Source organism: Medicago truncatula, chromosome 2 (genome assembly GCF_003473485.1).
Source record: "Medicago truncatula cultivar Jemalong A17 chromosome 2, MtrunA17r5.0-ANR, whole genome shotgun sequence".
NCBI lineage: Eukaryota > Viridiplantae > Streptophyta > Magnoliopsida > Fabales > Fabaceae > Medicago > Medicago truncatula.
This window is the reverse complement of record NC_053043.1, coordinates 26,395,969-26,468,057: the sequence shown is the minus strand read 5'-3', so window position 1 is coordinate 26,468,057 and position 72,089 is coordinate 26,395,969. Positions and strand designations below refer to the sequence as shown.

At 35.7% G+C, this 72,089-nt stretch overlaps 4 protein-coding genes across 5 annotated transcripts; 3 read left to right on the top strand and 1 right to left on the bottom strand.

The window, feature by feature from the left end:
• The first annotated feature begins 36,524 nt into the window (after nt 1-36,524).
• Nucleotides 36,525-40,188, top strand: LOC25500514 (heme oxygenase 1, chloroplastic). 2 transcript variants are annotated; one of them, XM_013588950.2, is made up of 4 exons: nt 36,525-37,340; nt 38,730-38,953; nt 39,653-39,760; nt 39,929-40,188. In XM_013588950.2, the coding sequence occupies exons 1-4, from the start codon at nt 36,920-36,922 to the stop codon at nt 40,019-40,021; spliced, it is 846 nt and encodes a 281-aa protein (XP_013444404.1). In that variant the 5' UTR covers nt 36,525-36,919; the 3' UTR covers nt 40,022-40,188. The 2 variants fall into 2 exon arrangements, with proteins under 2 accessions (XP_013444404.1, XP_039686504.1); XM_039830570.1 differs by having other exon boundaries at nt 38,712-38,953.
• Nucleotides 40,189-46,042: 5,854 nt separating this feature from the next.
• On the bottom strand, nt 46,043-48,467 carry LOC112417097 (uncharacterized). The gene is made up of 9 exons (XM_039831023.1): nt 48,159-48,467; nt 47,816-48,073; nt 47,580-47,654; nt 47,121-47,491; nt 46,842-47,033; nt 46,633-46,743; nt 46,460-46,541; nt 46,274-46,369; nt 46,043-46,185 (listed from the first exon to the last, which is right to left on the bottom strand). Exons 1-9 carry the CDS (start codon nt 48,378-48,380, stop codon nt 46,087-46,089), a joined length of 1,506 nt encoding a protein of 501 aa, XP_039686957.1. The 5' UTR covers nt 48,381-48,467; the 3' UTR covers nt 46,043-46,086.
• A 6,357-nt stretch (nt 48,468-54,824) lies between these two features.
• On the top strand, nt 54,825-59,743 carry LOC112422068 (uncharacterized). Its single transcript, XM_039831022.1, has 5 exons — nt 54,825-55,045; nt 55,871-55,960; nt 56,308-58,854; nt 58,943-59,095; nt 59,137-59,743. Exons 3-5 carry the CDS (start codon nt 56,318-56,320, stop codon nt 59,741-59,743), a joined length of 3,297 nt encoding a protein of 1,098 aa, XP_039686956.1. The 5' UTR covers nt 54,825-55,045; nt 55,871-55,960; nt 56,308-56,317.
• Nucleotides 59,744-62,042: 2,299 nt separating this feature from the next.
• LOC120578344 (coiled-coil domain-containing protein 1-like) lies at nt 62,043-63,877 on the top strand. Its single transcript, XM_039831021.1, has 5 exons — nt 62,043-62,261; nt 62,368-62,460; nt 62,586-62,687; nt 62,791-63,171; nt 63,617-63,877. Exons 1-5 carry the CDS (start codon nt 62,172-62,174, stop codon nt 63,875-63,877), a joined length of 927 nt encoding a protein of 308 aa, XP_039686955.1. The 5' UTR covers nt 62,043-62,171.
• Nucleotides 63,878-72,089: the final 8,212 nt, after the last annotated feature.

The window sequence follows — 72,089 nt, the reverse complement described above, 5'->3', positions numbered from 1 at the left end:
TGCAATATGCATGGATGATATAACAGTCTTATTAAATGCATGGGCACGTAATATGCATGATTATGCATGTATGAATGCTTGTAATGCATGACTGTTGGCGATTTGTAGACGCAGTTTCGCAGAGACAGACAAGACATTGGAGTATTGGGCACGTAGTGGCTCGTGCTATATTACACATTCTTGGAAATCCTCTTTGGAGATGACGTCGTTGGGAGACGTATCGGGACCATGGCTGAGGGCAGGTAGCTATGCAACTTGCTGGGGATAGAATCTTGGGAGACTCTACTGGGAATAATGCCGGATGTATCGTGGACGTCGCATCTGTGGTCAATGCTTTTTGCATGTTATTTTTTCAATTTTCATTCATTTTTTTTTGCATCCCATTCTTGCCTGGATCGCCCTTTCGGGTTTTCGATCCACCGGGGAAATAAATTCTTTTCAATGCCCCATTTTTGCCTGAACTGCCCTTTCGAGTTGTCAATCCAGCGGGGTGCTCATTTTTGCCTAAGCCGCCCTTCCGGGTTTTCAACTTAGCGAGCCTATTCATTTCCATGCATTTTCATTCTGTTTTTTCATTCTTGCCATTGACCACAGACTATCCTGGAGGAGAACCTGCTTGTAACACATATTGAAATAGACACCAACACACACTCGCTCATGCATGTTCGTTTGAATGTACCCTGTTGCACAGGTTTGCTTTTCAAAAAAAACTTTTTCAATTTTCAAGATGTTTGTTTCGAGCATTTGTCATTATTAAAAATAGAAGGAAAATGTTTTTGTACATAACTTTGAAAGTAGAAGAAAAATAGAGTTTCAAACAAAAGCACAGGCTCAAATTGATGTATAAGAGTGGTGGTCAGCCGAAGGCGTGACTCCACGGATTTACAAAGCTTGGAAAATGGTAATTTTTATTAGTTGGTGGTACATTGAACACAGCAATCATTACATTTCCTGAAAACTTTGAATTCGCAAGCATAGGAGCTTTTGATGAAGATAGTCATTAACAGCTGCAGATGCCCCAAGGGAGACGGTGGTTGGCCAGATATAGTTACTTGCCTTTTGTTGCAATCTCATTTTTGCATGAACCGTCCTTCCGGGTTTTCGGTTCATCGAGACGCTCATTCTTGCCTGAGTTGTGTACAATCTCAGCGAGCTTTTCATATATATTTTTTTGTCCCTTATTTTTGCCTGGACCGCCCTTTCGGGTTTTCGATCCACCGGGAAGCGCATTTTTGCCTAGGCCGCCCTTTCGGGTTTTCGACCTACCACGCTGTTCTTTTCATATTTCTAGGCAAAGTATTTCTTGACTATATCGGCATTCACTGGATTTGGAAGTTCTACACCATCCATGTGTGTAAGGATTAAAGCACCACCGGAGAAGGCCTTCTTGACAACATAAGGACCTTCATAGTTAGGCGTCCACTTGCCCCTTGGGTCGGGTTGCTGGCTTACCCTCCTTTTCAATACAAGTTCTCCTACCTTGAATTCTCGAGGATGGACTTTCTTGTCAAAGGCAGTCTTCATTCTTGCTTGATATGACTGTCCACGAGCCATGGCATCCATACGTTTTTCCTCAATCAAATTCAACTGATCATACCGGCTTTGGCACCATTCGGTCTCAGATAACTTTGCTTCCATGATCACACGGAGAGATGGGATCTCCACTTCCAAAGGAAGAACTGCTTCCATACCATATACAAGAGAGAAAGGGGTTGCCCCGGTTGAACTGCGCACTGTAGTACGGTAGCCATGCAGAGCATAGGGTAGCATCTCATGCCAGTCCTTGTAAGTGGTTACCATCTTCTGGACAATTCTCTTGATATTCTTGTTGGCGGCCTCAACTGCACCATTCATCTGAGGTCTATAAGGAGAAGAGTTATGATGCTCAATTTTGAATTCTTCACAAAGAGCTTGCACCACATCATTGTTCAGGTTTGTACCATTGTCGGTAATAATCTTGCTGGGAACACCATATCGACATATGATGTTGTTCTTGATGAACTTAGCTACCACTTGCTTGGTCACATTGGTATAAGATGCTGCTTCAACCCACTTGGTGAAGTAGTCAATTTCCACTAAGATGAAACGATGACCATTTGAAGCCTTCGGTTCAATTCTTCCAATCATGTCGATGCCCCACATTGAGAACGGCCATAGGGATGAAATAACATTGAGAGCGTGCGGAGGCACATGAATCTTATCAGCATAGATTTGACATTTGTGGCACTTTCTGGCGTGCTGGTAGCAATCATGCTCCATGGCCATCCAGTAGTAACCTGCTCGTAACAACTTCCTTGACATAGTATGCCCTGTAGCATGGGTCCCGAAGGTACCGTCATGTACATCATGCATTAACTGCTCTGCTTCGTGTTCATCAACACATCTTAACAATACCATGTCATAGTTTCTCTTGTACAGAATATCTCCATCTAACAGGAATCTACTGGCCAATCTTCTCAGGGTCTTCTTATCTTGTTTGGAAGCACCTGGCGGATACTCACGGCCCAGCAAGAACTGTTTGATGTCGTAGTACCAGGGTTTATAGTCAACCACATTTTCGCCAGCCTGATCGATCACATCCCCAATAGCAAACACATGTGAAGGTCTTTCAAGGCGTTGCACTTTGATTATTGGCACATCATTCCAATGGTTTACTCGAAACATGGAGGATAGAGTAGCAAGAGCATCAGCCATTTGGTTCTCATCACGAGGAATATGGTGCAGCTCAACCTTTGTAAAATATGTCAGCAAACGTCTCGCATAATCACGATAAGGAATCAACTTAGCATAGTGGGTTTCCCATTCACCCTTTATCTGATTGATGACGAGCGCAGAATCTCCATAGATGTCGAGGTGTTTGATTCTCATGTCAATGGCTTCCTCGATCCCAAAGATACATGCTTCATACTCAGCCATATTGTTGGTACATTCGAACAGAATCCGGGCGGTAAAAGGGATGTGATGCCCCTGTGGGGATACAATGACTGCCCCAATTCCTTTACCATAAGCATTGACAGCACCATCAAAGACTAAACCCCACTTGCTATTGGGATCTGGACCTTCATCAATCAATGGTTCTTCGCAGTCTTTGGATTTCAAATACATGATCTCTTCATCGGGGAAATCGAACTCAATTGGTTGATAATCATCAAGAGGTTGGTAAGCAAGATGATCGGCAAGAATGCTACCTTTGATTGCCTTTTGAGTTTTGAACACAATATCATATTCAGACAAAAGCATCTGCCAGCGTGCAATCTTCCCAGTAACAGCAGCTTTCTCAAAGATATACTTTATCGGATCCATTCTGGATATCAACCACGTTGTATGATTCACCAAATAATGACGCAGGCGTTTAGCGGCCCAGGCCAAAGCACAACAAGTCTTCTCAAGCATTGTATACCGAGTTTCACAATCGGTGAACTTCTTGCTTAGGTAGTAGATAGCATGTTCTTTCTTTCCAGTCTCATCTTGTTGACCAAGTACGCATCCCATGGATTCATCAAATACTGCCAAATACATAATCAAAGGCCTTCCTTCCACGGGTGGGACAAGGATAGGTGGTTCCAGCAAGTAATTCTTGATGCTATCAAAAGCTTCTTGACATTCATCATTCCATACAATAGGCTGATTCTTTCTGAGTAGCTTGAAGATCGGCCCGCAGGTTGCGGTCATGTGAGATATGAATCGGGAGATGTAATTAAAACGCCCGAGGAAACCTCTGACTTGCTTCTCGGTCTGTGGAGCTGGCATTTCTCGGATGGCCCGGACTTTATCAGGATCGACTTCAATGCCCTTTTGGCTGACAATGAAGCCTAATAACTTTCCGGATCTAACGCCGAATGTACATTTGTTGGGGTTCAATCGAAGCTTGTATTTTCTCAACCTTTCAAACATCTTTGTCAAATATTCAACATGTTGCTCCTCATCTGTTGACTTCACAATCATATCATCCACATATACTTCGACTTCTTTGTGAATCATGTCATGAAACAGAGTAGTCATCCCTCTTTGGTAGGTAGCACCAGCATTTATTAGGCCGAACGGCATCACTTTGTAGCAGAAAGTACCCCATGGAGTGATAAAAGACGTCTTTTCTCTATCTTCAGGAGACATTTTGATCTGATTGTAACCGGAGAAACCATCCATGAAGGAGAACACCTTAGACTGAGCAGTATTATCAACAAGCACATCAATATGAGGTAATGGAAAGTTGTCTTTTGGACTAGCTTTGTTCAGGTCTCTGAAGTCAACACACATTCGGACTTTACCATCCTTCTTTGGCACAGGTACAATATTGGCAACCCATTCAGGATACTCAACTGTCATGAGGAAACCCGCATCAATCTGTTTTTGAACCTCGCTCTTAATCTTGAGAGCCATATCTGGATGAGTCCTTCTCAATTTCTGCCTGACGGGAGGACATTCAGGCTTGGTGGGGATCCGATGTTCCACAATCATAGGATTTAGACCTGGCATATCTTCATACGACCATGCAAAAATATCCGGATATTCCCGGAGGAGTTGGATGATCTTCTTTTTAACCCCTTCCTCTAGAGCAGCACCGATCTTGATTTCTCGCTTGTTCTCCTCGGTACCTATGTTGATAAGCTCAATCTCTTCCTGGTGAGGCTGAATGGCTTTCTTTTCTTGCTCAAGTAGCCGAGTGATCTCATATGGTATGTCATCACGTTCCTCATCTTCGGCTTCATACACTGGGAACTCAAAATTCGGAGGGAATGCAGGATTACTGTGCCCAACGGGTTTATTATAGTTCAATCTGCGTAAAATGGTTGGATGATTTTAGAAAGAGGGTTTTTATGCAGATTTTTGAAATTAATAAGAAAATACAGATGTTTTGGTTTTTTCTGGCATTACCATTATTTCCAATGAAAAAAGGCACTAAAAAAAAGTAGTCGTGAAAGAAACGACAAAATTTTTATTAATCAACGGCAATGCCGAAACAAACATGCCCTTACAGAAAATATCACTCTCGCTTTGGGCAGAGCGAGAGGATTGTTATTTTGAAAAACAAGATACTTAAGCAACAAGGTATATTACTCAGAAACATGCATGATTGAGGGAATGTTAATGGCATCCCAATCTCTCGCAATGCCTCCTGGTATAACAAATACAGGCCTCGGGCCAAATCCAGTTGCTTCTTCTGTGATTGCGTTGACAAACCCAGCACTATAGAATGCCCCGGTGGAAACTCCTGAAGTTGGGGAGAAGCCAAGACCTTCCTTATGCTTGTTCTCACGAAGCTGTATTAACCTGCCCCAGCCGGCAGCTTGACCCTCTTGGACGGCTCTCTGTGCATCCTTCAAAGAAGCCATGGCAGTTCCATCCCTCTTGGGCTCCGTACCTTCGACAGTTAATCCTTGAAAAGCGGTCCCTTCTGCAGACCCTGCTTCTATGCAAGAGAAAGATGATAGCTGGCTAACCAGGTATGCTTCCTCTCCATGAATGGTAACAAGCTTTCCACTTTTTGCAAATTTCAACTTTTGGTGCAAAGTAGAGGTCACTGCTCCCGCGTCGTGTATCCATGGTCTCCCCAAGAGACAGCTGTAAGAGGCATTAATGTCCATGACCTGAAAGGTGATTAGAAAGGTTTCGGGACCGATAGTTATTGGCAAGTCTATCTCCTCGAGAACGCTCTTGCGGGTTCCATCAAAGGCTTTGACCAGAAAAGTGCTCCTCCTCAAGGGAGTTCCCCGGTAACTCAGCTGATCCAGCGTTGACTTGGGCATCACGTTCAAAGATGAGCCAGTGTCTACTAACACATTTGAGATCATGTCGGACTTGCAATTCACAGAGATATGCAAGGCCAGATTATGATGCTTTCCTGCTTCGGGCAATTCATCTTCACTGAACCACAGGTTGCTGCAGGCGGTAATGTTCCCCACTATGCTACCAAAGTGATCCACAGTTACCTCATGATCCACATAAGCCTGCTCCAATACTTTCAAAAGGGTATCTCTGTGAGCAGCGGAACTCAGAAGTAGAGACAAAATGGATATCTTCGACGGAGTTTGCAGCAGCTGATCTACAATCTTATAATCACTTCTTTTGATCAACCTCAAAATCTCGTCCAGATTAGAATCCTCTATAGACCGGCCTGGTTGACTCGCGTCTCTGTTAACGGGAGAAACATCAGTCGGGGTTGGCTTTTCAAGGGGTGGCACGGTAGGCGTAGCTGCCTTCTTTTGAAACAACGGTGGACGGACTCTTCCGCTTCTAAGGGCTGCTGAAGTTCCTTCGGCGGTATTGTTCATCGCAGCCAAGGACACCAGAGGCACTTCTACTCCGTTTTCAATTATGGTAGCATTATATTTGTACGGGATAGCCCTATCTGAAGTGTACGGTACCGGTCCGGGCAACCTTATCACCAGTGGCTCAGCATTCTCCTTCAAAGGCATACTCTTGACAGGCGGATCGTGAAAAACTGGCACAATCACGCAGACATCACTGACAGTCAAAAAATTATCATTCATCAAGCTTTGGATGTCATCTTGAACAGTGTGGCAACCCAAAGGATTATGAAGGCATCCTAGGCACTTGTCATGATCATGGCTAAACAGAGAAGCTTTGCACAGCTTGATGTGTAGAGGCACCAGAGGAGTTGCGACGTTACGGACATCAAGTCTAGGAGCTTCCTCACATACTTCGATCATATTTACAGCGGCATGATTTGGAAGAGGATTGTCGAGGACATGTGGGACATTATTCTCAAAAGTCAGCTTTCCTTAATCAATGAGCTTCTTCACGATATACTTCAAAGCATAGCACCCCTCGACATCATGACCCAGGGCGCCTTGATGAAAGTCACATTTGAGATCGGACCTGAACCTTGGAGGCAACGGATCAGGTGGGGGCTTGCCCTGTCTGGTTGTACAATGCCCTCTATGGAGTAAAGTCGGAAGCAACTCAGCATATAACATCGGTATCGGAGGGAAACTAGGTCTAGCTTGTTGATTTTGTTGTTGTTGTTGAACTGGCAACTGTTGTTTCATCTGTTGAGCGATTGCATTAACGGGTACTTGAGGTTGACCCGGTGGCAGAGGGTACTGATGATAAAATGGCGGAAAGAAAGGATGCTGAGAATACGGCGCATATGGGTATGACGGAGGCATTTGGGCTGCATTGATAGGAGCAACAGTAGCCATGGATTGACCGGCTCCAGCTGACACCATCCCTATTTCCGTTTCTTTCTTCTTGTGGTGTCCATTACCATACCTCTTTGATGCATTCACAGAGGATTCAGCTTTCTCGAACACAATGATTCCATCCCTGACGGCTTCCTCCAGACGGGTTCCCATGGTGACCATCTCCGAAAAGTTATTCGTGGCAGCTATGATCATTCTCTCAACATAATCCTTCTTCAAGGTCTTTAAGAATGTCTGGGTCATTTCTTCTTCATCAAGAGCGGGAGTAATGCGGGCAGCTGCCCCCCTCCATCTTTGTGCGTATTCACGGAAGCTTTCCTCCTTCTTCTGAGAGAGAGATCTGAGGAATTCCCTGTTCGGCTTCAATCGGGTGTTAAACCCATAGTGGCTCTTGAAAGCAGCGGCTAATTCATCAAAGGTATGGATGTCATTTTTGCTCAAACTAGTATACCACTCTGCAGCATCTTCCATCAAAATATCCTGAAAGCAGTGGATCATAAGGGACTCATTGTCTTTGTAATTGCCCATCTTTCGGACGTACTTGATGATGTGGTTCTGGGGACAAGTTAGCCCGTTGTACCGGTCGAAATCTGGGATTTTGAATTTCTTAGGGACATCCACCTTTGACACCAAGCAGAGATCTTGAGTTTTGAAAGAGTCCGCATTCCCTCGATTGGCTTTGATCTCATGACGGAGTTCTTTAGCAAGTTCCTCCATCATCTCTTCCATGGTTTTGGTTACGGGGATGCTTCCGTGCTGTGTGTTGATGTTAACACTTTGAGGCATGGTATGCACAAGAGGCTCAGTGACAGCTGCCGTTGTTTGTGGCAAAGTAGCATTGATGGAGGCAGCATTTGTTGCAGGGATCAGAACATTGTTAGCAGTGCCCGAAGTGCCCGCTGCAGTACTGGGAGTGAAGAACGGTGGAAGCCCATACGGAAACCCAGCTGGCATAGCGAAGCGAGCGTCTGTAGATGCAGTTGGGAGCATGCTTGTAGTCACCGGTATAGCTGTGGCTATAGGGATAGCCGTGGCTGATTGTTCTTGAGCGGCTAGCAGAGCGGTCATGACATCATTAGCTTTAGCCAATTCTTCCCTTAGAGTGGCTAACTCGGTACGGAGCTGAGCATTCTCTTCTTCCATGGCTGCCGAATTCTTCTTTCTGTAGAGTCTTGTCCGGTGTATTCTGTCTGGTTCGTAAACTTTCCGAGCACGAGCCACCTTTCAAACTCTGTGGCAGAAGAACCAGGAGGCAGTGAGCACTTGGAAACCTTTTGTAGCTTGATGAATGATGCACATGATGCATGATATGTACAAATGCAAATGCAAAAGATGACTCTTTTTTGTCATCGAAGGGTTTTAGACAAATTAGAAATTTTGTAAACATTATATGTCAGCTAGCAAAGTAGGAACCAGATTCTTGGAATGGAAGATCTCAATAGCATTCATTTCCACAAAGTTGTCGAGATTCGGGAAGAGAATGAGCCCATAGATAAGCAATGCAAGAATAGCCTCGAGTGCGTCCTGACAAGTAGCTTCGAGATTAGCTTGCTCAAGTAGATACTTTGAAGTGAACCCTCGGATGTGAGACTAGGTAGTAAGATGCTTGGAGACATCAGAAGTCTTGAGATAGAGATCCTTAGCAATAACCAGAGGAGTAAGAGAAGCCCCGGGACCGGTGAAAGGCGTCTTCTCGGCTATAGGTGAATCCAATAAGTGGGAATAAGCCTCAAGAGTAGGGACCAACTGGAAATCCGGGAAAGTGAAGCAGCGGAAACTCGGGTCATAGAATTGCACTAGAGTGTGCACGAGCTTCTCTTCAACATTAGTCCGGAGAATAGTAAGCAAACCACCATACCGGAGTCGGAAACCCGTTTGATTCTTCACCTTGAGTGCCAACTCTCTCAAACTAACCAAATCAACCTCCTTGAACTTGTAGGATTTAGTCTTCTTCATACCTGTAATGTTTACAAAGTTTTTAATTTGTCCAATCCTTCGATGAATGTATGAGAGAAAAAATTATGCATGAATGCATGTATGCATGATTGTTTTTTCAATTACAGAGAAAACATGGAGGGTTGAGATTAAAGTCGAGGAGCCACGGGCGGACACGGTGCCCGGTAAACTAAAGTTTAGGATAATAGTAACCAAGGTTCTAATCAAGTTCCCAAACTGCAACCTCTCTTACGTATATCATGGTAGCACGGGACAACGTCCGTTCCATGTTTATTCGCAAGAAGGTCTAGTTTGAGTGTAGTATCGCGTGACGACTAAAACTCGAGACAACACTCGGTTTAGCCACCGCACTACGTCCTAAAAAGGCCAGGGATGGGTTTGGTAACTACGGTCCATAGCATCGTCGAACAATTGAAAGCAAAGTGCCTAAGCATGACAACACACGCCGACAATATTACTTCCAAAATGCCTCAGCTATGTGAGATTGATCGCATAACCCAATACACGAGGCAACCCTCGGATCGAATTGTCGATTATATCTCTACCTATTCATAAGTTCACTCAGCCCGGGTATAGGACTTTTGATATTCTCACCCCACACGTCAAATGAAAATAAACAAGTATTCACATATGTAAGCAATAAAACAAAGTGTAAATATAGACTAAGGAAAACTAGGCGTGACCCGCTAAAAAAAAAGTCCCCAGTGAAGTCGCCATTTCTGTTGTCGCGATTTTCGGGTGTCAAGTCATTAATTAGGCTTGAACCTTTCAATCTTTGATATTCTCTATTTTTTCTTGGGAAGGGCAAAATTGAGAAAAAACCCTTAGATTCTAAGTTCGGGGGTCGCTTTCACTACGGGAAGGTGTTAGGCACCCGGAACGATTATGGTATTCCATAAGAACCGTTCTCCTAAGTTTATTTTTACGCTTTATTTTTATTGCCTACTTATTGAAAGAAAAGAAGTTTTATTTGAGTGAAGAATGGGGGAGAGAAGATGATTGAGATCTTATTTTTATTTGGCTTGGAGGAGTTTTAACTCATTGCCTACATACCCTTTTAAGGGATCAAAACCAAACGTAGTTCGTTCTCGAAAATTGTTTTTGTTTTTGTTGGTTGATTTTAAGTTTGAAAAAGGAATTTTGAAGAATGGAGATGAGAGGCCTCAAGGGCATGAGATTTGGAAAATGTGAGGTGGAAGTAGTTATTTTGTAAAATAAAGTCTAAGTATGATTAAAATTCATTGGGATTTTTTTTCTTAAGAAAACAAAAGGGAAATGAGGAGTTTTGACTCCTATTTTAGAAAAAAAGTTTTCAAATGAGGTTATTCATATTTTTGAAAAATGATTTTTTTTTCTAAGCGTTGTAAAACCTAAGCATACATCTAAGCGGTAATCATGCAACGTGTGTGCGTGTCGGTGCTTGTGTCGGTGTACATCCCTTATAATGTCCATAGTCCTTTACATTGTCCTAGATACATGCTATGGTCTTTGTGAAGAATTTTAAAAGGAACTAATCTATCTAAGATTATTACAAACCCAATTGATATAGAAATGAATAGAAAAAATGATGCCAAAACTATAGGATGAATGAAATGTGAGATGAGATGGTTAGTATCATAAAGCATAAAAATAGTAGAAAGGTAAACAAAATTGAATAGAATAGCAAGAGAGAAAAAAAAAGTAATGAAATGAAATAAAGTGGTAAAAATACACCTAGAATTTAGGTATAACACTCATACATGCATATGACCTATAATTCCCTCATTATAGCCATTTTTGAAAGGTTTGAATTTAAGCTACAATGTGAGGATCATAAGAGCACACACAAGCAAAGCATTATATCATATTCCTAGAGATATTTTCACACATTATTTCACATGCCAAAATATCACAATATGAAAAAATGCATCAAGAACATATATGGAATTTAATGAGCAAGAATTAAAAGAACAAAGTAAAGAAAATAAATGCAAAAATAAGCAAATAAATTCTAAAACTTAGAGGAAAAATCAAAATGATAGGGAAATATTTTTAGAAATTTTTTAGAAGCATAAAACACCAAGAAAGTGTAAAAAAGGTATTTAAAACACAATTAAAAAGCAATTAAAAAAAGAGGCTCAGCAGGATTTAATCTGGTCCGCTGGATGAATCCAGAGGTCCAGATCTAACTCCCAAGATCACATCACAGCCACTGGATCAAAGATCCAAGGGTCCAAAAAAAGCACAAAAGATAGTGTAAAAATGCAGGAAGCACAGTGACCGTTAGATCAAAGATCTAACGGTTCAAACAGAAGATATACCATATTCCACACAAAAAGTCACACACAGGATTCAAAATCAAACACACAGCAGCCATCAGATCTTGGAACAATCCAGATCTGATGGTTCACAGAGCGAGGGAACACAACAAGAGCACGCACGCGCGCGCGTGGGAACGGAGGGAGTATAAAAAGGATTTTTCACACAAAAAACTCACAAAACCTTTTCCTCTTCTCTCTCTAAGTTAAACTTAGAGAGAGAAGCTCTCCCTTCTCTCTAAAACAAACACGCCGGAGAAGATGGTGGGAGGGTGGCCGGAGCTGCTCCGGCGCGGTGGCCGACCGGTTTCCGGCGGCGGCGCCACCGCGTCGGAGTTTTTTTTCTTTTTTTTTTATAAATTTTTATACCAAAAGCTTTGTCTCCTCCTCCTCTACACAAATCCGGCACTAGTTTTAGCGAGAACGGTTCGGTTCGGACTAGATCTACATTTTTCTTTGAAAATTTTTCACACTTTTTTTTGAAAAAAAACCACGGATCTAGATATCCTTTTCGCTCTAGTGTCCGAATCCGGCCTCAAAATTTTCAAAATCCGAACATACAAGCCTAGATCTACAAATACATATCCGTAACAAACTTTTTCACACTTTTTCTACACTACACATATGCGCGCGAAAACGGAGAAAAAGAGGAGAGAAATGCGTTACCTCTGTCGTAGGACGGAGAAAAATCTTCGGAAAACTTCGAGTCCTCCTCTTCTCCTCGCGCGCGCGCGCTATGTGTCCCGTCGGTGTTGTTTTTGCTCGAAAATCCGGTACGTTTTTGTGTTGATGTGATGTTTCGCGGTGGTTTTGAGTGAATCCGGTTCGGATTTGTTGATTTTGTGGTGGTTGGGGCTGTTTTGGAGCAGATCCGGTTTGGATCGGTTGATTTTGGTGATGAAGTGTTCTTGGTGTTCTTGGTGTTCTTCCTCTTTTTCTCAGCTTTTTTCTGTTTTGATTCTGTTATGGATGAGAGAGAGAAAAAGATTCTGTTTTGGGAATGATTGTGATTGATTCTGATTTCTCTGACTTGATGTGATGGATCTGACACATTTGCTATTTATAGCCTGCCATGTGTATCTGAGAACCAATGGAAAAATGACATCTGGACTGTTTTGGACTTAAGGACTAATCTGCAAAAAAAAGTGAATATGAGGACTAATCTGCAAAATAAGAAAAAGGACTAAAAATGCAATTTTTAAAAAGTTTTGGACTAAAATGCAATTCTGGAAATTGTTTGATGGACTAAAATGTAATTAAAAATAAAATTGAATTAAAATTGGTAATTGGTAAAAAAGTAAAGTGAAACGAAAAATAAAATCAACAAACGGACTAAAACGAACAAATTACCGACATGAGGTATTTTAAAATACCTCCCTGCCGAAATTTTGACAGGAAAAGACCAAAATGCCCCTAGGGACTAAACTGACCCAAATTGACTCAGATGCGATTTTGAAATGATTTTTAACAAAGAATTAACGATGATTTGTACAGACAAGTTGAAGAGACTTAGAGACAAATACAGGGACAAAAATGGGTTCCACTGCAGGAAATGACCAAAATACCCTTTTGCATGATTTTTTGAAATAAAATGCAAGAAAAGTAATGCGACGTTTCAGAGAGTGCTTAAATGACTTGGAATGTCAGAAAAGACAGAGGCAGTAAAATTCGTTTAAAAAGAGAGTAAAGATTCAGAGAAAACAACAGCGAATTGACAAATATCAGTGTTAAAAGAAGTTTGAACGAGTATTTTTAGGTCCAAAATCAGGGTAGAACACACTTGATCAATAATAATTACACATTAATACTTACATCACACCCCGATATCTCACATCAATATTCGTCAATCATATGAACAATTATCAATTTACGATTATTCATTCACAATCACCAATCACGTTTATCATGAATAATCATTAATCACATTTCATGAACAATCACCAATTACTTGTATCATAAATAAATATCAATTCACAGTTATTCATACACGATCACCAATCATATACATCATGAACAATCACTGATCATATACATCATGAACAATCACCAATCATATACATCATGAACAATCACCGATCATATACATCATGAACAATCACCAATCAAAAGTCATGAACAATCATTATCATAATTCATGAACAATTATCAATTCACAAATATTCATTCACAATCGTCAATCACGAACATCATCAATAATCATTCATCTCAATTCATCACCAATCACATATTTCACATAAGACTCATGCTATGATATGCACTTATGGACACATAAATGCATGTGGTACCAAATCTCAACAAGGTCGTCACCTCCGATGGATAAGTCAACATCGCATGTAAGGCTCACCTCTGCCTTACAATAATCTCGAAGTAAAAGAGTCATCCCTTTTACAGCAACAACGACTATGATGCATGGACATGTGTAAGAACTCGATAATGCGACAACAAATCACAATCTCAACTCAATATATAGGACGACACCCAATTATATTGATTATCTCCACAACATTGCATTATCAAGAAAACATGCCCACACAAATAAATCATAGTATTCACCATCACACATCAACATGATTATCAATAATCAACAATGTCATTCAACATCAACTATATCATATAGTTTCACCATTCAAGCATTCCTTACATTCTAAGTAAGATAGCATACACATCTCATGATAAACATCATATTCAATACAATCATTCATTCATACAACTTCACTTAGTCATACAAGAATAATCTCAATAACTCACAAGACAATTTGCTTAAGAAACATTTCCAACAAAAATCCAAAACATGTGGCAAACGGCCAACATTGACAATTTTTAAAGCTAGGCAACTTATTTAAGTTTGAAATCCTACAATTCAATCTTAATCAATCATGTAGTCAAGGACTTAAGCCACTTAAAAACTATTACAAATTAGTTCAAAGGGTAGCTCAAGTTCGTATGAGAAAAACCAAGACAAAACGACATTTAGCTCAAAACCCGTTTTCACCGATTCAACTCCGCCCGAAATATTTCTTAAACCATCAACACATTCACCTTCCCAATACATAAATGCATACTCAATTATTCACTCTAAGTACTTCATTAAACCCAATATCAAGTTTGGAAAAGTTCCACGGCTCAAAGAAAAAGTTATGATAAGTTTTCACAAAAATCCACATGACCCATGTGTAGTAATTTAATCATATCTCAAGTTCTAAAAATCATTTGGACGTCAAACCAAAGCCATTAGAAAGCTAACAAAATTATCTACAACTTTCATGTTTACACCAAAGTCCAATTCAAAACAGAAATAGGTGAAAAAGACGCAAGAACGCGAAATAGAGAAAGCTGTCACTGGGCTGCTCGCCTCGCGAGTAAGGTTACTCGCCATGGCGAGAAATTCCAGTGGCTACTCGCCACCAACTCGCCTCCAGCTCGCCTCGCGAGGATGACGGTTTGCAGAAAATTCTGTTTTCGTGAAAAATCCATTTTCACCCCAAAATCCCAATTTTTGACTTTCCAATGCCCAAATTGATTCCAAAGGTTTACCCAAATGTTTTTAGACATGAAAAGATACTCAAATCCATATACAAACTTGAATCAAACATCATTGTAAACAAAATCACCATTTGACCCATTTTCTCAAAACAACAACAACATCTCATTTTTCATCATCAATCGATAATTATGTATACCCAAGTCATAATTCACCCACAACAACATCAGTTAATAGCAACAACATCAATGGAACATGAATCACATCTCATTTCAACAACAACATTAAAATTCACTAATTGAGTATAATTTCATAACTTAACATTTATACATACTTTGAAACATGTAATTTCATCCACAAACATACCATAATCCTCAATTCATGCACAAGAAAATAGCATCACAGCAAGAGCACGAATTTAACATCAATTGTTCATCAACCCATTTTCATACAACCATGAGAAATGAAAAATTTGAAATTGATTATGATAATAACTAACCCCCTTACCTTAGATGATGTTTAATTTTAACTTAGGCTTCACTTTAGCTCCTAATTGCTTCAATCTTCAAGTTTCCCCCTTCCTCTAACCTTGTTCTTCCTTCACCTCTCACTTCTCTCTCTACCTCTCTCTAACTTAGTGAAATGAAAAGGAATGAATGAATTTGCTCTCACAACCCTAATGTTATTTCCCCCTCGTGGGCTTAACTTAGTTTCTAGTGGGCTTAACTCATTTCTATTCAAACCAAAAATATTACTACACTACTAACGATATTTTAATTAATAACGGTAAAATGTCACTAACGGTAAAATCTCGAATTTCTCTAGTAACTTAATGAAATAACCATTCTCACTAATTACTAAGCAATTCCCACTAAAAATTATAATTTTACCCATCCTCACAAAATTACCAAAATACCCTTCTAATACGAAAACCCATGAAAATGCATCCAATGATGATTAATCACACAAAAGCACAAATAATCACACACAAACACATAATTAAAATAATTAAAATAAACCTAGCTAAAAATCGGGCTGTTACAGGGGGCAATTTGTTAGTCAATATTTGTGAAAATATGATCATTTAATGCAGTCAAGGGTTTGACCCAAAATTGGGGCGTAGCTTTGTGAAGAAATCCATCGACAAATACATAAGTACCTCAGCGGGAATCGACGGATGAAAGAAGTTGTAGACGCGCCTTCAAGTCTGGTAGATAAGACCAAGCGGTTAGCAAACGAGTCACAAGTTGCAAAGTATGAATATGTGTACCAACTTTCATTAAGTCTTTACAAATTCAATACAATCTTTTAAACACTTTTGTAATTCAAGTCTTGTTTTACTAAGTCTTTTCAAAGTACTTCCTTTTACTGTCATTATTTACAGAATTTCGATTGGATTCAACCCGGATTGGATTCGATTCTTTACATTTTGTTCTTATCTTTATCTTATCGAAAATACTTTACGAACAAGTATTACTCCCATTTTCAAACAACAAAAGCACAATATGCTCCTAAGATTTACTGGTTGGTCTTGCAAGTAAACATCATTGAAACCAGCGATTGTTTACCAAAAATCAGTGTAAACAATAACATCATATTCTTCAACATATACATTCATATAGATACTAAATCATCCAACAAATATATTCACGTCAAACCAAGTTAGATCCATCACAACATAGGTTAAATACTCTTAAACACCTTAATGGAACTCATAGTACATGTAACGCCCCAATTTTATTTAATTATTATTGGTTGATTTAAAGTCTTTTTATATATGATTTTATATAATTATGTTGATTATGTGATGTGTTATATTTTATTAAATGAGTTATTTTACTATTTAATACAATAAGTGGGAATTTAGAATATTTGGAGTTCGAGGGGCTGATTTAGAAATAAGGAGAGTTGTGTGGGATTAAGTGGAAATAGAGGAAGTTGAATTAGGTTTAGAAAAGAAAAGGGAGAAGTTAGAAAGAGTCAGAGAAACTGTTTTCACGTACATCAGTTTTGGGAGAAAACAAGAGAAAGCAAACCAAGGGAGAGCCAGGTGAAGAGAATCAGAATTGTAGAGCTTTGTTCATCTGAATTAAGGTAAGGGTGAGTTTTACTTTCAATAGTATAGATTGTAATTCTGATTTTGGTTTAACAAGCTTTTGGTAGGAATTGGGAATTTTGGGTTTATGTTGGATTATTGTGTTTTTGGTGAATTGATGTGTAGAAACCATAGAATTGAACGGTGAAAAGAGTGGTTAATCGGGTAGGTTAGTAATGGATTAACGTTTTAATGATAGAGTAATCATATGGTGATGATTATGGATGATTTTGGAGAGTTTAGGGTTAAGAAATGGAGCCAAGGAGGCTCCCATGGTAGAAAATCGCAGAAAATCTGTAATTCCAATATGTCTGATGCTGTCGAAATCGTGAGGCGATCCCAGTGATCGTGAGGCGATTTTGACAGAAAATCTGTAAATTTCAATATGTCTGATGCATACCCTGTTTCACGTTCTTGCGTCTTTTTCACACGTTTCTGTTTTGAATTGACCTTTGGTGTAAACATGAAAGTTGTAGATAATTTTGTTAGCTTTCCAATGGCTTTGGTTTGACTTGAAAATGATTTTTGGTTTTTGAGTTATGATGGAAATACTCTAGGGAGGTCTTAGTGAAACCTTATGAAAATTCAGCACAACCATTTCTAAGTTAATCCAAAACTTATGGGACAATTCCAAGGCTCAAAACTAGAAGTACTATGAGTTCAATTAAGGTGTTTAAGAGTATTTAACCCATGTTGTGAGTTGATCCTCGGGTTATGAGCGAAGGTTTATTATAATACTGTTGATGTTCAGTGAGTCTGATATAAGATGATTGATGTTGTTAATGACGTGGTAGATTTGCAAATGCATTATGTGGACTTATATAGGATGTTTAAGTTGTGTTGATTATCATTTGATATTGTTATATCTTGAGATGTCTAGGTTGTTATTGATTGAATATGATTTGTTGATGACTGCTGGTTTGTGCATAACTGCATTCAATTAGAATATACAAGGTGTGGGTTCGAGTTGTAAAGTTGCAAGTTGTCGTTCTAAGTAACGGAGTCATAGGTTGTTGATGTTGACCAAGTTGGGGAGTAAGTCATAGTTATTATGCACCGTCGTTGTGGTTGTCGTTGCCCATGTTGTCGTTGTCGTAGTTGAGTTGTATGCTGATATACACAAGTGGAGTCCTTTCATGATTAGGAACTGTTGAGGGCTCATGCCCTGGAATGCTTTGTCATTCAATCTGTTGAGGGCTCATGCCCTGGAATGTTAATCATTCAACCGTTGAGGGCTCATGCCCTGGAATGCTTTGTCATTCAATCTGTTGAGGGCTCATGCCCTGGAATGTTAATCATTCAATCGTTGAGGGCTCATGCCCTGGAATGCCTTGTCATTCAAATTGTTGGGGGCTTATACCCCGGAATGCTTAGTCATTCAACGTGTTGGAAATAGTACCACGTCGTAGTTGTCGTTGATGTTGTTGTGGATCGTGTTGATGATGTTGTCGTTGATGTAGTTGATGATGTTGTCGTTGATGTTCTTGTGGATCGTGTTGATGATGTTGTCGTTGATGTTGTTGTTGATCGTGTTGTTGTCGTTGTTGTCGATGGAGATATTGAGTCGTTGTTGTCGTCGTTGGTTGATTTAGCAAGAGTTGTTAAAATTGAAGAAGCATGAATATTATTATTGGATATATGTTAATTATGTTATTTAATTAAGTTGATGAGTTATATATCTATTATTATTGTTTGTGAATCTCACCCTTCTGCTTGAAAATGTTGCCCTTCCTATGGGTAACTTGCAGGTGATCCTGAGTAGTTGGTGGTGGCTCAAAGTGTCTAGGGCTCTGATACGTGGGATGGGAATTATTATTGTTTTCTTTCCTATGTATCTTATTTTGGAACTTGATGTTGTGGCCCTAAGTTGGTTGAATTATGTTGTTAAGGCTTTAAGCCAAGATTTAATTACGGAGATTTAAACAGTTGCTGTTGTTGTTTTCGATGCAAATTTCCGCTGCAAAATTAATGATGATTTTGAAGGATGTTTATTAAATAGATTTTATATTCTATTTAATAAATTTTGAAAATGTAGTGTGACATGCCCGTTTGGGAATTAATCTAATGCATGTTTATTTATTATTAAATTGATTTTGGGAAACGGGTGTTACAGTACACATGCTTTGAAGTTTGGAGACAATCCATAAGTTTTGGGTTGACTAAGAAATAGTTATGCGGAATTTTCATAAAATTTCACTAAGACCTCCTTGTGGTATTTTCTTCATAACTCAAAAACCAAATATCATTTTCAAGTCAAACCAAAGCCACTGGAAATCTAACACAATTATCTACAGTTTTCATGTTTACATCAAAGGCCAATTTAAAACAAAAACGTGTGAAAAAGAAACAAGAACATGAAACAGGACATGCTATCAGAGAGCAACTTGGGAAAAACGCATTTTTCACCTCAAAATCCCAATTTTAACTTCCCTATGCCCAAATTTGATCCCAAAGTTTGTTTAAACATTTATATACATCAAAAGAGATTCAAAACCATATAAAACATGAACCAAAGCATTATTTTAAAAAAAAAAAATCACATTTGACGCATTTTTCATAAAAGTTCTCAAGAACAACAAAAGTTCACTTCAAGCTCTATGGTTAAGATTACCCAAGGTTTCAATCATCAAAAACAACATCTCATAACAAAAACAACAACATTATACTTCACCAATTTTGAGCAAAAACACAAGTATACATATACACATAACTTGAACATGTAAATTCATCATCAACAACTTAATTAACATCAAATTCACATACCCAAACATTGCATCAAAACATAAGCACGAATTTTGTAACGCCCCTCGTTATTTTATTTATTTTTGATTTATTTAGAGTCTTTTATATGATTTTAAATAATATTTGTTGATATGTGGTGTGTATTATTTTATTATATGGTTTATTTTAATATTAATTAGAATAAGGTGAGAATTATTATTATTTTGGAGGTTGGGGAGTTAATTAGGAATTAATAGAATTAAGGGGGAGTAAATGAAATAAAGGGGAGTTATGTAAAGGGGAGTTAGGAAAAGAGAAGTCAGAAGCAGTTTTACGTGAAAACAGAGTTTTGGGAGAAAAGGGAGAAGAGCCAAGTAGAGCCAAGAGAATCCAATTTCTGTGCATTTGTCCTTCTGAATTAAGGTAAGGGTGAGGTTTGCTTCAGTAGTATAGTTATTGGATTCTGATTTTGGGTTTAACAGGTTTATGATAAAATTGGGAATTTTGGGTTTATGATGAATTAATGGGTTATTGAGTGTAGAGATTGCTGTTTTGATGTTAGAAATAGGTTTTGAGTGCATAGAGCAAGTTATTTCGTATCTGTAAACTGATTTCGGGAGTGAAATTGAGAAAATTGGGATTTTGGGGAAAAACCTGTTTTCTACCCGTACTAATGTTCATCGCTCGCCCCGGCGAGTAGCATGTCTCGCCTCGCCAGTGAGCAACTTCATGGCTCGCCTCGCGAGCAGAACCACTCGCCGTGGCGAGTTAGGGAGTGAGAACCTTGATTTTCAGATTGTTGTTATAAGCTGTATTTTGTTTAGTTTTGAGTGCCTAAATGATTTTAGAGAGGACTGAGACAATTTTTAGATTAAAAAGATGAATAGGGAGCTTAAAACTGAAGTTTTAGTGAGAAAAATGTCAAAACTCCCGAGAGCACCCTTTTTCACATTCGCCTTGAGTTCGCCACGGCGAGTAACCCGTTTCCTTGAGTTCGCCATAGCGAGTAGATGTACCCGCGAGGCGAGTTGCCCAGTATTTAAGTTGTTTGTTCTGTTTTGATGAATGTTGAATGATCTTGATGTCTGAGCAAAATTATGATTAATTGTGTATTTTTCTGGAATTGTTGGATTGATTATAATGATCTGTTGATGATTATGATGTATGTTTACATTAATTAAATCATACATGTTGTTGGATTGTGGAGTTGTAAGTCATATATATATATATATATATATATATATACATATGCATTGTTAAGTTGTATGTAGATATACACAAGTGGAGTCCATTGCATAAGCATATAAAGCGGGAGGGCTCTTGCCCTGGAACGCCTTATCGTTCAAAGCGGGAGGACTCATGTCCTGTAACACCTTGTTGTTCAAAGCGGTGAGGGCTTATGCCCTGATGAATGCTTTAACCATTCAATATCCGGTGAGGGTTTCTGCCCTGTAATTGGTACCACATGCATTATTGCATTGTCGAGGAGTCTTAGCGGTGTTGTCGAGTTGTTGCATGAGTCATTGTTGTTGGTTATAAATACCATTGTTGTTGATTTGTTGATTATGAAATATATATTTATATTGAATGACTATTATTATGTTAGGGTGTTAGATTCAATTGATGAATTTTATATATATATTTATTGTTCTGAATCTCACCCCTTCTGCTTGAAAATGTTGCCCTTCCTATGGGTAACTTGCAGGTGATCCTGAGTAGTAGGTGGTGGCTCAATGTCTAGGGCTCTTATACGTACGGGATGGGATTACTTTATTTATTTTTCATTCCTTATGTATCACATTTTTGGAACACGCTGATGTAGCCCTTTTGTTGATTGATGAATTATTTTGATGAGGCTTTTATGCCAGGATTATTTAGTGGAGAATTAATTGTTGGATGTTGTTGTTATTTAATGTTGAAAATATTCCGCTGCAAGGTTTTGGTGAAACTAATAACGTTTGTGGTTTATTAAATAGTTTTATATTCCATTTAAGAAATTTTGAAAAGTAGTGTGACATGCCCGTTTGGATATACTCTGATGTATTATTTAATATTTATTTACTTTGGGATAACAGGGTGTTACAAATTTCACCAATTAAACCCACAATAATAATCACTTTATACAAATAAGCACTTATGGGTTGAAGTAGAAAAGGAGATTATACAAAAGATTATGAATGAAATCTAACCCTAATATCTATAACATCAAAACGAACAACAACTACAAGGTTAAACCCTTTTTAAGAATTATACAACTTAAAATTAGAGAAAGTTAGTCCCACCCTTACCTTAGGTTAGATGATCGCAAGGTTCTACCGCTTTCTCTTCTCACAAGATTCTTCTCTTCTCTGACTTCTCACTTTCTCCATTTTTCTCCCAAAAGTTGTTTCTACGTATTCCTCATTTTCTAATTCCAACTCTCCCCTTTTATATAAATCATTATCCTACTTATATTCTCTTATTTCCAAATCTGCCCTCCAAGTCTCAATATTCTATTCTAATATATATATATATATATATATATATATATATATATATATATATATATATATATAATACTTCTATAACAAATAACAAATATATCTCTATAATAAAATATTTCTATAACATATATATTTCTACACCAGATAACAAATATATTTCTACACCAGATAACATATATATTTCTACACCAAATAACAAAGATAATTCTACACCACATAACATATATATTTCCACACCAAATAACATAATATTTCTACACCAAATAACATAATTTATTATACTAATATATACCAACATATAACATAACAAAATATCACTCATCAAAATAAATCGAATAAATTCTAAAAAGACATCTAAACTCAATTAAAATAAATAAATAATAAATAAGGGCGTTAGAGACACCACAAGAAAAAGAAAGAATAATTAGAGAGTAAAAATTAAGTTTTTTTTTAGAGGTGCCACATAGGCACAATTATAAGCATTAGTTTGACTCAAGTTTAGTTTACAAAGAGAAGAAGATATAAATAGATATATAGATAGATATATGTTCCAAAGATGTGACACCCATCTTGTTTCTCACCTCCTCAAACTTGTCATGCTTCATAGTTTTTGTTAGAACGTCTGATTCAATATAGTAGTAGGACAATGTAGCGATTCTAGCCTTCCTTTGTTTACTTGATATCTAATACAATGATTCCTTGTCTCAATGTGTTTACAGTAAAATTTCACAATATTTTTTTTAAATAGGTAAAGTTTCAAAGTGTTTAATTTAAGTTTAACAATTAGATTGGAGAAAAAAATGACAACTTATAATTTTTTTCTTGATATTTCTTACTTTCTCTTGTTTGATCCTTTTGGATTTTTGGTGTTGAGAGTTTTTGAGTTTGTAAGCTCCATCCAAATCTTCCTCCATCTTATGGCAATTAGTTGAGAAGGAAGAATCTTTAATATCTCTTATAAGAAACTATTCAATTAAAACATAATAATAGTACTTTCTCTTATTACAAAGACATGAATACTTGATCAAATTAAACTAACACCTATGGATAAAGATTCTTACTTTTTCTTGTTCGACCCTTTTGGATTTTTGGTGTTGAGAGTTTTGAGTTTCTTGTCAGCTCCATCCAAATCTTCCTCCATCTTATGGCAATTAGTTGAGAAGGAAAAGTCCCTAATAGTTATAGCAGCAACCACATGTTGGCTTGGAATAAAAATGAATAAAAAAAAATTTATTTGTTATGCATTTTTTATATGTTTCCTTCCACATGTTTAGTGAACTCTTATCTCATAAGAATGTTAAATGAAAATAATAATGAACAAAATACTTTAATTTCAATGAAAAAAATACAACCACCATTTCACATATGAAGTGTCCTTCCTTAAAAAAAATATATGAAGTGTTCTTTCAACAAAACTCTCCCTTTTTTCAAAGCCTATGTCAGTGAAATCAAAGAAAAAATATCCATTAAAGAATACAAAAAATAATAGAAATAGAAACACACACACACAAAGCCTGAAGAGAAAAACAAAATTATCAAAAAATGAAATGGAAGAAGAAATTAAAAGGATGACATAAGCAACATAAAAATGAGGAGCTTTATAGTAAACTTGTGTGTGTAAGAGGATTGATTAAGAATATGAATAATTTTAAAATGTAACCGCTTAATATTAATAAAATGGATTATAATTCAATCATTGTGCAACTTGCATGAAGTGAAGTAAATGAAGTGTTTTTGCAACTGATGGGAAATGAAAGATAAATAGTAAAGAATGGCTAGTAAAGAATCAAGAACAAAAGAGAGCCACATGACATAAGTATGAGAGATTAGTTACAAAAGGGAGACGTTGGTGAAGTGACACATAAGTAAAATGTAGTTTAAAATACATATTTTTCGGTCAAGCCTACATGCTTAATTTTTTTTTTTTTTTTTTTAGGGATAATTTTATTTTAATTAATAAGTAGTGTTGGTAACCATGAATATAGTGTAGTTAGCGACAAAAAAATGGATAATTGTTGTAAACAAAAGACGATGGAAATTTAAGACTATAATCACAATTGATCATTCACTGACCATTTGATTCCAAGAATTGAAAGATGAAATCAAAGTGTAACCTATCCCATTCGTGATACGGGATGAGACCCTCCCTCCTCTCATTCATCACTACTTTTCGTTCTTTGAAACTTTGGAGAAAATAGTGAGAGAAAAAAATAATCTTGCATTATTCATCAAGAATCAAGTAAGTAATTGATACTTTCTTTCGTTTTGATTATCATTTTCTTCAAGTAAGAAATGTAACCAAAAAAAATGTAACAAAAAAAAAAGGTAACATGGTTGTTCATCTTTTGTCTAAGGTGGATTCATAAATAAAACTTGTGGGTTATGAATAAGAGAGGATTCAAAATAATGATTCAAGTAAGAAATGTGAGGAGTTTTTGTAACTTAAACTTAAGCTCGTGGAACAATTGAACATTACTACATATCAATTAACTACATTAATTAACAAATGTATCAGTGTTGCCATTTACAGGTTGCGATCTGTTCAAATTCTGTGACACATTATTGCCTATTTAACATTATTTTGTACGAAATATCATATCCCAGAACAATTAGCAACATTTTTGTAATTCCGCCACACTATAACACTGATATAGCTGCTATTTAACAACACTGCCGATTATATAATGAGAGTGCAATTGCTCCCTACATACCTTCTGGATAAGGAATCCTGCAACAAAAGGCTTCAAGTATATAGCAACACCTTATGTATAGAAGTATGAGCTCTATGGGCAGTGCCAAAAGCATCATTAACGTAAAGATCAGCAAGGGAAGCCAACTTCTTTGCAAATTCAGGCTCATTCTTCTCTTCTTCCTTGTGGAACCTCACATTCTCTAGAAGTAAAACACCACCTTATGGAATTTGTGCAACCAACTTCTCAACTTCCTTCCCAATACAGTCATCAACAATCTTAACCTATAATCAATAGAAATAACATGATTAATATACAAAGAGATAAAGAAAGATGTGGTAATAGAAATAAGAGATACCTTTTCATAGATAAGCATCATACATGTAGTGAAAAGAGGAAATATTTCCTTCATCATGGGAAAGAAAAAAAAATATACAATAACTTTAGTACTAATGGATAAAAAAAATTGTACAAATAAACAACCAAAATAAAAGTATTACAATAGCTTTAGGTGCATATTCAAATGAATATGGTAGTATCAACAACACCATGGTGGAAACACTTTAAGATTTAGTATAATTGTCATGGGTAGAAATGAGTTGAAAATGAATGTGGAGGACCGGTGGTTATAAAGGGTGAGAGTGAATATGAAAAATCATACACTATGGATGCAAGAAAAGAACGTTTTTTATTTGGGAAGTGGAAGGATTTACACAAATTAATTGGAAGTTACATAATAAATAATTATATCAATATGAATGAATGAATTTTATATAAATAAATATATGTAGTAAATAGATGTAAGAAAAGAAAAAATGAAAAAGAGAGCCATTTGGCATAAGTATGAAAGATTGGTTAAAAAAGAGAACTTTGGTGAGGTGACAAATCATCAAAATGCACCTTAGAATACATGTATATATGTATATGTATATGTATATGTATATGTATGTGTATGTATATGTATATGTATATGTATATAGATAGATAGATAGATAGATAGAGATGTATATAGAGATGATTGCCTTTGGCTGCGGTTATGGTGCATAAGGAAATCCTTATGCACCCTGCATAAATCCAGAAATGGTTTCTGTGAGTTGTACTCCAAAATCATTAGATGTATTTAATGGTTGGCTAAAATATATTTTTGGTCTCTGCAAATATGGCGAGTTTGAGTTTTGGTCCCTCGTAAATTTTTTTTTTGAAATCCATCCTTGCAAAATTTTTTGTTTTTTAAAATTGTCCTTGGCCCCACTTTATTGATGATTTGGCACATTTCTGCCTATGTGGCATTCGCTGACTATGTAACTTTGCACAATTGGCATCCACATGGCAATTGTTTACATTTAATTATTTAAAAACCATTTTTTAAAATCAAAAAATATACTTTTGAAATTAAAATAAAACATTTAATTTAAAAAATCAATTTAATTAAGTAATTAAAGAAACCGCAGAAAAGGTGGAAAATTCATAAATTTATCCTTGTCAAATTGAAATTCATAGTCAAGTTCTTCAAAAACAGAACTGAACACCAAGAGAGACCATCTCTTTGGATCTATAATAGTAACAACAAGAGAGAAGCAATAGAGGTAAGAAACACAACAACAGATCACAATCTACAGTTCACCAATGATGTTTCCAATCCATAAACAAACACTAACAGCAACCAAGATCTGCCATCAGCCCATCTCAAGCCACCGCAATTTAAAACTCCTCCCCCACCGTCCTCTTCGCGCTACAACATGAACCGCCGTCATCACCGCTCAGTCACCAACCACCAGATCTGACATCACCGGAGACAATTCTCACTCGTTTTCGGTTCTGGGTTCATTTGATTTCGTTTATGGGTTTGCTACTCAAATTCGAGATTTTGTTTAAGATTTGATTTTGCTGCGATATGATGTAACACCCCGTTTCCCAAAATCAATTAAAATAATAATAATACATCAATAATCAGAGTAATCACAACGAGCATGCCACATTTCTTCATTTAAAATCTTCTAAATAGAGTGTATATAAAAATCTATTTAATCAAACGTCATTCATAAATTGTCATTAAACTCGCAGCAAATTTATTTGCAACATCAATAAGTCTCCAATAAATATTCTTGGCATAAGAGCCATTTCAACATAAAATTCAGTCACCAAAGGGCTACATCAACAATATTTCAAAATTGATACATAGGAAAGAATTCAAGCAATAAAACCCCATCCCACGTATTAGAGCCCTAGACACTGTGAGCCACCACCTACTACTCAGGATCACCTGCAAGTTACCCATAGGAAGGGCAACATTTTCAAGCAGAAGGGGTGAGATTCTCAAACAATAATAATAATATATAATAACACAAATGAATCTAACACCCTAACATCTTAATCATTCATCCATTATAGTATAGCATCGTTAGCAACTTCAACATCCAACAGTAATAAAAACAGTAAACAAACGACCCATGCAACAACCCGACTTCACCTCTAAGACTCATGCAGGACATGACAACTCCACTAAGACTTCTCAACAAATGCAACTATGCATGTGGTACCATATCAGAGCCGAAGCCCTCATCGTTATAGAATGGTTAAAGCATTCTTTTATCAGGACATGAGTCCTCATCGTTAACATCGTTTTGAACAACATAGTGTTCCATCGTTTTGAACGACAAAGCGTTCCAGAACCGAAGTCCTCATCGTTTTTATGCTTATGCAACTGACTCCACTTGTGTATATCTGCATATAACTCAACGACAAATGCATATGTACTTATATGACTCACCACCTTTTTCATGCAACATGTACATTCACTTGATTCAAGTACCTCAACATCTTCAAATTCATAAAAATAACGAACTAATTAACGTCGTGAATTTTAAGTAGGTTTTCATGTCTATACAAAGTTACACAAGCTAAGAGAAACACCTAGAAGTACTCAAAAGGGTCCCCTAGTGTACGAAGTAAGATTCAGAAAAGGCTGTCTAACACTCAGTTCGCTTAAGCGACGGCTAGTTCGCTTAAGCAACCAGCTTACAGTAGGTCTGGGTTCAGTTCGCTTATGGGTCGCTCACGGCTCGCTTAAGCGAATTCTTGGCAGAATCAAACTTAATTTTCGCTTACCAGTTTGCTCACTGTTCGCTTAAGCGAACGGGTAAAATCACATTCTGGGTAGTTCACGTGAATGTTCGCTTAAGCGACGGATGCTTCGCTTAAGCGACCAATCATCTGGGCAGGGTAAAAGCTACGATTTTCAGACTTCTCCTCACTCCAAAAACCCAATTTTAATCCCCTGATCACCCAAAACGTTTTCCAGAAATGTTTACAAGTCATAAATACAACTAGACATCACAGGAACAGAAACTAAACATCAACAACAACAATTCAGCCCATTCAAGCATTCATACAAAACTTCCAAAATTCATCCATCATATTCTATTTTCATTCCAATTACGATCAACATCAACAACATGGATTAAGAAATCATACTAATCATCAAAGTACAACATTAAAAACCTGATTCTTATACCTTTTCTTTCAAAAACATCATTAACCCTTATTTTCCCAATCTTACCTTAAGAACAGTTCAATTGATTTATTTTCAGAAATTATATATTATGACTATTGAAAGATAATCCCACCCTTACCTTAGAATTGCAAAGACAAAAGCACAGCAAATCAGTTCCTAAGTTCTTCTCTCTTGGTCTTCTCTCCTTGCCTTAGCTTTTCTCCTCTCCAACTTGTTTTTACGTTAAACTGTTTTTCTGACTTTTCTTTCCTTAACTCTCAAAACTATAACTTCTCTTTTTTCATTAAAACCTCCCTTATTACTATTAATTTCTAATTATTCCCCAAACTCTTAAATAATTCCATTATTCATATTATTCTATTTATATTAAATAAATTATATAAATAAATACTACACACCACATATATCACATTTATTAATTAAAAACACACAAAAGACTCTAACTAATTCTAAAAATAATAAAATAACGACTAGGGCGTTACAACTCTCCCCAACGTAGAGAATTTCGTCCTCGAAATCTTACCTCAAACAAACAACTCAGGATATGATTCTTGCATCTTACTTTCCAATTCCCAAGTCAAACTTTCACCAGTTGCTCCACCCCAAACAACTCTTACAAGAGGTATCTCTTTACCCCTCAAAGACTTCACCTTCCGATCATCAATCCTCAAAGGTAGAGTCTCCACCGTCAGGTTATCTCTAACTTGCACATCATCCCTTGGAATAACATGCGAAGGATCTGGTACATACTTCCGCAATTGCGACACATGAAATACGTCATGCAAATTCGAAAGATGAGGTGGCAAACCAACTCTATACGCCACAGTTCCAACTCTTTCTAAAATCTGGTAAGGACCAGTGAACTTTGGAGTCAACTTCCTCGACTTCAATGCACGTCCCACACCCGTCATAGGAGTAACCCTTAGAAAAACATGGTCACCTTCCTGAAACTCAAGGTCCTTCCTACGCTTGTCATGATAGCTCTTTTGTCGACTCTGCGACGCTTTCATCTTCTCCCTAATCATCTTGACTTTCTCCGTAGTTTCATGAACCAATTCCGGCCCCAACACAACACTTTCTCCCGACTCGAACCAGCATAAAGGAGTCCTGCACCTCCGACCATACAAAGCTTCGAACGGTGCCATACCAACACTCGAATGGTAACTGTTGTTGTATGTAAATTCTATCAATGGTAGGTGACTGTCCCAAGCTCCACCCTGCTCAAGTACAGATATTCTTAGTAAATCCTCTAATGATTGGATCGTCCTTTCCGACTGACCATCTGTCTGCGGATGATAAGCTGAACTCAATTTCAATTTCGAACCCAACGCATCTTGTAAACTCTTCCAAAATCTTGAAGTAAACCTTGGGTCTCTATCTGACACTATACTTGACGGAACTCCAAGCAACTTAACAATATTCTGAATGTAGATCTCCGCCAACTGAGCTACTGGATAACTGATATTAACCGGAATGAAGTGCGCCGACTTCGTCAACCTGTCTACCACAACCCATATCGAATCATGCCCTCTCGGAGTATTAGGTAAACTTGTCACAAAATCCATAGAAATGCTATCCCATTTCCACTCTGGTACCTCCAACGGTGTCAACAAACCTGCAGGCCTCTGATGTTCAACCTTAGACTTCTGACAAGTCAAACACGCATACACAAACCGAGCGACATCCTTCTTTAAACCAGACCACCAAAACAATTTCTTCAAGTCATGATACATTTTTGTAGCTCCCGGATGAATACTCAAGTTGCTCTTATGACTTTCTTCTAAAATCAACTTCTTCAATTCTTCATTGTCAGGAATACAAATTCTGCCTCTAAATCTCAACACACCTTGCTCATCAACCTTGAAATCACTATTCTCCGCTTGATTACTAGCGACCATTAAATCCACAAACTTAACATCAACTTGTTGTGCTTCTCTGATACTATTCAAGAAATCACTATTGATCCTCAGCATACCCAACTGCACACTTTGAGATGACAATTCACACACAAGACTTAAATCCCTAAACTGTTCAAGCAGTTCAAACTCCTTTACCATTAAGGCCGACATGTGCAACGTCTTCCTACTCAACGCATCTGCAACTACATTAGCTTTACCCGGATGGTAATTCAAGCCAAAATCATAATCTTTTAATAACTCAAGCCATCTCCTCTGCCTCATGTTCAATTCTTTTTGGTCAAACAGATACTTCAAACTTTTGTGGTCACTAAACACTTCAAATCTTGAACCATACAAATAGTGTCTCCAAATCTTCAAAACAAACACCACCGCAGCCAGCTCCAAATCATGCGTAGGATAATTCTTTTCATGAACCCTCAGCTGCCTAGAAGCATAAGCTACCACCTTTCCATCTTGCATCAACACACCTCCTAAACCAAACTTGGAAGCATCACAATAAACTACAAAAGGTTCTTCCGGCTTTGGCAAAATTAAAATAGGAGCAGTTGTCAATCTTTGCTTCAACTCATTGAAACTACTCTCACACTGAGCATCCCATACAAAAGATTTCCCTTTACAAGTCAACTGAGTCAACGGAAGTGCCAACTTTGAAAATCCTTCTATGAATCTATGGTAATAACCAGCCAAACCCAAGAAACTTCTGATTTCAGTCACCGACTTCGGAGTTTCCCACTGAGATACTGCATCAACTTTCGAAGGATCAACCGCGATACCATCACTAGAAATAACATGGCCTAGAAAACTCACTTCACTTAACCAGAACTCGCACTTCGACAACTTGGCATACAACTTTCTCTCCTTCAAAATCAGCAACACAATCTTCAAGTGTTCTCCATGCTCCTCTTCAGTTTTAGAATAAATCAAAATATCATCTATAAATACCACCACAAATTTATCCAGAAAAGCATGGAAAATTCGGTTCATATACTCCATGAACACACCAGGCGCGTTAGTAACACCGAAAGGCATCACTTTGTATTCGTAATGACCATATCGTGTCCTAAAGGCCGTCTTCTGCATATCTTCATCCTTCACTTTAATTTGATGGTAACCCGACCTCAAGTCAATCTTACTAAAAACTTTAGCACCCACCAACTGGTCCATCAAGTCATCAATCTGCGGAAGTGGATATCTATTCTTTATTGTAACTTTGTTCAACTGACGATAGTCAATGCACAACCTCATACTACCATCCTTCTTCTTCACCAATAACACAAGCGCTCCCCACGGCGAAACACTGGGTCTTACAAACTTCTTATCAAGCAAGTCCTCCAACTGTTTCTTCAACTCGGCTAATTCAGAAGCGGACATACGATACGGTGCCATCGACACTGGTTTCGTTCCCGGAACAAGATCAATCGAGAACTCAACTTCTCTTTCTGGTGGCACATCAGGGATCTCATCTGGAAAAACTTCAGGGAATTCATTCAGCACTGGTAGCCTGTCACTTACCACTTGATTCTCTAACGACAAAGATGCCATCAAAGAAAACATAAGAATTCCATCTCGTTCCAACTGCTTCAACTGTTTAGTAGTTAGAAACTCTGCTCCACTCTCTTCTTCCGCAGAAGAAAAGTGCACCGTCTTGTTAAAACAATTTATACAAACTCGGTTATACTCTAACCAATTCATCCCGAAAATAACATCCATTCCCAACAACGGTAGACACACTAAGTCGACCTCAAAATCTCTACCAAACATAGACAACGAACACCTTAAACACACTAGAGAAGTAGTTACTGAACCCTTGGCTGGAGTTTCAACAACCATTTCCCCTTTCATATCAGATACAATTAGGCCCAACTTATATGCACATTCTAAAGCAATGAAACAATGCGTAGCACCAGTGTCTATAATAGCAATTAAAGGAGTACTATTAAAGAAACAAGTACCTCTGATAAGTCGATCCTCGTTGGTAGTCTGGGTACCAGTCAAAGCGAAAACCTTCCCTCCAGTTCTGACCTTCTTAGGTTGTGTGCACTGCGAGCTAATGTGGCCCTCATCGCCACAATTAAAACAAACGATATCTCCACGCTTGCATTCAGCCAACATATGACCTTTCTGACCGCATCTGAAACATTTCTTCTCATCTTGGGTGCAAGCATTACTCTTGTGGCCCTTTACACCACATTTGTAACAAACGACATCAACAAGAGCATTTCTCCCCTTAGGCTGCCTCTCATCATTCAATCTTTGTTTGCCTTTGTTAGCAGGAGCACTGTAGGGCTTCGGGCGGCTACTCTGACCCTTATTTCTTTTCTCGCTCATCACCTTATAATGAGCCTTTGTATCCTCCTCATAAATTCTACAGCTACTCACCAATTCTGAGAAAATTCTGATCTTCTGATATCCAATGGCTCTCTTGATGTCAGCTCTCAAACCATTTTCAAATTTAATACATTTGGAGAACTCAGCCGTCTCCGCAGTGTAGTGAGGATAAAACTTTGCAAGTTCCGTGAACTTGGCAGCATACTCTGTTATAGACATGTCACCCTGCTTCAACTCCAGAAATTCTATTTCTTTCTTTCCTCGGACATCTTCCGGAAAGTATCTATTCAGGAATTCCCTCCTAAATACAATCCATGTCACCACAGCTCCGTCTTGTTCCAACACAGGTAAAAGGCCTACCCACCAATCATCTGCTTCTTCAGCCAGCATGTGCGTCCCGAACAGCACTTTTTGCACCTCAGAGCACTGCATGACTCTGAAGATCCTCTCTACTTCCTTCAGCCATGTCTGGGCTCCATCGAGGTCATACCTTCCCTTGAATGCTGGTGGATGGTTTCTCAGGAAAGTCTCCAGCATTCTCACTTCACCGTTAGCAGCAGCTGGTTGCTGTCCTACAACTTGAGCAACAGCCTCAAGTGCAGCATCGATAGCAGCATCGTTACGACCGGCCATCACAAGGTTCTACATAAGAAATAGCAATCAGAAAACAACAAGGACAACTTTAGAGTTAACACTCTATCCTAGGTGGCTCAACACGACTCTACTACACGGTCGGACGGACCAACCTGCTCTGATACCAATTGTAACACCCCGTTTCCCAAAATCAATTAAAATAATAATACTACATCAATAATCAGAGTAATCACAACGGGCATGCCACATTTCTTCATTTAAAATCTTCTAAATAGAGTGTATATAAAAATCTATTTAATCAAACGTCATTCATAAATTGTCATTAAACTCGCAGCGGATTTATTTGCAACATCAATAAGCCTCCAATAAATATTCTTGGCATAAGAGCCATTTCAACATAAAATTCAGTCACCAAAGGGCTACATCAACAATATTTCAAAATTGATACATAGGAAAGAATTCAAGCAATAAAACCCCATCCCACATATCAGAGCCCTAGACACTGTGAGCCACCACCTACTACTCAGGATCACCTGCAAGTTACCCATAGGAAGGGCAACATTTTCAAGCAGAAGGGGTGAGATTCTCAAACAATAATAATAATATATAATAACACAAATGAATCTAACACCCTAACATCTTAATCATTCATCCATTATAGTATAACATCGTTAGCAACTTCAACATCCAACAGTAATAAAAACAGTAAACAAACGACCCATGCAACAACCCGACTTCACCTCTAAGACTCATGCAGAACATGACAACTCCACTAAGACTTCTCAACAAATGCAACTATGCATGTGGTACCATATCAGAGCCGAAGCCCTCATCGTTATAGAATGGTTAAAGCATTCTTTTATCAGGACATGAGTCCTCATCGTTAACATCGTTTTGAACAACATAGTGTTCCATCGTTTTGAACGACAAAGTGTTCCAGAACCGAAGTCCTCATCGTTTTTATGCTTATGCAACTGACTCCACTTGTGTATATCTGCATACAACTCAACGACAAATGCATATGTACTTATATGACTCACCACCTTTTTCATGCAACATGTACATTCACTTGATTCAAGTACCTCAACATCTTCAAATTCATAAAAATAACGAACTAATTAACGTCGTGAATTTTAAGTAGGTTTTCATGTCTATACAAAGTTACACAAGCTAAGAGAAACACCTAGAAGTACTCAAAAGGGTCCCCTAGTGTACGAAGTAAGATTCAGAAAAGGCTGTCTAACACTCAGTTCGCTTAAGCGACGGCTAGTTCGCTTAAGCGACCAGCTTACAGTAGGTCTGGGTTCAGTTCGCTTATGGGTCGCTCACGGCTCGCTTAAGCGAATTCTTGGTAGAATCAAACTTAATTTTCGCTTACCAGTTCGCTCACTGTTCGCTTAAGCGAACGGGTAAAATCACATTCTGGGTAGTTCACGTGAATGTTCGCTTAAGCGACGGATGCTTCGCTTAAGCGACCAATCATCTGGGCAGGGTAAAAGCTACGATTTTCAGACTTCTCCTCACTCTAAAAACCCAATTTTAATCCCCTGATCACCCAAAACGTTTTCCAGAAATGTTTACAAGTCCTAACTACAACCAGACATCACAGGAACAGAAACTAAACATCAACAACAACAATTCAGCCCATTCAAGCATTCATACAAAACTTCCAAAATTCATCCATCATATTCTATTTTCATTCCAATTACGATCAACATCAACAACATGGATTAAGAAATCATACTAATCATCAAAGTACAACATTAAAAACCTGATTCTTATACCTTTTCTTTCAAAAACATCATTAACCCTTATTTTCCCAATCTTACCTTAAGAACAGTTCAATTGATTAATTTTCAGAAATTATATATTATGACTATTGAAAGATAATCCCACCCTTACATTAGAATTGCAAAGACAAAAGCACAGCAAATCAGTTCCTAAGTTCTTCTCTCTTGGTCTTCTCTCCTTGCCTTAGTTTTTCTCCTCTCCAACTTGTTTTTACGTTAAACTGTTTTTCTGACTTTTCTTTCCTTAACTCTCAAAACTATAACTTCTCTTTTTTCATTAAAACCTCCCTTATTACTATTAATTTCTAATTATTCCCCAAACTCTTAAATAATTCCATTATTCATATTATTCTATTTATATTAAATAAATTATATAAATAAATACTACACACCACATATATCACATTTATTAATTAAAAACACACAAAAGACTCTAACTAATTCTAAAAATAATAAAATAACGACTAGGGCGTTACATATGATGGAGAAGATTTGATTTTTGTTGCGATGAGATTTGATTTCGTTTATGGATTTGCTACTCAGATTATGAGTATCTTTCTCTCCTTTTCTCTACAATGTGGTTTTGATTGGTTTTAATGGTGATGGAAAAATGGGGAATCTTGTGAAACACATGCTGTGTTGTTGCAGAAGAAGAATAAGAAGAAAAGGGTTGGAGAAGAAGAAGAGAGGAAAAGAATGCTGATACTTTAATTTTTTAATTTAATTAAATCTTTTTTTAACTTTGAAAACTAAATTTAATTTTAATTAAAATGATTTTTAAATATTTTAAATAAGGCAATTGCCACCTGTGTGTCATGTGTACGTTCTTGCATAGTCAGCGAAACGCCACATGTGTAGAAATGCGTCAAATTATCAATAAAGTGGGATCAAGGACTATTTTAAAAAACAAAAAATTTTGCAGGGATGAATTTCAAAAAAAAAATTACGAAGGACCAAAATTCAAATTCACCATATTTGCAGTGACCAAAAACATATTTTAGCCTTAATAGTTTTCAGCACTCTGCATAAATCTCAGTCCAATTATGCCAAAACCATTTTGCTGTGAAAATAGTTTCTGTGAGTTGTACTCCAAAATCATTTATAAATTTATGCTGGTGCATGAGAATTTCTTTATGCACCATAACCGCACCCATCGCCTTTTGCATGTTGACCTTCACCGAGAGAAAGCAGTTTTGAATCTATACACTAACCCAAAAGAATATGAATAGATGTCCCACCTATTGCATCTGTGGGCCAATCTACAAAAACAAATCTACAATTTACAAAAATTTCTTCCAGTAAAATATTAAAAATAGAACGGTTCAAATTCTGAATATTAAATCTATGGTTGTAATTGTTTAGATTAATTTAATTTAATTCTGGTCCTAGTTATACACTACGAATCCTCATTCCAGGCACAAACACTGCTGCTCATTGATTAAAAACCAATTTCCAATGCTTATCCTCATCTCTATCTTTCTCCATACTCTCTTGCTAACTATTTCAATCCACCATCCTTATATTTTAACATTTTTACACACACCCCCCTTAATTTATTTATTTAACTTTTTTTTCAAATAATCTAGTGGTTAGAGCTGACACAATTAATTATGAAGAAGAAAAGTGTTCTGGGTTCGAACCCGACGTCTGCATATAAAATGCAATATCCCTACCAACTGAATTAAGTTTATGTTAATTTATTTATTAATCCATTTTAATTATTAGTATTATTTTATTCTCCTTTTTCTTCAACCTACTTCTAGGTTACTCCAACCTTCATTTTCACTCTCACAACACCAATACTAATTTATTCTCAATTGCACATCAAACATATAATACGCCGTGCACTCAACAATTCTTATTCTTCCAAACCAAAGCAATCCAATCCATGGCGTCACTAACACCTCTCTACCAAATCCAATCCATTTTTCATTATAAAACCAATTACCCCCAATTCTCAACTCATCAATTCCGTTCCAATTTCTTCTTCCAAAAGAAACTATCATTCTCCTCGTTTAACAGGATGCCTCCTATGAAACAATCGACGGTTATTGTCTCGGCGACTTCGGCAGCGGCGGAGAAGAAGCGTCATCCAGGTGAGTCAAAGGGGTTTGTGGAGGAGATGAGGTTTGTGGCTATGAGGTTACATACAAAGGACCAGGCTAAAGAAGGTGAGAAAGAAGTTACAGAGCCTGAAGAGAGAGCTGTCACAAAGTGGGAACCTAGTGTTGATGGGTATTTGAGGTTTCTTGTTGATAGCAAAATTGTTTATGATACTCTTGAAAAGATTGTTCAAGATGCTGCTTATTGTAAGTTTTCTTTATAGCATAATCTTCAACTCTAACTCTATTGTTTATGCGTTTTTGGGTTATCACTTGAATTGAATGTTTAAATTGTGAAAAAAGAAAATTTGTTTTTGTGATTGATATTGTTGAGAATAAGGATTGAAATTAGTTCTTGGTGATATCTTAAAGACATAAAAAACCATGATGTCGTTTACAGGGTTGTAAATAAAGGTGCACGACTGCGAGCTGGACTGCGATTGACTTCGCAATTGACCACAATTCTCTCCAATACTCCATCCGTCCCAAATTAACTGACTTAGTTTGATTATTTGCACTTTTCATATAATGTACTTTGACTATAGTTTTCTAGTAGTAAGATATAAAAATAAATCGGTCATATATAAGATGTTGTTGGATTTGTCTCGATGAATGTTTTCAAATTATCAATTTTTTTATTATAATTTTTGCTAATAGATAATTAAAAATATTAAATATTAAAATTGTGCATTGTCATGTGTGAAACAATCAAACTTGTCGGTTTATTTGGGACAAAGGGAGCATCAATGATTACGTGTGACTCTAACTAATATTACCGAAGCTTTTTAAAATCCTGATTGCTAACCCGATTATGATGCAGTTGTGAATTGATATGATCATATGACCTGTACTTGTTTGAAATTCAAAAAGAATACTTAAATCTTGTTTGGCATATGATCTTTGAGATTTACATGGAGGGAAGTGAAAAGCCCCTCAATCTTGTTTGGCAAAATGGTTGATATTTCACTGCAGAAAGTATTCTCACCGAAGAGAATCAGTTCCCTAGTACTACCATCTCAAACTCAAACCAATAATAATAACTCCTTAAGATGAAAAAACTATTGTGCTTCTCTATGTTTTTTTTTGTTTTTTGTTTTTTTGTCTTTTTGCAATTTTTATATGTAGTCTGGTTTTTTTCCCAGTCGAATTCTCCTTTTATCACTGGAAGATAAACATTTGAATTTGATTTACATCCGCAGCTGCTTCCACCACTGAAATTTTTCCTGGAGTCATATCTGTACTTTTGAAATAACTGGGCACACCATTGAAGTTTTTCATAGTTGTCTTGTCTTTATCTAGTTACTGTTTAGATAAATCGATTGTGCATTTTGATTATCTTACGGCTTTGTTTGGGATTGAATTATAGTAATTAACTGCAAAACCATATGATTGTTCTTTCGTAACGTTATCTTTAAGCTTCTTGATATCCAGGGCTTGTTGTTAGTTCAGATAGATTTTATTTTCTAAGTGTTTCTTGCTGTTACGGGTACATATACTTCTTTTCATATCTAGAGATAACTGTTGAGTTTGTGTTCTCGGGTGTACTAAGGTTCTCTGTTAATTTTATTATCCAATTGGCTGGTGTTTGTTGTGTAGATGCTGAATTCAAAAATACTGGATTGGAAAGGTCTGCAAATTTGGACAAAGATTTGAAGTGGTTCAAGGAGCAAGGTTATACCATTCCTGAACCTTCATCTCCTGGTCTTACTTATGCTCAATATCTTACAGATTTATCTCAGAACGACCCTCAAGCCTTCATTTGCCACTTTTACAACATCTACTTTGCTCATTCAGCTGGCGGTCGAATGATTGGGAAGAAGGTAACTATTTGCATCTAGGCTAAAAGAGCTTAAATCATGCTGAGCAACACATTGATTATATGTAGCACATCTTTGGTCGAGTATCTTTCACGATTAACAATATAACACTTTTTATGTGAAGATATTTTCATTTTAATCTTGATAGATATCTCCTTAGAGATGTCAAATCATACTTGATTTTTTGATGAAATGGTGATGTTTTGACATTCTTTTACATGGTAGTTGTGTCACTTGTTTACTCATATGTTTCACATCGCTCAGCATTAAATACTTTGTTGGGTGGTATTACGGGCATTCTGATTGTAATTACACAATATTCTGAGTTAATGTGTACATGATTTAGATTAGCATATTCTGCGCCTGAAAAATCTTTTCCGCATAAACCATTTTCTGAAGCATTTTGATTATAAGCTGTTTAAAAAATTCAACAAGCAAAACAACTGACTCCTTAACTCTATGCATAAGTATGGTTTCCCACTACTTTTTGGGTAGTTGGATATGTAAAGTTTCCGGAGTAAATCACGTTTACAACACTGTACATTCTTTTCATAATACTAGTATATGAAGTAATACACAACATGCATTTGATATGTTTCAGTCATTTTTCATCTGATGTTGGCAAAAAACTAATAATGATTGTTGACTATTCCTTTTTACACAAGAATAGATTTCCCTTCATTCTTACTTTTACTCTTACAGATTGCTGGTCAGTTACTTAACGACCAAGCTTTGGAGTTCTATAAATGGGATGGCGACCTTAAGCAGTTGTTGCAGAATGTGAGGGACAAACTGAATAAAGTTGCTGAAGTATGTTTCATGAAAACTCTTGATTATTTGCATATATTTTCGTCACAATCTTGTGGCATATAACCAATAAGTTGATTTCAACTTTTTTCTTCATGTCTAGGCTGCAAAGGCTAAAGTGATAGTGTTTTTTTTTTTTGTAATGATGGTAATCCTTTGTTGTTTCTTTAGGAATGGACACGAGAAGAGAAAGATCATTGTCTGGAAGAAACAGAAAAGTCATTCAAGTTCTCAGGAGAGATTCTGCGTCTAATTCTATCATGATAAGGGACCAGCTATTATGTGTAATTAGTGTGTTGAAGTGCATGGCATAAGCCAATGCCAATAACATTGTTTCATTATATGTATATATAAAAAAAATGTTGATCTTATATGTACTGTTCAATTTCAATTTGCGATGGAATAATAGCATTTTGTTGATTACTTGCTGACATTTTTCTCAAGTGGTGTTTTTTTATTTTAGATACTGATTGCTGAGGGAACATTTTGTGGATGGCTGCATTGAGCCAAAATGTGCTACTATAATATCAACATCAAGATTTTAATATGAACTTCTAGTTTAACACATCCAAATAGTATTATGATTATTAAATGTGTTAACCAAAAAATTCTTATTAAAATGGGATGTAGATACATAAGTGGTGGTGGTACCCAATATGATCAAAATCTTGACTTTCCTGGTCCATTTCACTTATTCCATCAACTTTATTGGCAAGATGTAATGTCGAATATAAAGAATGTTTTACTCTGCTTAGAAGCTGTACCCTCTAAAATATATTTTATAGATAATAGGTTATGAAACTTCTTTTTAAGGGGGGAAATAACAAATAAAAATCAGTTCGATTTCTCCACTTTCTGATAACAAATTGGAATTCTTTCTAACTCGAAGGAAAATTTCTCCACCATCTTGTTTAATCAATTGTCACAACATTATTAATTACTTGGATTAAATAAACGAAAATCAAAACATGATTAATTTTTTTACGGTAATGTGAAAACCCCGCTTCGGTTTTTTAACATTATTAGTCTTTATTATATAGTCTTTATAAGTATTGAAGGTCTATTTTGACAAATATAAGCATATAGGGGGATGAGCAATCAATTTTTTTTTTGTGGTGGGCGGAGTTTAAACCCCAAACCTGATATATATATATATATATATATATTATGCATTGCCTCTATCAACTAAGTTATAAAATTTGATGGTGAAATTATATTCTGTTTTTTGTCCCATGACGTAGTTTGATTAGTAGTGATAATTTAATAGCAATATTTCTTACATCATTGCTTAATTCGGTCAAAATACAATCCACAGGAATACATTAAACCATGGAAAAACAATGAATGCAAACTGAAATGCAAAAGACCAACAGAGGAAATGCTGACTTTGCAGTTTTGTTTCTTTAGCTACAGGCTACAAGCATTCTTGTAACTCCGTTACAATCTGGACAAAACAAACAATATTGTAGTCATCCATCCAATCCAATGATGTGATCCTAAAATTCTCTCCCTTTACAAGAATAATAAAGTTATTGTGGAATAAAAGAACCGAATTAATTTTGGTTCTAAGTTTTATTTACACATGTCATGATATGTCTGTCTTGTTTTGGCTATATTTGGAGCTCTGAATATTCGAGTGAGGTGTTCTTTGAGTCTTTAGAAAGCTTAGAAAATTTGTCTACATTTCGTATGTTTAACACAAGCATATTCTGCCTGTTTAATGACGTAAAATTGGCTGGAAAGGAAACGTTAATAAAATAAGCAGTTGAAGCAAAGGAGGTGCAAAATAATCAATATGAGGAGTTGAAGAGCATAATATGGAGGAGAGAGGGCGCTGCAAATTGTCAAAAAGTAACAACCATGAGTATGTTACTTCAAGCATTGATGCAGCCATCTTAAATCAAAACCAATTAATCTGTAACCTTTTCTTTGCAATAATTAACCCCATCAAAGTTATTTTATTAATCATGCTATGACCGTAAGCTTTTCAGCATTCTAAGCCTATTTTTTATATAAAGGGGGCGAAAATAATGAATAAGATATGTAGAATTTTGATAAAAAAAAGTCACTTCATTTGAATTTGGAAGCTTTGCTTCTTTTTTAGTTATGATTGAATCATGACTTAATCTTATCAAGAAACCACGTTTCTTGTGGCGATCCTCTACCAAACTAAACAACTTCCTTGGATTGAGAATTTGTTTGGTTACCATTTTCCGCCTATTTCCATCATTTTTAAACCTTAATACTGAAATCCCCCATTGTTCAAAAATATATTCAAATCAAAATTATATCTCCCTTTTCTTCTTCATCATCCAATCACTACTACAAAAAGGGTCTTATATAGCGCTTTTTTTGGCTTTAGATAGCGCTTTTGAAGCGCTACTGTAGATGGCGCTGGTAAAAGAAATATAGCGCTTTTGTTCTGTATGAAGCGCTAGCTAAAGCATGGTTTATATAGCGTTTTATGTCAAAAAGCGCTAGCAATGGTTCTCCTTCGACAGCGCTTTCTACGAAAAACGCCATTTAAGACAGGTTTAACAACAGCGCTTTTGTATTAAAAGCGCTATGTAACAATATGTTTAGATAACGCTTTATAAAGGAAACAAAGCGCTAGGAGAAGCATTTATTTTATTTTATTTTATTGTCAATTTTTTTTTCCTTCGCATATAGCGTTTTTTTTATTAATTTAAAGTAAAATATATATAAAGTCAGAAATTTAAATGGAAATATATATAATTTTGGCACGTTATAATTGGGACTATTATTTATCAAATAAAACTTAACCATATATCATAAAAAATGTATATACATATAGCATAAAAGTCAGAAATGTATGGCCTCTAATATGGTAACATAGATATCGATCTCTAGGAGTTACACAACTAATTAGTTAACATAAAGATCAAAATCTTCTATTGTATCATGCAGTCTTCATCTATCTTTTTGATCTTCTCAACATTTTTATACAAAACAAGCAGACAAATTGTAACGCCCTACTTCTATTAAAGCAATTAAACATGCGAATAATACATGTATTCAAGAAATAGAGGCTACGCCACATTCAAAATTCAAAAACCAATAAACATGTATATAAACCTCAACGGTCGCAGCGGAATATAAACTAGAGTAAATTCAAATATACATGTTATGAATAAATAAATTACATCAACATAGATGCATCTCAAAAATTTCAACAAACGGGTAATCTCCAAACATAACAAGATCCAAAGATAACCTAATCTAGACCGACACAACGAAGCCTAGATCAGAGCCGACTAAACATCTAAACACCGATATCGGAGAAGCTCCCAATATCCACCAAGCACAAAAACTCACCAAGCATCTAATCCTGCACAACGTCTACCCATCCATATAGATAGGCAGGCGGTCCATAACAGATCCACTGGGGTAAGTATTACATTATCATAATCCAAATAACAGATAACATGAATATTTCAATTTAAACATCATGCACTTGATCAATAATAATATTCCCACATCAATACTTACATCAAACCCCAATATCTCACATCAATAATCACCAATCACATGTGTCATGAACAAATATCAATTCACAGTTATTCATACACAATCACCAATCATATACATCATGAACAATCACCAATCATAAGCCATGAACAATCATTAATCATATTTCATGAACAATCACCAATCACATGTATCAGGAACAAATATCAATTCACAAATATTCCTTCACAATCACCAATCACAAATATTCATGAATAGTCATTCATCTCATTTCATCACCAATCACATTTATCAAACAAGACTTATGTCATGATATGCACTTATTGACACATAAATGCATGTGGTACCAAATCTCCAAAAAGGTCGTCACCCAAATCCAGATCTCAAAAGATCTCTGCCAGGCCAAAACCCTATAACGAATAAAACATCGTATCCAGATCTCAAAAGATCTCTGCCAGGCCGAAGCCCTAAAACTATATCTCAAAAGATCTCTGCTAGGCCGGAGCCCAATAATGAATAAAACATCATTTCATCTCGACTATGATGCATGGACATGTATAAGGACTCGATAATGCGACAACAATTCACAATCTCAACTCAATATATAGGACGACACCCAATTATATTGATTATCTCCACAACATTGCATTATCAAGAAAACATGCCCATACACAAATAAATCATAGTATTCACCATCACCCATCAACATGATTATCAATAATCAACAATGTCATTCAACATCAACTATATCATATAGTTTCACCATTCCAAACAATTCTCATATTCCAAGTAAGAGAACATACAACATCTCATGACAAATATCATATCCAACGTATAACCATTCATAATCAACTATCACATATAGTTTCACTATTCAAGCATTCCTTACATTCTAAGTAAGATAACATACAACATCTCATGATAAACATCATATTCAACACTCAACTAACAATCAAATACTTCCATATAATCATACGAAACTAATTATGAAAGATTTATAAGGTGATTGGCTTAAAAGGATATCAATGTTCGTCTCTCTTTAACATTTTACAAGAATCTTCCATTTTCAAAACCAAAACCAAATACAACTCAAGGAAACCAATCTCAATCATTTTCATTTATCATATAATCACTATACTAGTTTAATCCCATTCCATTTCCTTGAATTTCAAATTTCGGAAAAATCAACGTTCTTGACAATTTTCAAAGTTGGAATTCAATTTCATAAACCAAGTCCAATTCTTGTTCAAGGAAGTGTTCCAGTAGGATTAATTGTACAAACAGTGATTATATAAGTTAAAAGAATTGTTTTAAGAAGTTCGGATTGGCCCTCGAAAGCTCGGAACAAAGTTTTAAAAGTGCTGGAAAAAGAACTGCACGCTTAAGTGTCCACCAGCACGCTTAAGCGTCCAACTTCCAGTAGCTACTATGACTGCACGCTTACCAGCTCGCTTACAGCACGCTTAAGCGTGCATTCATCAGACAACAACTAGTGTCGCTTGCAGAGTCGCTTAAGCAACCATTCAAAATTCTGCATAACAAAAGTTACGGGTTTCACCCATTTTTCACCCAAAACTCCCAATTTTGATCTCCCAATGCCCAAACATGTTTCCAAAGAATGTTTATAGGTCATATAACTCACAAGGATACTCAAAAACACATTGAACATGAAAATCAATCTCACTTTTAGCCAATTCACCAAATCAACCCATTTACATAAAACACCAACAACAAATCAAATTCTCATAATCAATTCATGAATATGCATACCCAAGCAGTGATTCATCAACAACAACATCAAATAACAACAATAACATCAATTGAGCAAGAATCAAATCTCAAATTAACAATAACTTAGCAAAATTCACCAATTGAGCACAATTTTCACAACTTATCATTTTTACATATTTGAACATGTAATTTCACCAACAATCATACAATTATCATCAATTCATGCATACAAACATAACATCACAGTAAGAGCACGAATCTAGCATGAATTGTTCATCAACCCATTTTCATACAACATGAGAAAATGCAAAATTACATGATTATGATAATCACTAACCCCCTTACCTTTGAAGTTGATTATCTCTAACCCTTGCTTCAATTCAGCTCCTAGTCACCCACTTGATTCCTCAAGCTTCCCCTCCAACACTCTTGTTCTTCTCTTCACTCTTTCTCTCTACCTCTCCTTCTCTCTAGGAAAATGTTTTGTACCGAATGAATACAATTCTAAGACAACCCTAGTGTTATCCCCCTTAATGGGCTTAACTCAAAATTCTAATGGGCCTAACCCATTTTAATACAATTCAAAAGTTTCTATACACTCGACGGTAAATACTAACAATGGTAAAATATAATCAACGGTCACTAACGGTAAAACTAATCACTACACTAGTAACTTAGTAAAATAAGGGTTCTCACTAATTATTAAAATAATTCTCACCAAAATTACCATTTTACCCTTACCTGCCAAATGACCAAAATACCCTTCTCATACTGTAATCCATGTAAATGCACCCGATGACAATAAAATACACACAATCACAATTAATCACACACAACCACATATTAAAAATAATTAAAATAAATCTAGCTAAAAATCGGGCTGTTACACAAATCATCATTCATTTCCAAATTTGGTTACTTTCCTCCACCTGAATTAATATATACCAGAAAACACCATTAAGCAATAACACTATATTATATTAAAGATAAATTCAAAGTACTACTGATCATGAGTACAAATTAAAGCAAGATTATAAATTAAAACAACTACCATGCACTTCTATAGCAAATATATTTAGAAACATGAAACCCACCTTATCATAAAAATATCATATAACTTTTAGGCCGAGCATGAACTGACACCATTCTTCTTGGATTTCTCTTAGTTTATCTTTTGAGTATGTCACACACTTGAAATCATCAATGTACTGCATATATATTATAACAAAACTAACCATGTTACTTAATAAACTTAATTATATACAAATATTATACTTTAATATAAAAATAATATACCAGCTTTGGAATCTCATTTAGTTTTGAATTGAGAATCTCTTTCATAAACCTCATCACAAAGTACCCGCAATCTATACCATTTTCTTGACGAGGACACTACAAACAATAAAATAAGTTTGTATCAATTAAATTATTTATATTATTCAGACACTAATTTTTTAAGGTTGTTATGTTATATTATTAAACCTGTACTCGGACCCATGATATGTTGTTAAATTTATTCTTTGATACTTGAGCGTCCCTTGCAGAGCGAAATACCTGTAGAACTCTACAAAATATAAATGTAAACTTAGATTACATACAACTAACCATATATATAGTTTTCATATACATCAATATATAAATTTATATATACTTACGTGTCAAACATATTCTTCATTTTTGGGTATTTCATATAGTCATTGAGTAATGGATCCAAATAATATATGATTTCCGATATGGGATCAATGAAAACTAACAGCCAATGTGCACTACACAAATGTCAAAGTTAATTAGAAAATCTTTTATAAACGATGGTAACAAGATAGGAAAAAAATAATCAAAAACAAAGTTTCAAGGAAAATCTTACATAGGCTTATGTATATAAAATGGTAGAATAAATAACTTGCGCTCATCTTTATATTTCAAGAATTCCTTAACCATGTATGCTTTGACCAATTCTTGTTCTGCTTCAATTAACACCAATGATATTCGATGGGGGGATAAGAAGGAGTATTTCCTTGAGAAATCAGTGTCGTGCACAAATTTTTCATACAAGTACCTAGAATTGAAAATATAATATTAGATACTATTAAATGTTATACAAATAAAATAATTTGTTCAGTCAATTTAAAGTTATTCAGAGTACCTGATATATACGCAGACAACAGAGACACCTATTTCTGTACTTTCGAAAAACTCATACATTTGTTTTTTGGTAATGTTTTCATGATACTGTTCTTCACCAAAAATACTTTCCTCCATAGTTATCTGACGCGTATCTGTGTTTTCCATCATTTGCACTGCCACCAGTGATTTAAGAGCAAACACCCACGATGGACGACAATTTGTAGAGTAAGGCTTTTGATGTTTGGTTTTTGCATCTTGTTTTGGTTTTGTGATTTGAATATTTCCATGTCCACCCTTATTAGTGACTTCTTTCAACTTTTGTGCTGGAGACATATTTCTTGGTTTATTCTTCATGATTTTAGTACTTTCATGCAATTTTTGTATTTGAATCTAAAATATTAATTGTTTAGTTAATTTAGTTAATGATTAATAAATGATTGAATAATAAAATGAACATTTCTTGTGTATATCAGTATACCTGTTTTTTTGATGTGGCCGACTCGTCACCCCTCCTAATCCCGTCATTACCATTGCCTTTATATGTTGCTGGAATCTATATGAAATTGATTCAGTCAGTGATCAGTTTTTTTTTTTTTTAATGTTTGAATCTATATTTAATTAGCTAGACACAATATCATAACTTCTTAGAAGTACAAATTCTGCCCTCATCAATTAAATGTCACCATACATAACAAATAAAGCAATTTACTTTACCTCAAGATTAAGGGAAATGAGGTTTCTTTGCCATGCCACATATGTTCCTATTGCATCTCCAACCAACCTTATATCAGCATCATCATCAGGTATGGGCAACTCTGCATCCTTTTCAAAAGCAATATCAATTGAAACTTTCAAATAGCCAACAGGGAGTGGCTTATGGTGAAGTTTATCTCCCAAGATGTTGTGTACCATTCCCTTAGCGACTATGCGATAAGTAGGAGACAGCAGGTACGGTGAACAAGGTGATATACCCTAAACCAATAATCAACATAAAGTTATTAACAAAAATAATTAGCAAATTACTAAATGAAATATATACAAGCAAGTGATTAAATACCTCGGGAATGTTCTTCAAGACATCAACATTGGAACTATCTTTGTCACTAACGATATGCATATCCTGTTGACTTCTTGCGATATCTTTTCCCCTTTCCTTTTTCAATTCTTCAACTTCAGATGATATGTTTTGAATAATGGCCATTAATTCTCTATTACTGGGATTTTTTTCACTTCTCTTTTGACCTTTGTTAAGAGTTGTTTGAGTTACCCCTAACCCCATACCCCTTACACGACCAGAATACTCACGGACATTTAATGCTTTGCTAAGTATGTCCCTACAGCTAGAAGTTTCAGAAGATTGAGATAGAGTCACCTGAAATAATATATGGTAGTACCCCTTACACGACCAGAATACTCACGGACATTTTATATGAAGTAACAATAAATGTTCATAATCAAATTAAATAGAAATAATACTTACACATTCTGCATACACTTTCTGGACACTTTCATCAACCGTTCCATCATTCCTTACACGCCCTTCCCTCCACTTTAAACATTTATCAATGTCTTTTTCTGTAGATTTAGTCTCTACTAGCTACAAAATGATAAAAAAAATGCATACCAATTAGAAGTATTTTTACAATCTAATACGTCATGATATGGTTTTTGATTATATATACTCACTACTTTTTGTGTTAAGCGTGCATATCCCATACGCCCCCTGAGGTATGGGTATTGTTGGTTTAATGCTCTCTTTTTATTGTTTTCACTCACTTCCTGTAGAAACAAGTAGCATTATCAAAACATGGTATTCAATTATATAAATTATATAGTATCATAAAAAACACTTGTCAATAAAATTATTCTAACTTTGAATTCAGGAGTATTGCGTTTAGCTACAAAAGTCTTCCATTCCTCCGGAGATATCAGGCTTTCGTAAAGTGTGGGACGATCATCTTCTATAAAATTTCCATCATCATCTTTAAGATACTTTGTTGTTAAATAAGATCGAAAACATCTATGTAATTTTCCAGCTAGTTGAAGTACATATTTCTTCCGTGATTCATCAACATTAAGGAAATAACTCTACAAAATAAAAAAAATAAAAGACAAATGTATAAGTAATGGGATAAAAAATGTATTCAGCTTTCAAGTTTGACTATGTTATATTAAAAAATGTGCTCAACAGCAACAGTCAAATTAAATTGGTATAAGGAAAAAATTGAAGAAAAACAATAAAAAAAAAATTAAAGTGATATATATGAAGGAAAAAAAAGATTTTTTTTTTTTTAAGTGATATATATGAAGAAATTTTTTTTAAAAAATGTGAGTTTTGATACAGCAATTGATTTTTCATAAAAATTGAAAATAAATCTGAAATATGTGTTATATATGGAGAGATCGAACAAGGGACCATTAGTTCAAAGCATTTCTCATTAAAAAAAAAAAAGGAAAAACAACAAAATATCAGCACAGGGAATCGAACAAGGGATTTGATAACAGTCAAATTGATCTCATAATATTTTAAGTGATATATATGAAGAAAAAAAAAATTAAAAAAATGTGAGTTTTGATACAGTAATTGATTTTTCATAAAAATTGAAAATAAATCTGAAAAATGTGTTATATATGCAGAGATCGAACAAGAGACCATTAGTTCAAAGCATTTCTCATTAAAAAAAAAAGAAAGGAAAAACAACAAAATATCAGCACAGGGAATCGAACAAGGGATTTGATAACAATCAAATTGATCTCATAATATTTTAAGTGATATATATGAAGAAAAAAAAATTAAAAAAATGTGAGTTTTGATACAGCAATTCATTTTTCATAAAAATTGAAAATAAATCCGAAATATGTGTTATGCAGAGATCGAACAAGGGACCATTAGTTCAAAGCATTTCTCATTAAAAAAAAAAACAACAACAAAATATCAGCACAGGGAATCGAACAAGGGATTTGAAGGTTATATTGTTAATGCTTATGTTTGCATAAATAGCGCTTTTTTTAACCTATAAGCGCTATCATTCAACAACATTCAGCAGCGCTTTTTAAGTGCTATTTAAGGTTGCAATATTTATAGCACTTTCCATCAAAAGCGCCATATACAATTTATCCTGTTTTTTTTTTTTTTAAATATTTATTATTTTTATTTAACCTACACTGATGCTTTCAATACAAAGCGCTATATAAACTTAAAAGAATAAATAGCGCTTTTCCAAAAAAGCGCTAGCTAAGACCTCCTTGTTTTAATTTATAGCGCTTTAGTGTTAAAAGCGCTATTTATGAGGCGCTATATTTTCCCAATTTTGTAGTAGTGAATGAGGTCATGAATCCAGCAAGAAAGCCAACTCCTTTACAATTTCCACATAATATATCCCTTTTAGTTTACCCCTGCAACTAACATATATAATTAGTAGGTATGGGTCACGCCAATTCTTGATAGTTGCCAAACAAATGAATGAGGAATGCATTGGTTGGAGTTACATCTATCTAATGTGCATAGACCATAGTGAGGTTTGGACAAATTTAGACTGTTTTGATGGAGAAGATCCTTACTTGTTTTGACGTGTGTATGGACTATGGATTGCATGTATGCATGTGAAAAAATATCTTCATTCATAAAAGAAAATATGCATGTGAAATTCATCAAAGATACCATTCATCAAAGCAAATATGCATGTGAAATTCTATCTAGATTTGGTATGGATCACTACAATATGGTGTGCAGCTCCATTGTCACTGGAACTGGAAGCACCGGCTAATGAAAGATGAAGCAGGAAAAGTTGTGGAGCCAACAAGATATAAGAAGATGGTTGGATACTTAATTCCCACCTGACTTTATCTTACTTATTTAGCGTGTTTAGTGGCTAGATACAGGGAAAAAGGGCAACTAAAATGCACTTAGCTGCAACCAAAAGAATTATGAGATACTTAAAAGGGAACTATGAATCTAGGTATTTTGTTCAGGAGAAGGTTAGACAAGAAGCAGGTAATCATTAGCAAATAAGCATTGTACATATCTTCGGTCTGTGATGTAAGCAACAAGCAGCTAATAGCTATGAAGTTTAATCACGAAAAGTTACACCATAAATAACTGAACATATAACAATAAATCTGCCGGAACTGATGTTGCACATGCAAATCAAGATAACATAAATAAATCAAAAATTGTTTCAAAATATTACTTAAGAATTAAGATCATGCGGTTGTAGTTTCCTAGTAAGAATTCCACACCCCTAAAAAAAAAAAAAAAGTTAAATATATTATTGGTCCCTATATTTTACGCCCCTTTAAAGATTAGTTCCTACAATTCAATATAGATTTTTAAAATCCCCGCATCCCTGCTATCAAATTATTCCCAGTCACCAAACAGAATGGTGATGTGGCATTAAAAATTAAAATTACCACCCAACACCAATTAAAATTAAAAATAAAAAACATTATTATTACCATCCAACACCACCGTATCCTTCTTCTTCTTCTATTTCATGTCCACCACCACCATCAATCTCCTTGTCTTCTTATTCATCATCTTCACCTACACCATTGTACCCTCCTCCTCCTCCTTCTTCTATACCAACATAACTAAAGTCACAACAACCACTCAAAACAAAAACAAAATAGATCCAATAACAAATACATCTCCAAGAACTTCAACAAACCTAGTACAAATTCAAAACCCTTAACTAAAACACCTAAAATTAAAAGTGAAATCCCTCCTGCTCTTCTGGTTACTGCGACCAAGACCCACCACCCTCTTCAACTCCCTCTGCCACTGGAAAGTGATTGTTGGACACTGTTTTCGCCGGAACCAATTTGAACAACCCGGATCCACACCTACATCATCATCATCATCATCATCATCATTAAAAAAAGGGCAACCCGGTGCACTAAAGCTCCCGCATATGCGGGGTCCGAGAAGGGGTCCCACCATTATTGGTGTATTGTACGAAGCCTTACCCTGTTTTTTACACAAGAGGCTGTTTCCAGGACTTGAACCCGTGACCTTCTAGTCATATGACAACAACTTTACCAGTTGCGCCAAGTTACCCCTCATCATCAGCATCATTGAAGTGGATAAAATAGTCACAAGGAAGGGGGGTTTGAATAGTGACCCTTAAAAATAATCCTGTAAAGAGATTTATAGTGGTTCGCCCCAATGTGGGTTAGTCCACTCCTTACAATCTTGTGAGAGTTTCCACTATGATGTTTGAGATAACCTCTCAAATCATGCACTTTACAATTTGTGCTCACCTGAACTGTAACGCCTTCTTTGAATTATTTAATTATTTAATTATTTGATTGAGTCTAGAAGCTATTAAGATGAGTTTATATTATATTTATATGATATATGTGTGATTTAAGAGATTTATATGATTGAGATGATTTTTATGTGATTTATGAGGAGTTGTGACTTATTTTATTGTTTAATAAAATAAGATTTGAAAATAAAATAAATATTGAGTTTAGGGGTTGTTTTGAGATTTTAGAGAGTTTTGGGGAAGAAAGAGAAATAAGATAAGATAGATGGAGGAGATATAAATAGGAAATACCTAATTAGAAAAATAGAACGTACGTACGATCAGTTTTTGGAAAAAGTGAGAAAAAGCCAAGAGAAGAGCAAGAGAGACCTAGAGGCTGCGATTTTCATATTCTAAGGTAAGAGTGAGACTAACTTTGCAATTCTATTAAGTCTGTGATTCAATGGTTAGGTTTAACATTATGTAGGATGAGTTTTAAAGGAATTGAAAAGTAGGTTAAAATTGAAGAATTTTTTATTAAACGGTGGAAACTTGTTAGATTGACGTAAAAATTGTTCATAGACCTTAGATTATGTGTATAATGAATTCTGGAATCAAAGTTAGGCTTAAAACCATGAGAATTAGTGATTTTTATGAAAAACTGCACTTCTGCCCGTAGCGACATTCATCGCTCGCCTCCCGAGCTATGATCCTCGCCACGACGAGTGATGAACTTTATCGCTCGCCTCGCGAGCAAAACTTACCCGCCTCGCGAGTTGCACCATGCAGCTCGCCATAGCGAGCAGATGAACTCGCCTAGCAAGCTTGACTAGAGAGCTTGCAAGATTTCGTGATTTTGACTTTTGAGTTGATCCTTAGATGCTTTTGAGTGCTTGAACATGTCTAATAATGATTAGGAAAGAATGTAGAATGAGATTGAACTTGGAAATATTTTAGAATGAAACTTTTGGAAATCTGACCTGAACTCGCCACGGCGAGCAGAGGCTCTCGCCTCGCGAGTGACCCAGAAACAGAGTGTCTTGTTAGGATTTTGCAATCTGTGTCGCACAAGTTGCTAAGAGTTGAACCTTGGGGTAGTATTGAGACTTAATGATGATGTTAATTATAATCTGTGAAGCTGTTTTAAGATGTGTTGATGTTGATTATGATGTGATATAATGTTATACGCATTAATTGAATTATGAGTGTATAATTGAGATGTTGACTTGCATTTGATATTATTATGTCATGTTGTTTTTGTATACTGCCTGTGTTGCTGTTGTTATTTAACTAAGCTGCATGAGTCGGTCTAAGTTGATGAAGATGATGATGTCCAAATTATTGGATTATATAAGAGGTTGTCGATTTAAGATGTTTAAGAGGTTGAGTCCATGCATTAGCATTTCATTGTTGGGGGCTTGATGCCCTGGAGCCTTTGCTCAATACGATGGAGCTTTAGCTCAATAGCGATGAGGGCTTGATGCCCTGGAAGTATATTAATACACTACACCATTTGTTGTCTCTGGCAACACTTTTTTAGGGGACGTGCAGAAATTGTCCCCTAAAAGTCCCTAAGGGGACGTTTTATGATCTTCTCTAGATAAAAGTTTGCAACCCTTGGAAATCGTCCCCTTAGATACTTCTGGGGACGTTTTTGGAGCGTCACTCTATTATTTCTTTGATAACAATCATGAATTGTCCCCTTAAATACTTTTGGGGACATTTTTGGAGCGTTACTCTATTATTTCATAAAAATTTCAACAACATCAAATTTTTGGTGGCAATCTTTCCCTCTAAACTTGTTCACCAAAATACAAATTTTCCATCCAATCATTCTTAAAAAAAAATCAAAAAATAAAAAAAAAATATTGCTAACACATCATGTAAAAAAAAAAAAAAAATTATTTAACACATAATAATAATATATCTTTACGTAAAAAAAAATATAGTTTTTTATTTTGTAATTAACATAGTAATAATTATAATAATAATAAATCTTTATTTTGTAAAATAAAAAAAAAACATACTTGTTTTGGGATTAGTCACTTTAGTTCCTGAATGAGAAAAGAGTAGTCACTTAAGTCCTTGAATGCAGAGAAATTGCAAAACAGTGCTTGAACGTAGACTCTGTTAGTCAATTTCAAGGATTAATGTGACTAACTAAGTCTAAATTCAGGGACTAAATTGATTAACGAAGTCTGCATTCAGATACTAAGTTGACTAACATAGTATACATTCATAAACTATTTTGCAATTTATCTGCATTCATAGACTAAAGTGATAATTTCTTTCCTATTCAAGGACCAAAGTGACTAACTTTTTTTTAGACAAAAAAACATAATAAATAATAATAATAATATAATAATAATAATATAACATTGTGACAATTAAAAGGATTACTTGATTAACATTCATATTAACGTTTTTTTTTTTGTAACAAAGCTAAAAAGGGAAAAACATTGATATTAACGCTTCATCTTTCCCTTTCTCTTTCATTTGAGAACACACGTTCTCTTTCTTCTCCCACCACAAGCCAATCGACCGGAACCAAGCCAACGCCGGCGAGCTGCGACCGCGACCGCGACCACTCTCCCTCCATCCATCACCGGTTTCAATTGGGTCTGATTCAATACAAATTCAAATAGCTTCAAACATTCAACTTTGGCGACTCTATTCTACTCAACTCTCTCTTTCTCTGGTAGGTTTTCTCTCAGTCCTAGTCGCTTTCAATTCTTCTTTCATGCTTTCGAAATCGCTCTGCACTGTTTTTGTTTTTTTATTTTATTTTGATTCTCAGTGAAAATCACTCACTTCGAAATCCTAAACCCTAAATCAATCTCCGAGATGGTTTTTACTTCAATTACGTGTTACTGCTTGTTTTCGATGCTAACATGTGAACGAGCACTGCGTTCTACAGTTTCGATCATCATTTTTCATCGCGTAATGTGTAATTTGATTTTACAAACAAAATTACTATTTCTGTGTCGTGTATGAGTTCACTGTTTTTGTGTCGTGTATGAATTTTCTACATGTTCTTTATTGATTGCCATGAGTTTTCCATCTTTAGTAACTTAGTTGATTGCCACTGGTTTCCAATTCCATCCTTTGTTCTTTAATTGAAATTGAAATTGAATGTAATTGCCATGAGTTTAGTTGATTACATGTTCTTTAGTTGATTACATGTGTAATGTTTGAATAATTCATTGTAGATTTGTAGTGGGATTGTGTTGTTTCATATTATGCATAAACAGTATGTCAATTTAAATCATTCTTCATTATATTGAAACTCAGTTTATGAACCATGTTTGGATTAGGCGTGACCCGTTGTCAGACACGCGTTGTGTTCGAAACCGACACGACACTGACATATATAATTACACATAATTATATGATTTTGTTAAATTAGTAGCGTGTTTGTGTCTGGTGTCGGTATCCGTATCCGTGCTTAATAGGTTCTAATTTAAGTAAAATATTGTTGTTGTATTGGCAATATTGGTGCTGACGCGTCTTTGGTTTATTGCAGCACTGTTCTACGTTTACGGCATTTTCGGGGTTGTTGCGTTCTTGCTTCTCTGTGTTGCTGTATTGCTGCTTCTTGCGTTGGTGTGTTCAGGTATTATTTTCAAGTTTTTTAACTTCTTTGCTGCTGTATATGTTTCATACATGCTTAAGATATTATTTTACTAAAAATGGAAATGTTTGCTTCAATTTGATTTTGCCTCAGCAACTTGTATTTTAGTTAAAAGTTAAAAGGGTAATATTCCTCAGCATCTTGAATTTATCCTTTTAATTGTCGACTTACAAAACTCTAAAATGTATATAATATATAATCTTATGTTTAGTTAAAATACTTTTATGATGCATTTATTAGGTTTATAATGCCTTATTGTAGTTATTCCCTTATAGGCTTACAGTAATAAACTAATAATAGGCTTATAGTAAACTTTTATTTCATTTTAGTAAACCAAACATGATAAAGAAGGATTGGGTGGCGTTGCCTCCACATAGTCAAAGTTACAAGGATGGTGTTAATTACTTTTTGGATATTGCATTCACCAAAGGAATGGTTGAAGAAGAAGAGATTTTGTGCCCCTGTGCTGTATGTTGCAATGATAGTTGGGAAACCAGAGATGTAGTGTTCGACCATTTATGTAGCAAAGGATTTGTAAAAGGATACGTGGAATGGATTTATCACGGTGAAGATGAAAGTCTTATGGATCTTGATGGTGATAGTCATGACGAAACATCATCTCATGATGATATTAATGGGTTACTTTTTGAGACGTTTAAAGATGTCGCTGATGGAGGTAGAGTACATGAAGGGCTAAATGAAGATGCAAAGAAATTTTATAAACTAGTTGATGATGCAAATCAAGAGTTATACCCTGGTTGTGAAAGTTTTTCCTCGTTATCATTCACTATTCGAATCTACTTGTTGAAATGCCTCCATGGATGGAGCAATGCATCGTTCACTGCTCTCTTAGAATTGTTGAAAGAGGCTATGCCAGATTTGAACATCCCTGTCTCTTTCAATAAAACAAAATCTATGATAAAAGATTTGGGCTTAGACTATAAAAAGATTGATGCATGTCCCAAAAATTGCATGTTGTTTTGGAAAGAGCACGAGAAAGATGACTCATGTCATATTTGTGGCGCATCAAGGTGGATAGAATATCCTGAAGTTGCTAATGAGCCTGACGAAATTAAAAAAGCTCACAAGGTTCCCGCCAAAGTTCTAAGACATTTTCCTTTGATTCCAAGATTGAAAAGACTCTTTATGTGTTCAAAGACAGCCGACACATTAAGGTGGCACTCAGATAAGCGTTCAAGGGATGGGAAGTTAAGGCATCCGGCCGATGCCAAAGCATGGAAAGACTTTGATGCAAAACATTCAGATTTTGCTCGTGAAACCCGTAACATCAGGCTTGGGTTGGCAAGTGATGGGTTTAATCCATTTAGGACTATGAGTCTTTCACATAGTACATGGCCTGTTGTATTAACAATATATAATTATCCGCCAAATTTGTGCTTAAAGGCTAAAAATTGTTTAATGTCGTTAATTATTCCTGGACCAAAGTCACCCGGAAATGCAATTGATGTGTATTTACAACCACTTATTGAGGAGCTGAAGATATTGTGGAATGTCGGTGTAGAAACGTATGATATTTCCAAAAATGAAACATTTCAAATGCATGCAGCTCTTATGTGGACTGTGAATGACTACCCTGCATATGCTATGCTATCTGGTTGGAGTACAAAAGGGAAGTTGGCTTGCCCCGCTTGTAATCATAAAACTTCTTCAAGATACTTAAAACATAGTCGAAAGATGTGTTATATGGGTCATCGAGTCTTTTTGGATTCAAATCATGTATGGAGATCAAATTCAACTTCTTTTGATGGAAAGCCAGAATATAGGTCTGCACCTTCTTTGTTAGATTCAAAAAAGATTTTAAAAGACTTAAAAAAGATCCCTGACATGTTGGGAAAGGAAAAAAAGAAAAAAAGGCTTGGTCCATTGGGGAAGAAAAAAAAGAAAAAAAGGTTTGGTCGTTGGAAGAAAAAGTCTATCTTTTGGCAATTACCATATTGGAAGGACAATTCTTTGCGCCATAATTTAGATGTTATGCATATAGAAAAGAACATTTGTGATAATATAATCGGGACTCTCTTGGAGATTGAAGGGAAGAAAAAGGACCATGCAAAAGCTCGTTTGGACTTGCAACACATGGGGATTAGAAAAAAGCTCCACTTGAAAGCAACGAGTGATGGTAAGAAAACTCAAATCCCTAAAGCATGTTTCTCCCTAACAAAGCATGAGAAATCTGTTTTTTGTGGTGTTTTAAAGACAGTAAAACTTCCTGATGGCCTTGCTTCTAATATTTCTCGATGTGTTCAAGTTAATGAAGGAAAAGTTTCTGGGTACAAGAGTCATGATGCTCATATTATATTGCATTACTTGTTGCAAGTAGCAATAAGAGGGATAGGCCCTAATCAAGTTGTTATTCCTTTGCTTCAGCTTTGTTCATTTTTTCGTTGTTTATGCCAAAAGGTTATAGATGTGAAAACTTTGGAACGCTTGGAAGTAGAAATTGCTGAAACACTTTGTCAATTCGAGCGTATTTTCCCTCCAAGTTTCTTTGACATAATGGTTCACTTACCAATTCACCTTGCAAATGAGGTCAGATTAGGTGGGCCAGTTCAGTTTCGATGGATGTATTACATGGAGAGATATTTGGGTGATTTAAAGTCTTTTGTTCGGAATAGGAGGTATCCAGAGGGTTCTATCGCTGAAGCATATGTGGCTAAAGAAGGTCTAACATTTTGTTCAAGATATTTGTCTAGTGCTGTTGACACAGGGATGAATAGAATGACACGAAATAGCGATGATACTCCAAGCATAGGTCATCCAATTGGGGGAAAGAAACTAGTTTGTTTTGATCATAAGGATCTAAACCAGGCCCATGGCTACATTTTATTCAATTGTGATGAAGTGCAGGAATATATTAGGTACAATCATCTACTTCCTGCATCATTTCATTGTCACAATAAGTTTTATTTTTCTGTTGTATTGAAAAATTAGTTATTTATTTTGTAGAGAGCATGAGGTTAATGTTCATAATCCTAAAAACAAAAGAAAGTCCAGCAAAGCTATCAATCAAAGAGAAGATTTTATTCAATGGTTTGAAACACGTGTCATGGATGAGGAAGTAACCGAATGGTTAAAGGTGTTGTCTAGGGGCCAAATGAGGTTGTTAAAAGGTATTCTGGTTATGTTATTAATGGATACAGATTTCATACAACACAACGTGAAGCGAGGCTTAAAACACAAAATAGTGGTGTGACATTAGAAGCGGTGACTCAAGTTCTTAGAAATGCAAAGGATGAAAATCCCAAAAATATTTGTGTGACTTACTATGGGGCAATAAAAGATATCATAGAGTTAGATTATTATGATCATGAAAAATATGTGCTGTTCAAATGTGATTGGTTTGTGGCTGAAAAGGATAAATATGGATCCCCATGTGTTTACTTTAACAAAAAATGCTACAAAAATGATCCATTTGTGTTGGCATCTCAAGTTCAGCAGTGCTTCTATATTGAAGATCCTTTTAACAAGAACAAACACTATGTTTTGACAGCACTTCCAAGGGAATCATTTGACATGGGAGAATGTTTGAGTTCAGATGGCCAAGAATATGATATTCCAACAAATCTTGATATTTTAAAGGATGATTTTGAAGTGGATTTTGTTAGGAAAGATGTACCAGATGATATCTTTGAAATGCCTTTGTCAGAACTCCACAAGCAAAAAGCAATTGAAAGTGATCACAGTGACACGAGTCTTGAAAGTGACGATGAAACCACTGATGATTCTGATGATTCTAGTACTGATTAGGCAGTGTTTACAGTGTCTTTTAAGTGGTGGGGTTAGTGGTAGTTGGACTAATTTTTGGGAGCTTTTTTTTAGGACATTTAAACTGGGTTGGTGTGGTCTTGGTGTTGTTTGGTTTAGTTGGCCTAATATCATTGTTCCTTTTGTGTTGTATTTGTTTCCTAGTGGCTTCTGCTTATATGTAGCCCAACCCATTGTAATTTTGTTTTGTTTCAAGCAGCGCAACTGTTACGTCTTGTGCGGGTTGTTTTGCCTAATATATTTGACAACTCAAAAGAAAAAATCATCTTTGAACATTGATTGTATTGTATAATTATGTAATTTTCCCCCTTTGTAGTTCATCAATTTTTTTTTTAAATGGTTGTAGTTCATCATTGTTGGACATAATGGAGAATGTAAGAAGTGTGAAAGCTGGTGGTTCGCGTAGGCCTACTACTCAAAGTCCTGCTGAAGGATTTGATTTACCTTTTCAAGCTAGATCAAGCGTTGAGTTGAAAAAGATGTTTCAACATCAAATTAAGCAAGAAAAAATTGAAAAGTTGCATGAGAGGCTGCAGGGAAACAATAGAGAAATGCCTCAAGGGATTATAGAAGTTGTAGACGGTAAATCTTTTCTTGTCTCATGATTATGATTTTATAAAATTACATATGTAACATCTATGTTTTGGATTTCCTTCATATATATTTGTTCCTAATATTTTTTTTTATGAATTTTCACAAAATTTAGAAACACCAAAAAAAGGAACTCAGCAAGAACAAGTTCAAAAGGTTGACGGTAATTTGGAGAAAGATGCAATGACAAAGAAATTGAAGAAAGCCAAACTCTCGCAACCTCAAGCAATGAAAGATGGTGCACATCGTAACAAAGAAGTTGTACAACGTAAGTTTTTTCATTTGAGTTATGTATATTATTTTAAATTATTGCTAATATCTTTTGATGAATTTTGACTAAATTTAGAAACACCAAAAAGCAAAGGAACTCAGCAAGAAAGATTTCAAAAGGTTGGTGGCGATTTGGACAAAGATGCAATCACAAAGAAAATTAAGAAAGTCAAACTCTCACAACCTCAAGCAATGAAAGATTATGAACATGGTGACAAAGAAGTTGTACAACGTAAGTTTTGTTATTTGAGTTATGTATATTACTTCTGGTGATTTTCCTCTGAAATGTCTACTCCTCTATACTTCTTCTTTATGCTTGTCATACCTCAACATATGTTGTGTTTTTTTTATGTGTTTTATGGTTTGGTCGGCAGTTGCTGACTGTCGTGAACCACATTTCTGCTGAGTTTTGCGGACTATTGTATATATGCTGCATTTTTTCTGAGTGTCTTTTAGTGAAATCTAAAGGGAGTTAAATGTATTTTTCCCTTAAATTATTTCTAATATCTTTAGACTAAATTTAGAAACACAAAAGAGAAGAACTAATGGGAAAGCTACAATCAATGGACTGAATGAGAAACTACATGCAAAAAATAGAGTTCTAGAGGTTGCTACAAAGCAAACAGAGAGGCCTAGGATTTTGCAACCACAAGCTAAGAAGAATTTTGCTCAAGGTAATTGATATCTTTGCATTACTTTAAATTTTCTTATTCTTTATATGACATTCTTTTGATGAGAAATTACATTGAAACTAGGAATGCTGAAAAAAAGAACTCATGAGAATCTACTAGACAACAATAGAGAGAAAATTCAAAAGGTGGATAAAACAGTTGCAAGGAAGTTACTTATTCCTTCCAAAATAGTGAAACCTGATAAACCTAATATATCTTTGGACACAATGATGTCAAAAACTGAATGCTCTAAAAAGGCAAAGAGGGTGCCTACATGCCCATCAATGTTGATTCATGATTATGTGGAACTTCACAAGTCAAAAGAGATGGAAGCAACCAAGTCAAACAATGGAGAAAAACCGGGAAGCAACTTTCACCCTAGCTCTAGTAAAAATCAGCCACTGTCTGGCAAAAATAGAGTGGAAGATTCGAGAGAACCGGTAGTCAATGAAGAAGAGGAAAACACAAATAGAGAAGAAAAACAAGGTAATTAGTTTTGTATTTCATAATAATGATTTCATGTATTCTTTATATATTGGTAACCAACATGTGATATTGTTTTGTCATGTTAATTACTTTATAAAATTGTAGGAATATCTCAAAGAAAAACTCGTGGGAGAACTTTGTGCAAAAAGATTCATGCAAGAACTTTTGAAGAGCGAGTAGAAGTGACCTATAATGATGTTGATCAGCCTATCGGTCCCACTAAAAAAGTAGTATCTGACTTGAGCCTCTTCCTTGTGTTCTCTTATACTTTTTTTTAGCGGAAGTTTATCTTGTCGGTTGAAGCACGAGATTGGGTTGAGACTACTGTTAGAGATGCATGGAGAAGATACAAGTACAAGATTAAGCAACATCATTTTCTAAAGTATCCCAACATGACCGAAAGACTTAAACATCGTCCTCCAAAGGTGCCAATAGCTCATTTTAGGGCGCTTTGTGAATTCTGGAGTAAGGAGCCTATACAAGTAAGATTAATATTTTTTTTAATGCATGTGCATAATTTTGCACCTTTCTATGTATGTCATAATCAAGTAAGATTTATTATAATAATTCTGTAAAACTTAAATGCAGGCATTGGCTGAAAGTAACGCTAGAAATAGAGCTCAGCTGAAGTGGCTGCATCGAATGGGTCCCCAAAACTTCTCTCTGACTCGTGAAAAACTGGTAAATTTCGCGCTCAACTAAAGTATTCCTTGGATGATTGGTTTCTTTGAGCATTTTTTTAATTCATGTCTGGTTTCTACGAGAGCCATTTTAATTCATGGGATGTTTTATTTTGATTCGTGCAGCGTGAAAAGGAAAAAAGAGAGCCCACTCAATCAGAAATGTTTTTTGAAACTCGAAAAGGAAGTAGAGGAAAACAATTGGATGAAGAAACTGGAAAAGTATTTGTATGTAAAAAATTACAGTTACGTTAAATTGTGTTTACTTAATATTGTTGGCAAACATTGTTTATAATATTAGTTAATGTTTTCTTGAATTTTTTTATGCTAGTCCCAACTTCAAGAAATGGTTGAAAAGAAAGGAAGTGATACTGAAGCTTTTAAAGCTGTTATGGGAAAGGAGCGTCCCGGAAGGTTACGTTGTTATGGGAGAACAGTAACTAAAACTTCCTTAAAGCGAAAGGTTGAGATTAATGCTTTGAAACAAGCACATAGTCAAGAGGTATCTATTTTGAGGCATGAATTTCAAGATCAGATTGATAGATTGCAAAATGCGTTTAAGACCGTCATACAACAATGCAATCCTCAATTAAATATGGCCTCAATAGAACATTTGCTAGGATTATCTCATGGAGATGCTAACAGCTCCCCAAAGGATAGTGGAGCACAAATGCATTCCTCTACTTCAATTCATACTCCATGTCCTGAAAAGGTAACCATATATAGAAATATTGTTGATTATGTTATTGTAATTGAATTAAACTAGTTATATTTTCCTTGTTAATATATGCAAAAAGTTGTTAGTAATGACATCACTTGGAATGTAGGCAAGTGTCTGAAATTGTTAACTTGCGTATGTTGGGTCTAAATTAGAGCTGTGCGAACTTATGATTATGTTGTTTGGCTGAATTGTATAAAATGCATGTCCAAAGTCGGATTTTGATTGTGTTGCAGAATTTTATGCATAAATTTTGTTTATGCAATTTGTGGTGTTTGTGCAAACTTGTGATTTATTTTTCTGCATTTTGTGTTTCTTTCTCTGTTGCATAACATGACATAAGTTGCAGAAACTTAAAAATGAGCTTGTAATGATAGAATAAGGAAGGGAAAATAGTAAAACAAGTTTTCTATGGTTGATGTATTTTGTTCTTATGCAGCAAGTTATCAATGAAGATGCTGTACAGGATGATATAGATGAGGAGGAAGACGTAGATGATGAATTTCTTGAGGACGAATTTCTTGAGGACAACTTAAGTGATGAATTTCAGGAGGATGATATAGATGATGAATTTGAGGAGGATGATATAGATGATGAATTTCAAGAGGATGACCTAGATGATGAAATTCAAGAGAATGACATCGGTGATGAATTTGAAGTGGACGATTTGGCTGATGAATTACAAGATAAACTTGAATGATCGAGTTGGATGGTGTTTTATTTTGGATTGTAGTTAAGCCACATTTTGGATTATAGATAACCCACTAAACTTGTCCGAACTTTAGTTTTGTTATTTTGCTAGGCTTATACTGCGAAGCATTAAACTTATCAAGTAATGTTTGACATTTTGATTACTATTATGTCTTGAATTAATGTTTGAATTATGTTATTATATTACTTCTTTTGTGGTTGTATTGTTAAATTCGATTTGTTTGAGTTATAATTGACAATTCTAATATTGCCTTTAAGCTATGGTTACATTTCTAAAATAATTGGAAAATTTTAAAATTTTACAAGGACACTATAAAAATGTTGCCTGTAAGCTATGGGGACGTTTTTATGATTTCTTAAAGAATCAAATTTTAGGGGACGATTATTAATTGAAGCAACCTATGGGGACATTTAAAAACGTCCCCTCAGAATCCCAAAAAAATCGTCCCCTATTCCTAAGGTTTAGGAGACGTTTTCAAAAACTGTGCCCAAAGAACATGAAAAAACGTCCCCATAGACTATAGGCGACGCTCGTATAGGAGACGCCCGGAAAACGTCCCCTATACCTTTAGGGGACGTTTTCCTTAGTTCTGGCAACATTTTTCGATTGTTGTTAAAAAGGATAAATGGTGTAGTGATACTTATAGCGATGGGGGCTTGATGCCCTGGATTGGTACCTCATGCATATAAGAGGTCTAAGTTGCATAGTTGCATTTGTTGAGTCAAAGATGATAAGTTCTGAAGTTGTGATTATTTATATGAATTATGAATGAAGCGATAAATGATACATTATTATCTATGATGAATATTATGATGATTTTATGTTGTTAAATATAATTGTTGAATTATATGCTTAATATTATTGTTTTGTGAAATCTCACCCCTTCTGCTTGGAAATGTTGATCTTCGTATGAGTAACTTGCAGGTGATCAAGAGTAGGTTGCTGGTGTTGCTGTCGTGAGTGATTTATTCCTCACTGAGTCTTAGGTTGCTCTGACACGTAACAGGATGGGATCTTTTGTGGCTATTTCTTATTCCTTTACGAATTTGTTTTATGAATATTAAATGATAAAGTTGTTTAACTGATTTATGAGATGTTTGGATGAGGCCTGCGTGCCAAGACTTTCTATGATGTTGAAGTTAATTCCGCTGCTAATATGTTGAAGATTTATTTTGAAGGATAATTAGTTAATTATCTCTTTTATGTTTTAAGAAGTGTGATATCCCGTTTATGTGATGTTTTACTCTGAAATATGTTTGAAATTTTTAAGTTGGCAAAACGGGGTGTTACAAAGGTTCTTTGGGGCGGTGTAACTGGTGAAAGTTTGACATGGGAGCTGGAGAGTAAGATGCTGGAGTCTTATCCAGAGTTGTTTACTTGAGGTAATATTTCGAGGACGAAATTCTCTAAGTTGGGGAGAGTTGTAACGCCCTAGTCGTTATTTAATTATTTCTGATTTATTTAGAGTCTTTTATATGATTTTAAATAATTATTGTTGATGTTGTGGTGTGATATTTTATTAAATGACTTATTTTTAGTATTTATTAGAATAATGTGAGAAATATAATTAATTGGAGTTTTAGGGGTTTTATTTTAATTAAGTGAATTAAGAGGGAGTTAAATAAAATAAAGGGGAGTTAAGTTAGGAGTTAGGAAATTGAGAAGTCAGAAACTGTTTTACGTACAGTAGAGTTTTGGAAGAAAAAGGGAGAAGAGCCAAGTAAGAGAACCAGATTTTGTGTTGAGTTTTGTTCTTCAAATTAAGGTAAGGGTGAGACTATCTCTCAATAATGATAGTTGTATAATTCTGATTTTGGTTTAACATGTTTCTGGTAGAAATTGGGAATTTGGGTCTAGGTTTTGATTCTTTGAATTCTGGATGGAATGAGTGTAGAAACCATTGTTTTAGTGTTAGAAATATGTTCAAGTTGCATACAACATTTTATTCCATTTCTGTAAACTGTTTTGGGGAGTCAAATTGAGAAAATTGAGATTTTTGGGAAAAACCTGCATTCTGCATGTACAGACCTTCTTCGCTCGCCCCCGCGAGTAGCGTGTCTCGCCTCGCGAGTGAACAACTTCATGGCTCGCCTTGCGAGCAGAACCACTCGCCATAGCGAGTAAGTGAGTGAGAGATCATAATTTTCAGATTGTTGTTATAAGGTGTAAGTTGGATAGTTTTGAGTGCCTGGATGTTTTTAGAGAGGAATGGGACAATTTTTAGATTAAAAAGATGAATAGGGAGCCTAAAAATGAAGATTTAGTGAGAGAAATGTCAAAACTCCCGAGAGCACCTTTTTCTCGTTCGCCTCGTACTCGCCACGGCGAGTAACCCTTTTCCTGAGTTCGCCATAGCAAGCAGATGTGCTCGCGAGGCGAGTTGCCCTGTACCTGAAGCTGTTTGCTATGTAATTGAATATTGTTGATTAACTTTGGTGTAGGACCATGATTATAATTAATTGTGTTATTTTCTGGAGCTGTTGAATTAATTATGATGAATTGTTGATGGCTGTGATGTATATTTATATCTAAATAAATTATACATGTTGTTGAATTCTTTTCAAAGGTTGAAGTATCATTAATTGAATTGTTGAGGTATAAGTCATATTTACATATATGCATTGATGAGTAGTGGATGTCGTTGTATGCATTGTTGAGTTGTATGTAGATATACATAAGTGGAGTCCATTGCATAATCATAAAAATTGGTGAGGGCTCATGCCCTGGAACACCTTGTCGTTCAATTGGTGAGGGCTCATGTAACGCCCACTTTCGTTTAATCGTTATTTAATCGAGTTTAGGCAATTATATTATAATTATATAATATATGCGTGATTTTGTTATGTTTTGGTGATTCACGATGAATTTAGTGATTTGATTGATGACGTGATAAGTTATGAGTTTTGGAGGATTTGATTATGATATGAGATTTATTTTATTGTTAAATAGAATAAAGATTTGAAAATAATATAAAATATTTAGTTGAGGGCTGTTTTGATATTTTAGATAGTTTTGGGGGAGAAAGTGAGATAAGATAAGTTATTAGAAAGAGGTATAAATAGGGAAGACCTAATAGCTTTAGAAAACCATTGTACGTGAAAACTTTTGGAAAAAGGGAGAAAAGCTTAGAGAGGAGCAAGAGACCAAGAGTGCTGCGATTTTCTTCAAACAAGGTAAGGGTGAGACTAATGATTCAATAGCATTGATCGTTGTAATTCTGATGATTAATTGACAAAGTTAGGATTGATTTAGAAAAGTTTTGGAATTAGGTCAAAACCCTAAAAATTGATGATCAAACGGTAAAACTTGTTTAGATTGATGTAGAAACCGTCCTTTAACCTTAGAACATGTTTAGGATGGATTATGGAATCAAAATTAGGCTTTGAACCATGTTGTGTGATGGATTTTTGAGAAAAACCCTAGTCTGCCCGTGCTTCTGTTCATCGCTCGCCACGGTGAGTGATGATCCTCGCCTCGCGAGTGATGAACTTCATCGCTCGCCACGCGAGCCCCTTCCCTTCGCCTCGCGAGTTGTTTGGTGCAACTCGCCATGGCGAGCAACCCTTCCTCGCCTCGCGAGCTTAGGCAGAGTGCATGTCATATTTTGTGTTTTGACATTTTTAGTTGGACCTTGGCTGCCATAGAATGCCTGAACATACCTAGTATTGATTAGGAATGAATGTAGGATCAGAGGGAACCTAGAACAACATTAGTTTGGGAGATGAGTGGTACTCGCCATGGCGTGTAAGTACTCTCGCCTCGCGAGTACAACCAGGATGAACTTGTTTATGTGTTTATGCGATCTGTGTCGCACTTGTTGATCAAGAGTGAACCCCTAACTGGTAATGAGACCTAGTGATGTCGTTTAATGCAGACTGTAGAGTTGTTTAAGTTATATTAATATTAATTGAATATGAACTATTGTATTGTATATTCATGCAAGATAAGAAGATGTGATAATGATACAAATTATGTGCTTTGATATAATGATATCATCTTGTTATGTGACCTGTTTATGCTGCTTCCGTTATTTAACTAAGTGCATAATTATATGATGAAGTTTAGCTCTAAATTATTGGATGCATGTTGATAAGTTGATTACGATGTTTTGTTCATATGTGTCCATGCATAGCATATCATTGAGCTTAGTCCTCACCACGAATATTAGGAGCTTTGTCCTCCGCACGTTTTATAGGAGCTTTGTCCTCCGCACGATTAAAGTATATTAATACTTATGATGACGATTGGTACCACATGCATATAAGGAGTCTAGGAGCATTGTCACATTGTCATGATTAAGATGCCTTGTTGATAATGAATGAATATGTGATTACGTGATAAGTGTTTATTGATTATGTTACGTTGTTCATAATGAATTGGATATATGATTACGTGATAACTGTTTAGCATTTATGCAAAGTTAATAATGGAATGATTATGATGTTAATTTATGATTCGCAATTACATTGATTAATGTTATTTTATTATGAAATCTCACCCCTTCTGCTTGAAAATGTTGCCCTTCGTATGGGTAACTTGCAGGTGATCGTGCTTAGTGTGCAGTTGCCGTCGTGAGTGGCCTTGCCTTCACTGTGTCATCTAGGTCGCTCTGATACGTAACGGGATGGGGTTTTATGCTATAACATGCTTCATTCTCTTACGTGAACTGCCATGAATATTTACTGTTTTGATTAACTCTTTTGAGATACTTGTTGGGCCTGCGTGCCAAAACGTTTCATGAATTATGGTTAAGATTTTCCGCTGCAAATGTTTAAGATATTGGTTAAATTATTATTTAACTGTTGGATTACGTTATATGTGATATCCCGTTGTTTGATGTTTACTCTGATAAATGTTATGTTTTTAAAGAAATTTTAAATATTGGGAAAACGGGGTGTTACAATTGGTATCAGAGCAGGTCGGTCCGTCTGGTCAATTAGAGAGTCGTGTCGAGTCTTAGTAATATTTATATTACTATCTTATGTTGTTGTTGCTACTTTTGTAGAATCTCGGAAATGGCTGGAAGAAACGATGCTGCGTTAGCTGCTGCTCTACAAGCTGTTGCCCAAGCTGTGGGACAACAACCTAACGTGAATGCCAGTGCGAATGCTGAAGCTAGGATGTTGGAGACGTTCATAAAGAAGAACCCTCCGACTTTCAAAGGACGTTATAACCCTGATGGAGCCCAGACGTGGCTTAAGGAGATTGAGAGGATTTTCCGGGTTATGCAGTGCATGGAGGATCAGAAAGTGCTGTTTGGTACTCATCAGCTAGCCGAGGAAGCTGATGACTGGTGGGTTGCTCTTCTGCCTACCCTTGGGCAGGAGGGAGCTGTTGTGACTTGGGCTGTTTTCAGGAGAGAGTTCCTGAGAAGATACTTTCCGGAAGATGTTCGCGGGAAGAAAGAGATCGAATTCCTTGAGCTGAAGCAAGGAAATATGTCCGTGACAGAGTATGCTGCCAAGTTCGTGGAGCTGTCTAAGTTCTATCCGCACTATACTACTGAGAATGCTGAGTTCTTGAGATGTATCAAGTTCGAGAATGGTCTGAGGCCCGACATCAAGAGGGCGATTGGGTATCAACAGCTGAGAGTTTTTCCAGATTTGGTTAACAGCTGCAGGATCTACGAAGAGGATACCAAGGCTCACTACAAGGTAGTGAATGAAAGGAAGGGCAAGGGACAGCAGAGTCGTCCTAAGCCGTACAGTGCCCCCGCTGACAAAGGTAAACAGAAGATGGTCGATGTTAGGCGGCCTAAGAAGAAGGATGCTGCAGAGATTGTGTGCTTCAATTGTGGTGAGAAAGGCCACAAGAGCAACGCCTGCCCAGAGGAAATCAAGAAGTGTGTCCGGTGTGGTAAGAAAGGTCATGTTGTAGCTGATTGCAATCGTACAGACATTGTGTGCTTTAATTGCAATGGAGAGGGTCACATTAGTTCACAGTGTACTCAGCCTAAGAGGGTGCCGACTGTAACACCCCGTTTTCCCAACTTAAAAATTTCATAACAAATATCAGAGTATTCAACACATAACGGAATGCTACACTTCTTAAAAATCATAAATGAGATAATTAACTAATTATCTTTCCAAAAATCATAAACGTATTAATTCAAACTTAGCAGCGGATTTAATTCATTAACATAAGTAAGTCTTTGGCACGCAGGCCTTATTAAAACATAAGCAATACGTAAAAGAATAGAAAATAGCCACAAAAGATCCCATCCCGTTACGTATCAGAGCATCCTAAGACTCAGTGAGGAATAAGTCACTCACGACAGCAACACCAGCAACCTACTAACGATTCACCTGCAAGTTACTCATACGAAGAGTAACATTTCCAAGCAGAAGGGGTGAGATTTCACAAAACAATAATATTAAGCATATAATTCAGTAATTATATTTAGTCAACATCAAATCATCTTAATATTCATTATAAATAGTAATATATCATTTAGCACTTCAATCATAGTTTGTATAAACAATTACAACTTCACAACTTATCAACATAAACATCCTTGACTCGACAATGCGACTCCAACTCGACTATGCAACTTAGACCTCTTATATGCATGTGGTACCAATACGGAGCATCAAGCCCCTATCGCTATTTAAGTATTAATATACTCCAGAGCATCAAGCCCCTATCGCTATTTGAGTATTATTATACTTCCGAAGCATCAAGCCTCAATCGCTATATGCTAATGTATGGACTCGACTTCTTAAACGTCTTAATTCGACAACCTCTTATAATAGTCCAATAATTTGGAACATCAACATCTTCAACGACTTGGACCGACTCATGCAGCTTAGTTAGTTAATGATCAGCAACGTAGGCAGTATGCAAAACATCATGATATAATAATATCGCACGTAAGTAAACAACATCTCAAATAATCACATATAATTCAAGTAATGCATATACAATTATATCACATTATAAACAACATCAAATCATCATAAATCAGCTTCACAGATCATCATTAATATTCATAACTACCCTAAGGTTCAACTCTCAACAACTCATTAGACCCTTTATACAAGGTTATTTCTTTCCTAAAAACATCTCTAGATGGTTAGGATAAAGTCCCTACACTTAGGAAGAAGTTTGGAAGCATTTGGAGTGAAGGAAATTGCATTTTTAGGGTTTCTTGGATGACAAAATCGTGGCACGTTGGTCTCCCATCGTGGCACGATTTTTCCAGATTCGACAGACGACTTCAGACTTTCAACCTTCACGTTTTCGCTCATAAAAACCAAACCGTTAACCCGTTTTCGATGCCGTTTTCGCCTAAACGCTCCTGACACTTAGCCCTATCATAATCTATAGAAAAATTCAAGTTTAAACCACCCAAAAATCGGTTTCCAAAACCTCACATAATCACTTATTTGCAAAACGTTTAGACACCGAATCTTCAAGCGAAAATTCCAGTTTTCATCAACCCAAACCCAAAACTGGTTCTAATCATTGTACTATGAACAATCTAAGGTATGAACACTATTTCTTCATTAATTCAACGGGTCTCCAACATCTAATCAACGAATTACAACCTCTAACCCTAATTTCCCAAATTCCCAAAACTACATGTTAAATCCAATTTCAGAATCATAGGCTTAAGAAGATTGAATGTTAGTCCCACCCTTACCTTAGAATAAGAAAATCGCAGCCCCTCTAGGTCTCTCCCTCTTCTCTTGACTTTTTCTCCCTTTTCTCCAAAAGCAGTCGTACGTACGTTATGTTTTTCTAAACTAGGTCTCTCCTATTTATATAAATCTTTAACCTACTTATTTTTCTCTTAAATCCAAATATTAATATTCTATTCTAATATATACATATATATATATATATAAAATATTTCTATAACAATAATAAATAACAAATATATCTCTATAACATATATATATTTCCATAGCAAATGACATATATTTCTACAACAAATCATGTATATATTTTTATAACAAATCATATATATTTCTGAACCAAATAACATATATACATTCCTAAATCAAATAGCATATACATATATTTCTAAATCAAATAACATATATATTATATTAATAAATATATAACATATATCATAACAAAATATCACTTATCAAAATAAATCATATAAATCACACAAATCATATAAGTATATTCTAAACTCATTTAAAATAATCAAATAATTAGAGAGGGCGTTACACCGACTACTGGTAGGGTTTTC

Coding starts and splice junctions, on each gene's coding strand:
- LOC25500514 (XM_039830570.1), top strand. CDS start 36,920: ATGGCGTCACTAACACCTCTCTACCAAATCCAATCCATTTTTCATTAT. Junction 37,341..38,711: donor TGTTCAAGATGCTGCTTATT/GTAAGTTTTCTT, acceptor TTATCCAATTGG/CTGGTGTTTGTTGTGTAGAT. Junction 38,954..39,652: donor GTCGAATGATTGGGAAGAAG/GTAACTATTTGC, acceptor TTACTCTTACAG/ATTGCTGGTCAGTTACTTAA.
- LOC112417097 (XM_039831023.1), bottom strand. CDS start 48,380: ATGGGGTTAGGGGTAACTCAAACAACTCTTAACAAAGGTCAAAAGAGA. Junction 47,034..47,120: donor GTTGTCTGCGTATATATCAG/GTACTCTGAATA, acceptor TTTCAATTCTAG/GTACTTGTATGAAAAATTTG. Junction 46,370..46,459: donor TATCATGGGTCCGAGTACAG/GTTTAATAATAT, acceptor TATTGTTTGTAG/TGTCCTCGTCAAGAAAATGG.
- LOC112422068 (XM_039831022.1), top strand. CDS start 56,318: ATGATAAAGAAGGATTGGGTGGCGTTGCCTCCACATAGTCAAAGTTAC. Junction 58,855..58,942: donor GAAGTGCAGGAATATATTAG/GTACAATCATCT, acceptor TTTATTTTGTAG/AGAGCATGAGGTTAATGTTC. Junction 59,096..59,136: donor TTGTCTAGGGGCCAAATGAG/GTTGTTAAAAGG, acceptor TAATGGATACAG/ATTTCATACAACACAACGTG.
- LOC120578344 (XM_039831021.1), top strand. CDS start 62,172: ATGACCGAAAGACTTAAACATCGTCCTCCAAAGGTGCCAATAGCTCAT. Junction 62,262..62,367: donor GGAGTAAGGAGCCTATACAA/GTAAGATTAATA, acceptor ACTTAAATGCAG/GCATTGGCTGAAAGTAACGC. Junction 62,688..62,790: donor AAGAAACTGGAAAAGTATTT/GTATGTAAAAAA, acceptor TTTTTATGCTAG/TCCCAACTTCAAGAAATGGT.